The following is a 72089-nucleotide window of genomic DNA, read 5'->3' as shown; positions in this document are numbered from 1 at the left end:
ACTGCTCAGCAGATTGTGATTTCTGTTTTACGCCTTTTGGCAGCCTCATGCTTTTTACTTTCTCTTACATTACCAACATACATAAAACTCAAGCCCCTGGATTTCTGGCCTATTAGCTGTTTTTCACAGAGGAGTTAGCCCTACTTAAGTTGCTCAGGATGCGTTTACCTTCAGTACAGCATCACCTGTCTCTTGAGTAGACACGAGGGACTCGGTTGTGTGAACTATTGGTGGGGATTGTTCAATGTTATTATTGCAAATCACCCCGGGAGCCCACCCTCTGCTGTCCTGTGCCCTAAAGACCTTTGTCTCTCCCCATGCCTCTGCGTTTGAAGCACTAATGATGAGAGGACCTGGCCAGACTGGCTTACATCAAGAGTTCTCTGTAAATGTCATACTGTTTTTTGTCGTGCAGAGATAGATTCCTTGTCATAGAAGCTCTATTAACTCTGAAAAGTTTATTTTACAAAACAGATTTGAGCTGAAGAGGTTATTAAAGTTTATGGACTTAACATGATAAAATGTTGTTTCAAAATCTATTTTGATGGTGGTTTTGCCTTCTTAACTTTATAAGTTTCTGATCAACACTTAGGCTTTCTTTCTATCTACTCTTTGTGTTTTCATTCATCTTCCCCTAGATTTCCATTTATCTGCTTTCCCTCAGTAGAATCTTGAAATCTGAAAGAAGAGTTTGATTGTGAACAGAGCTGTACAGCTAAAAAATCTTATTTTTCAGAGATACAGAATAAATCCAGTGTCTCTTTTCTACTAGCCCATTTGCACTTCCAATGAGAAATAGTGAGAAAATCAGATGAGAACAGGACAGAGTTGGCAGACCCACTGCCAATCTTTCTACCCTCATTGTCCAGCATGCTGACCTTGTAGTGGCATCAGCAGTGCCAGAGCACAGTGGTATTTGGGCTACATGTGAATCTGTGCTTGTTTCTTAAGTTGTTCAGGTTGGTCATTAGGAAAAATTTTTTCAAAAGAGCAGTGATGCACTGGCACAGGCTGCCCAGGGAGGTGGTGGAGTCACCGTCCCTGGAGGTGTTCAGAAACCACGAAGATGTGGTTCTGAGGGACGTGGTTTAGTGGGCATGGTGGGGATGGATTGACAGTTGAACTGGATGATCTTAGAGGTCTTTTCTAACCTTAATGATTCTATGATTCTATGTTTTTGGCATCTGCTGGACAAATGGACATAGACATAAAGCTTCTGATTAAAGAAGTGTCATGCAATATACATTGCATTATGCACACCTTAAGATATCACCTTTCACAGTATGGGACTGCAACAGAATCATAGAATCATAGTAGAATCATAGAATCACAGAATCACAAGGTTGGAAACGACCTATAAGATCATCCAGTCCAACCATCTCCTCATCACCATTGCCACCACAAGCACTAAACCATATCACGCAGCACGTCATCCGGACGCCTCTTGAACACTGCCAGGGATGGCGACTCCACCACCTCCCTGGGCAGCCATTCCAGTGCCTGACCACTCACTGAGAGAAAAAGTTCTTCCTTATGTCCAACCTAAACCTCCTCTGATACAACTTGCGGCCATTGCCCCGTGTCCTGCTCGTTGCCTGGAAGAAGAGGCCAAATCCCTCTTCACCACAACCTCCCTTCAGGAAGTTGTAGAGTGCAATGAGGTCTCCCTGAGCCTCCTCTTTTCCAGACTGAACAATTCCAGCTCCCTCAGCCGCTCCTCATAAGACTTGTGCTCCAGACCCCTCACCAGTTTTGTTGCCCTTCTCTGGACACGTTCCAGGGCCTCAATGTCTTTCCTGTAGCAAGGGGCCCAAAACTGGACACAGTACTTGAGGTGCGGCCTCACCAGTGCTGAGTAGAGGGGGATGATCACCTCCCTGCTCCTGCTGGCCACACGATTTCTAATGCAGGCCAGGATGCCATTGGCCCTCTTGGCCACCTGGGCACACTGTTGGCTCATGTTCAGCCGAGCATCAACCAACACCCCCCGGTCCTTCTCCACACTCATCCAGCCACTCATCCCCAAGCTTATGGGGTTGCATGGGGTTGTTGTGGCCAAAGTGCAGAACCCAGCACTTGGCCTTGTTGAACCTCATCCCAACAGTTTTGCTTGTCATCATTTTATTTTTATAGCAGTATAAAACTGTTTATATTGCACTTCATATTTAAACATCTATTGTGCACTATCCTATTCTCATTCAGAGAAAAAAGGTGCGCTTAATTCCAAGCTTGATTACAAATTTTCCCAAATAATCAGTTGCCTTTTTTGACTTAACTCCAGTTTTGGTGCTAAGTGGAAAGAGAGTAGTAAGGCATTTGCAAACTGTTGTTTTTAATCCATTTCTCGTGTCTTTGCTCTTTTCCCTATAATACTCTATATTTGCATCAAGGAGTGAGAGTAGATCATCAGAATATTCTCCTTTTGTCCACAAATCATGAATCTATAGTTTTTGTGTTTCTTTTGCTTTGGTTTCTGCCATGTTTAATTAGTTTATATCAAAACAGTGTCGGGAAAGGACTCTTTCAAACAGTATTGAGCTGCTTCCCAAACTCCCACGTAAGAATTCAGTAAGAAGACTGTTGGTTAAACGAGCTACCAAATGAGCTAGCATTCCTTTCACAAAGGGATGGCACAGATGTAAGATACAAGCTACGTCCTATGCACAACATAATTGTATAGTAAGTATTAATACTCCCTTTTTTCACTGTACTGAAATACAAAAACTTAAAATCACGCATCAAACAATTAAAATTTTCTGATGAGAACAACATTTGTTGGAAAGCTTCGATCTTGAAGGATGTGTTAATAGACTGTGAGAAACTCTACGTTGCTGAACTTCACATCCTTGGGTAGCTCCTGGCAGCGTAATTGTCATCTAGCTGCTGTGGTTTCAGATGAGATGGCATTACCCCCTGCTTCCTATTTACTTGCATGCAGTTTCACTATGACCTGCATCTTATTGATACTTGGATATGATCTGGTACCGCGGGACATGTTTAAGAATGAGAAGCAATAAATGAACAGCATCTTGTACAGGCAGAGCTGTACAAGATGTGGTGTCAAGCCCTTATAATCCATGGCAGAAACTCTTTTGCTATAGGATTTCCTGCTTTGTAATTGAAATGTTTGCCTCCAACAAGGAATTTACTTCCACCAGGCACCAATCTATCCTTACATGCCAGACTGGCAGATTCCTTTGTTGTTTTGAAGAGGCTGGAAATTCTTTCAGGAATCCTTTCAGATCTGTGGGACTAAACCTAATATTTATTTACTTTCAGTTGTATCTTTGTGGGATACTGAAGTTTGAACAATGCCATTTCAAGAGCCCAATTCTTCTTCTTTTTTTCGTTATTTCTCACGTGCTGCCAAGTCCTAACTGCCGACCTCCTTGCAGAAGGTGTTCTGTAAACATTGACATAGTCCCTTTGCCAAAGAACTTGTAGTTTAGCACAGTCTCAGAGTCAAGGCAAGATTAAAGGAAAAAGTTCAGAAGCAAATTAATTGAATGGGGTTGATATACATCATGTCAGGGAGCACTGTTTGCTGGAGCGTTTTCAGGTTTTTTTCTGAATGCTTTCTGGACACCACATTAATGGTTACAATCACTGTCATTTCATGCATATTCAGGTTTTTTTCTTTTCTGCTTCCACACAAAATCCATCGACAGATGTCTGTAGATAGTCACTACGTTGAATATACTATGGACAAACCCCCCTGTAAAGAGGGTTTTGTCCGACATCTTGTCAGAGGTTCAGCCTGTCTCTTCAGCACGAATGATTTGGACATTCATGTTTGATTCCACTGAGATCAAGCCTCCAAACATTTCTTGGTGGTGTATGACAAAAGGTTTATTCTGTCCAAGTCCTGTGTTCTTCTTTGACATTTCCAGTGGAATATGGCATACTCCCAGCCAGCCAAGTAAGATACTTGACATGATGTAGAAGCAAGTCACAGAAATGATTTGTCAGCCTTTCTCAGAAGAATTGCTATGAGATGGTGGATGAAGAACAGTCAGAGATGGGTGGGCTATGGAGAAAGGAAGCTTTTAGAATCATGTCTACATGTATGTTCATATATGTTTATCCTGTAGCATGAGTACGTGATGAACATTCAGCCTAAAGTAAAAGTCATATCTTATTTTCATGTATGAGTTCATTTTGTTCCAGCTTTCCTCCTGTGTTTGAGCTCATATATGGCATATGAAGCTCATTCTTCCTCATGCTTGCTCACTGCTTACTCCTTTCCAGGCCCAAAGCCTGGCAGAAGAGATGGATAATTTCCTCCGTGGATAAATAGGAAGTACACTAAGCTACTAAGTTACAAAGCTACCAGCACGGTGGGATCTTTCTGAATGTCAGGGAAGCTTTCACCATGGTCTTACTTTGTGTCATCCAAAGCTGATCTCAAATATTACTATTGACAGTGCCTCACTGTGTAGATACTACAGTGTAGTCCACTGAGTGATTGGAATTTTGCAGAAACCAAAGACAATAAATAACATAAGAGAGGTTCTAATAAAAACATGGTTATTCTATTGAATAGAAGACAGAGCAAATAATCAAATAGGTAGGTCGCTCCAAAAGTAGTGCCTCCTATTTATTTCCATGGAAAATACAGTACATACAAAGACCACAATGACAGATGACATATGAGAGAGCAAATTCTCAGCTTCAGAACAGTGTTTTTCAGCACAGTCATCACCATTAGCCAGCAATGAACAAGAGTCTGCACTCTGCTCATAAAAACCTGCTGCTCCTTTGGTGGTGACCCACTGTCACTGTTGCCACTGCTGAAATGCACCACTCACCTCTCATGGAGCTCACAGCCACTACTTGGTCTCCAGAAATGCTCAGTAAGTGTTAATAAATGTCAATGGGTGCCATTTCATTCGCATGGGGGAATTCAGTGACACACTTTTGCCTCATTCACACTTCCATGGCAGATGCCATTTTATCAGACTGCCATTCTGCTGCCATCTCTCACACAGCAACAACATGCAATGGGCCATTGGTGGGAAGGTTCAACCTCTGCTGCCATACCACCAACATCTGCATCTGACTTCATGGGTGACATAGTAAAATAGGAGGCATTACTTTCAGAGCAACCCTTGTAGACAGATAATACTTCAAAAGTAACACACCAGTGCTCGTAAAAACGTAGGAATGAAAACCATTTTATAAGAGTGCTGCTAAAAACGCAGAGAAGTCTGCTTATTTTTTGACACCAAAAATGCAGAAAAGTCTGCTCACTTCTTGACTCCATACGTCTGTTTCTTGTATTAAAGAGATGGAAACAATGTTTATGGATATTGCATAACCATGAAAGCCAAAAATAATAATCCTATTAAATTTAGTCCAAATAGCATGTAATGAGATTCAAAATGATATGTTAAATACACATTCTAATAATGAAACTCAAATTGCTTTACAAATAGCATAGGGAGAACATTAGCCTATTTTGATTCTAATAATTACTTGCATCCTGTGTTCCAAATCTATTCAATATGCTTTTTGTAAGAACAAATATTTGTTCTACTAATTGTTCTGCAATTCTCTGGGTTATTTTTAAAAGGCTAAAGGACTATACAAGACCAGAAGTTGTCTGTTAGAATAAGATCTGGTTGTTTTTTTTACTTTAATCATCTTACAGTATTTGAAGAAATTAGGTTCTCTAATACCTCTGTCTTTTGTCCAGATTTGAGTTGTCTGTGTTTTGTATACTATCATTAAACCACTTTTCAAGTGAATCCTTGCCAGACTAAACATAATCTTTCCTTGTAGGACATTCCAACCAAACCTATGCAACCACTGTAGCCCTTTCTGGATTGTCCTGAGTTGTGGATTCCTGCTTTTCAGGCTAGGTACTATTCCTAGTTTAGATTTTAATTCTTATCCAGCTATTAAGATATTATCATCTTATCGTATTATCAACTAATAAGGGGCTATCGATATATTTTTGACTGCAGAAAAATGTAAACTCTCTGTAAAGAGACCATATGGTTTAAATGTTTTAAAGTGTTGTTCTTAAATAGAGACAGAAAGACTATGAATGGGAATGGAGCTCAGCTTTGGTTTACTTCTGGCTTCACACTGAAACAGCTGGGGTTCTCCGTGGGTATTAGAAATGGACCAGAATTGTATAAATGCTACTTTATCCACCCCTTGAAATATTTATTCAGGTTTCTTTCCTTAAGTTTTCTACAGATGTGAAGTCGATTAGTCTTCAGTCTTACTGCCACAATCTCAAAGACCCAGTGTGTGGCCCCCAGCACATGGAAAGATGACCACTGTGTGAGATACACAGGGGACTTTTCAGATCCGAAGCCAACAGTCTGAAAAATAAAGTACCTGGGGGAAGCATGTCTTCTTTCTATTGACAGTGAGATCAGGTTCAAGGAGAAGTTAAGCATGTGAACTAGATAAAAGAACAAAAGTCAGGCAGACTAAGTCTCATTATCTTCATTTTCTGCCATGCTGCATTTATATTTTTGATTCTTTAAGGATATGTATATATTCATTTTGTACCATGCAAAATGAGGGTTTCTGAAGACTGCTCAAAAACTGTGACTTTTTGATAACATCAACTCTTTCTAATTTTCCACTTAAAACAAAGAAGGGGAGAAACTGTTAGGGAGCAAAAATGTCTGTAACAATATCCTGGCCTTAAAAATATTCTCTGTTTGAGTGGTGATTCCTCCTTTTTCCTTAGCAGAATTGCATGTAATTCTTTTCACATATATGGAATAGTCCTGGGTATCGAGTACAGCTGGGATTTCTGAATACAAATACAATCTGACTGCATACCATTGAAACAAAACTCAGTTGCTTGGAGAGTCTATTGGTGAATTCCTTAAGTCTCATTAATCACGTATGTGGTGACACTGGAGGGGGCTCTTTACTTTTTTATTTCTCATTTGTCTCTGATATTCCCCGTTTATTACAAAATCCCTTCCTTTGCTGGAATTATAAGTGGCTGTTTTCCAATACAGTTGTAGCCTTTCACTCCCAGGTGGAGCCACCCGTGTGCGAGAGCTGCAGGTTTTGATGAATATCCTCATTGGTCACAGAGCAAAGAGACCATGACAGACCTAGGAGATACTTGATGGTGTGGCCCACCAGGGAGATGACAATTACAGATGGAGTGTGCTTATGCTGCTCACACAATCTGATTCAGTTCCCCTCTGGCAGAACAAAGTCTGTCCCTCCACTCTGAGAAGTCTGGGGCTTCTCATCAGAAATAGTACATGTTTAATTAGGGAATTTATGAATTAACTTGCCCTCTTTGGAGCACAGATTCTCTCCTCCTATGTTGATGCCTAGATCAAAATGTATGAAGACAGTTACATCCTTTGCTGTGTTTGAGCACTGTCACACGATGTGTTGTTTAGCACAGGCACTGGCACGCACTGTTTCTGTCTGCACTAAATGTGCATGGATTGCAGACTGCTCTTACTTTTCATACCCTGCCTTCAGGAAATTTTGCTCCCTTATATCGAGTGGCTGCACTGACATCTTGGCAGTCAGTGTGTGATAATGAATTGATCATCAGTGATTAAATTAATAACTTCAAATCATTTAGACTCTGGACTGATAAGAAAATGATCTGCCCAGCTCCGGGCAGAACTTAGTATGATCTTACTGCTTCTACATCTTCTTTCTTAATTCAAATTTGCTCACACCTGCTGTTGCACAAAGAGGCTGTTGGTGATAACAGAAGGTGAAAGTTTTGTTCTTACAAGGCAACAGGCTCTTTTGCCTCTGTGCAGCGGTGCCTCATGGCCAAATACTTTGAGGTGTGGTCATTCCAGGCAGCTTTTTACTCAGAGGTGAGATGTGAGGTACACGGGGTGGATCTGCAGACAGCTTTCACCTTGTATTTACACTGCAATAGCAAGCACTGCTGGAGTGGTCTGCAGAAGACACATACCGACACTGCACAGATGGCACACTGACACTCGTTCTATTTGATGAGCATAGGACAAATCTTGAAGAGCAAGTGAAAAACATCTTGTTCCCTTTTTCTGATGTGTGGTCTCTGTATTTCATTTATCTGGAGAGGTGACAGTAGAACTTGATAGCATCCTGGCTAGGAAACACTTGAGGTCCTTCTGCTAAGATCATAGCAAATAGTCTTGGTTTCGGAAAACAAAAAAAAAAGCAATCTTTGAGAAGATAAACTGTGTGAGAGTGTAGGTATCGATTCAAGGTTACAGATGTGCAAAAATGTAGCCCATCTTGGAGAAACAAAGGACTTCAGAATTTTCAGCTTGAAAGCTACACCGACATATATAAGTATATAACAAATGTAATGACTAAGTATTATTCACAGAAAATCAAAATCACAAAAATTTACTGCAGACTTCGTGAGGTCTGGCATTTTTTCTTCATTCCTAAGTGATGCTTGGGGTGGTGTTTCTTTCCTTTATTTGATATAGCTAATTCCCTTTCTGTTTTCTTGGTAGGAATTTGGCGTAAAAGAGAACACCACTGCTGTGATTCATGCTAATTGTCATGTTAAGTAACCTGATGCTAAGAGCTACCATAGGTGTTAACAAAAATTGCTTCCAGAGCATAAATGTGTGTTGCCAGCAGAATTTAACCTCAGGCTGTAATGGTAACACTGAGACACGATGAGGCTGGAATGGATTTCTGCCAGACTTCCCCAGGCAGATTCTGCAGGTGTTTCCCTGAACATGAAGAGTTGCTAATAGATACGATGGCAAATTCTTTGTTCCAAAAGATAGTGTGGACAAGCAGACTTTTGGATATGTTTTGACCAGGAAATAGCTTGTGATCTCCCTGATGTTACTTAAATACATTTTTGTAAAAAGCATAAGGAAATTAAAGTTAAAATCCATCACGTCTCAAAATCCCTGTAGTTGATGTATGAAAAATGTTGGTGGCGATTCCCAGAACGCTTTTTGAGTTAGAAACATGGGGAGAAATCAAGAAATTGGAAAGGACTAATGCTTCAGAAAGAGAACATGAAATACAGAAGGTCTTTCCCTGTCTCTGTCTCTCTCTTTTGTTTCCCCAGTCTGCTATCCTTGGCAATCTCGAGAAGATTTTGCCAAACTAACACAGTGGCTTTCTGGCCTAGGAGGGTTTATGCCTTTCTTTTGACTAAGGTCCCCCAGAACAGTCTGAACAGCTAAAGGCAAGTCCCACTGTGCCCTTAGTTACAGCAGCTTCCATAGCCACCAGTAATCTGTATCCTCTAGGGCAGCTTCTCCTCTCATTTGCAATACAAGAAAACAAAAAAGGACTTATTAATATGAAATGGGAATAAATGAGAGAAAGAAGTCTTTTGTCCTTAAAAGCTGCTCAGCTAAGGCTGAGTCCACTGCTATTAATGGTTTCACACTGCTGGAAGTGCTCAGTGGATCAGAAAGCTGCTCAGCTCTATTTCATCTGCAGTGGCTGCCAGCGCATGCCAGATGTGGTCTGGACTGTGATGCTGTATAGAGATACAGATTTACCTCCATGGGAATGTGTCTCTCGAGTGCCTGGCTGAGCTGTTTAGCTCTGGATTGGCTCCAACTCCAAGGGAATGTAGAAGCATCTGCTGTGATAGTCATTACCCTTTCCTCTCTTTTGCCAACGAAGAGTTTTGATTGACTTGAACATTTCAGAGGTGTCCAGAAATACACAGGAAGAAGCATAGTTGGGTAAACTACTGATTTTAGGTCAAGAAATGATTTTAAACATTGAGAGGTGTGGACAGTGCTGTTCAGGCATAAATCCCAAGACGGTGGGGATATACATACATGTGTTTGGGTTACAATTGGGCTTGCCACTCCAGAAAGACATGCTGGAGCAAAGCCAATCTGCACAGACTCCCCCTCAAACCCACCCCAAAATTATAACCAGCACCAGGGCTGTTTTTTCTCACCTCACAAGTATTGTCCAACTTCTGAACCTGCCGCATTCCCTCTCCCACCCTTGTCCTTTCCTCGACCCTGCGTGCCTGCCACTCTCCTCTCTGCCTGTTAGCACAGCTGAAATCGAGACCAGACTCCTCTTACATCTCACCAAATGGGGGGTGAGTAAGTAGCTGGCTTGGAAGAAGAGAGAGATTTCTTCGATTTACGTGATTTTTTAATTTCTTCCTTCTTTTCTTTTCATGTAATGAAATCACTTGTATCTCAACCAACCAACCAAAAAAAAAAAAAAAAAAAAAAAAAAAAAAAAAAAAAAGTGATGTATTGAATTTAACCCAACGTTTAAGTCCCGTGAACAAGTCACAAATCAAGTTGGATTCTTTTTTTTTTTTTTCTTTTCTTTCATTCCCTCTCTTTTTTTTCTCTTTTCACTTTAATGGTGAGTCCAAGCAGGGGAGTATTGCCAATGTGCTTATGAAAAAATGACAGACAATCCATCTGCGGAGAAAACAAACAAACCAATAACTAAGCCTACAATCCAGGAGAAGTACATCAGCTTTCACCTGGCATCAAAATGGCTTAGTTTAATCAGATTGAAAAGTAAGAGAGTCTTGCTGGCTGAAAACAAACAGGGAAAAATTCAGAAGAGGTCAAATATGAGATGTACGATATATGTTGGTTCCTGGGACCTGGAAAAGAGGGAATGCATTCCTGGCTCTATCGTTGACCTGCTCTGTAGGTGAGGTTAGCACATCTCTGTCGTTCTGTTTCTTCTACAAAACTCTGTGATACTCAAACTGCTCTGAAATTTGAACTCTACAACCGAGGCATTCTGCAGCAGGGTAATTGTAGCAGGGTTTATAGAGGTAGCATGCATTTTTTTAATCCAAGAGTTATAATTGAAAATAACACCGAGCTTCTGAGATTTCCAAACTATACTCCTCCTATATAGTATACTTAGTATTAGTATTCAGTATACTAATATAACTAACTTTAGTATACTCCTATTTAGTATACTCTCCTATACTAAACATCCTATACTTCATTATTCATTGTCATTTAAAATAGTACACTTGAACCCATTAAGTCTGCACACGTTCTTAGTAGTTTATTTGATTAAAGCTTATCTGCATGCTCTCAAAGGAGCAAAGAAGCGACTGTGGGAGGTAAGCCTGAACAACACCTTGCTCCAATGTCTATCAGCCCATCCTAGGAGTCAAAAGCCCATTGAAGGTCTATCTCTAGAAGCCAGAAGTCCAGAGGCACATAGGCAGTTGGGAACCCAAATGAAGGGCTAAACAGAAGGAATATAATAACTAGGCTCTCCCAGGAGACTCTCAGCTTCAGTGTGCAAGTGTGGAACCTATCACAACAAGCCAGCATTGAGGGCAGCTTTTCTACTTGGGTGTAGACTATAGGGGTGTGGGATGTCTGAAACAGGGAAAGAGCCTTTGGTGATTGTGCCAGACTTATTAAGTAATATTTAGAGGAGAAACAAAAAGATGACAAAGGGATTTAGGAGATTTGAGGAAGAATGATTATGGGGGGGAAAAAAAAAAAGGTTAAAAGAGCTGGCTACCTGTAGATTATTTACTGATGGGTATCCCAGTCTGGCCCTACCTGGCTCCTCATCAGCTCAGTGTGTCCTGTCTTCTCATTAAGTTCCATTTCCAAATTTTTTACTGGGTGAGGGATTCCATTAGTTGCATTTGTGCATGCAGGGGGGTCATGCCAGCATTTGGAATCTGACTCTTGGTCAGAGGGCTGCCCAGAGTCTTGCCCAGAGAGGCTGTGGATACCCCATCCCTGAGGATGGTCAAGACCTTGTTGTATGGGGCACTGGCAGACTGGTCTAGTACCAGATCTGGAGGTTGGTGGTCCCACCTGTGGCAGGGGGAATGGAACTTGATGATCTTTGGGGTCCCTTCTAACCCAAGCCATTCTATGATTCTATGAAAGTCCACGGCCAGTGAAAGTGTGTGTTAATGCTGGCAGCTTGGTGACCCATGTGAGGGAGGATGTTGTCCTGATTGAACCTAAACTTCACCTCATGTCCATTCACCCATAACTGTGAGCAGCAACTGCAGGTAGAAAAGGCACCTGAGTCCACTCTAGTAGAGTTAATTTTAATGGAAAAAAAACAGGATGTGGGTCAAACCCCACTGCAACCAGCCAGGAGGCTCCCATATATTTGCGTGATATAAGATTATGAACAGGCAAATGATCTGCTTTGGGAAATGGGGTTGTGAAAGTATGAAAGTATCCTGGAGTGAACCAGCTTGGAAAAAACAGCCTCACAGCAGTGAAGATTGAGTGGGATCTTCCTCTGCATATCCCCAGCTATTTCTAACCCCCCCCCCCACACACACACACACATTTATGTACTGCAAAAGACAATTGGGATCAGTGTTGAAAGCTGAGAAATATTGTGAGAAACATTATTCTTGGAACAGCACATGTATGTGTTGAGGGATGAGAGGGGACGTGTGCCAGCATGGGGTGGTTAAGGGGGCTTCAACCACATTTAGATTAAGGCCAGATTTAGGCTCAGCCCAGGAACTTGGATGGGTGTTTCCTTCCTATTTTCCAAAGCTAAAGCTAAACAGGACAACTGCTGGAAAAGAGGGAAAGGAGGAGGTTTACAATGTTTATCTGTGTTGGGTATGAATGAAGCAGGTTAAAAATGGTGGGGATTTATTAGGAAAAATAAATAATTTTCAGTATTTCCTGTAAATGCCATGACAGTTTACCAGCAGTTTGAGGGATTCTGTTCTGTGAGATATGCAGAGCAAAGGCAGGTCTGGAGCTTTCATCTGCTACTGGGCTTCATCATCTGCAGCTGGGTGGTGAACACTGATCTGCAGCAAAGACAAAGTATAACCTATGCTGATGCTGCACTGTAGCCTTCCCATGTCTTCTGGCATCTGCCTAGCTCATTGGAGAACTGCTTTAGGAATATAAGATATAACTTATAAAACTGTCACATCTCTCCTCTGTATAGACTCTGAGCCTGGTCTAGTTGTTGGCGACCCTGCACATAGCAGGGGGGTTGAAACTAGATGATCACCATGGTCCTTTTAAACCCAGGCCATTCTATGATTCCATGAATAGGAGTAGCCTAAAGGTATTATTATTTTTCATTGTTAAAAAAATCTTTTGGCTTTTTATTTTTAAGATAGTCAGTTTGCTTTTTTAAAAAGAAAACATTTACAAATATTATAATCAAAACTTTTTCTATGATTTCTATTTCTTCAATGTCATTTTAAAATGGAAAATGCTTTCCATGCAAAAAATGCCACAGGAGATGATGAAGCAGTGGTTGATACTCCAGGCTGCTCCTGGGTCTGCCGTATGTGGCACAGGAAAGCAGACTGCTTCAATTCAGCTGATATTGCAGAACGATTCCTGTGTCTAATCCCCAAACGCTTTAGAAAAGGAGAGCTTTGTTAATGTTAAGAGACATTTAGATTGAGTTCCATCAAGCTAGGTAACTTCAGGAATTAAAAAATAAATCTCTTGGCATCTGTTGAAGCCTTTTTTTTCCCCCTCCATTTTTCTCCACAAAAGAAGGGACAAAATAGTGTAGAGAGGAGACTTTTAGACATGCATACGTTCAGTGAAAAGATACTTTTTAGCTATAAGAACCAGCTTGTTGTCAATTTCCGTCAAAATAATACCCCAGGTTAAATCCTGGCCCTATTGAAGTCATTGTCCAAATGCCCATTGGCTGCGAGGGGAGATCAGGATTTGTCCTGCTCAATTCATTAGTGATGGTATGAACCCCAAGTAGTATTACGCTTCCTTTAAAGAAAGAGAAGCTCCTACTTACTGTTTATATACCAATGCTATTTCTCACACGTTTATTGTGTTACTCTCCTTAATTTGGTGCCACGCTGGGTCCCTGTGGGATGCCACTCAAACATTATGTCAATGATCTCAAAATTGAACTCCAGCGCTTTATTTTACAAATGGCTTCTAGCAGATGTGTGGCACACTTTATTAACTTAAGTACCCATTAGTTGAAAATTTCATTAGTTTGGGGGAAAGGGATCAGTTTCGTCAATAGATCTGGTATGGGTGGACTCTTTGTGTCAACCTGACCCATATCAAAATGGATTATTGTTGTAAGTGAGACAAGCGACCTAATGTTCTGCCTATTATGCACACATGATCTATAACCTTTTAAAATACTAGTGTGGGAAAGGAGCACACTTCACTGCATCCCCGAACCATGGATTCTTAACAGGTGGCAGTCCCTCTCTTAGCAACCTTTGCTATGGGCTGCCTGTGAGGGTGGATGAGTTATCAGGGGGTACAGTTTCCAACCAGGTAACCAGGGGAAAGCTGGGATTGAGAATGAAACCAGAATAATGAACGGCCCAAGGGGCGTTTTAATGAGCACAGGACACAGCTGGTGGAGCTGGGTATGTAGTGCCATCATCTGACAGGCCGGCACAGTTTGGCCAAGGCATTTTGCAGGATTTTTGCATTTTGCAGCTACAAAACTGCTGAGGTAGAGCTGGACATGGTTACATCAACAACATATGGTACATTTTATTCCACAGTTTTAATGTTTTGGTGCTGTTTGCTCCCTGAATGAAGCAGTAGTTTCCAATATATTTTTTGACCTTGTTTTAGAAACCATTTTAGGGCCAACATGAAGGCCACATGCAAAAATATTTGGTGGGACCACCCACTAAAAGGTGCACCATGCAACCCCAGGCTGTTTTGTGCAGCAGCTCTTTCTCACACCTGCCCAGCACTACCTGACCTTTGGAGAGGGAGCGGTAAATTACGTTTCTCCTTATCTTGTATCCTACACTATTATACTGGAATATAAGCAATTGTATTACAGTCATGTGGCATCTTGTTTCTGAAGAGCAACTGATGGAAAATACAGGATCTTTGGGAAGGCACAGGCATGAAATGTCCCACAGCCCCCTACAGGGAGGGGCAGGACCACAGGCAAAAATCCTCTGTTCACTGCCTAGTAGATTAGAAGTGGAGATGATCAGAGATGATCACACCAAATAAATTTGATGGATAGTATGTGAATAGACTGGTATAATATGCTGCTGAAAGAGCACTCCTCCAGGCATTGCAAAAGTTCTTCCATAGAATCACAGAATCACAGAACTGCTCAGGTTGGAAAAGACCTCAAAGATCATTGAATCCAACCACAACCCAACCATACTACTCGAACTCTAACAACCTTCCACTAAATCACGTCCCTGAGCACCTCATCCAAATGGTTTTTAAACATATCCAGGGATGGTGACTCAACCACCTCCTTGGGAAGCCTCTTGCAGTGCTTAAAAGCCCTTTCTGTCAAGAAGTTTTTCTTGGTATCCAACCTAAACCTCCACTGGAGTGACTTGAGGCCATTTCCCCTCGTCCTGTCACCTGTCATCAGTGAGAAGATACTGGTGACAGTACCCATATTGTAGGGCTCTGCACCCAAATCTGGTGGTGGCACTGGCTCCTATGGAAGCAGTTAAACATCTCTTTGTCCCAGTAAATCTCAGAAAGCAGGATACTGTTGCAGGGAAGATATTACAACTTACCTCTCCTGAGCTCTGTGAGCTGTGGGATGGGAAGCAGAGAAAGCTTGTGAGGATGACTTTCCCTGCCGTATATTGGAGATCAGTGTTTGGTGGGGTTTTATCAGGTGTGATATAGCCTGGAGGACACCAGCAGTGAGAAATTGATACTGTCAGAGCCACTAATCTGATTCACAACCAATGGCTTGCTGCAGTGTCTGGGCAAGCAATAATGGAGTTATTCACACAGGACTGGCATAACCTGAGGTCTTATGTTGAACATCATAACAAGAACAATAATAATAATAATGATGCAAGAGAAAAGAAGAAGGGGAAAGGAGAGGAGTGGAGAAGAAAAAAAGGGAAGAGAAAAAAAAAAAGGCAAGGGACAGGGACAGGGACAGAGACAGGAATGGGATGGGGCAGGGCAGGGAGGGAAGGGAAGGGAAGGGAAGGGAAGGGTAGGAAAAGAGAAAGAGAGAAAAGGAAAAGAAAAAGAAAAAGGAAAGGAAAAGGAAAAGGAAAAGGAAAAGGAAAAGGAAAAGGAAAAGGAAAAGGAAAAGGAAAAGGAAAAGGAAAAGGAAAAGGAAAAGGAAAAGGAAAAGGAAAAGGAAAAGGAAAAGGAAAAGGAAAAGGAAAAGGAAAAGACCGCAATACTGAGAATGTTTCCTAAAAGGTGAAATTGACTTTTGTTTATTGGGAAGCCATTGGCAAGGCAGCACTCCTAAGACTTGTGGCTGTTCACAATATGGCAAGCCTGTGGGATTTTGGTACGTTTACTAATTGTGTGGTTTTCCTGGATATATCTATATGGTTATAATAAACAAAGCCAGACCAGAGATTCAGGCACTGTGATTCAAACTTTTGCAATATCACATTTTTAGAATATTCTCTGGTGTGTTTTTGGCCTAAACAACAACCACACTCCATGCAATTTCTGGGCACAGCACTAAAGATAATACAGCCCAAGGACTATTCCCAGTAAGCAACATGGGGTTGTGATTATCTTGTAGAGTCTGAGACAGTCTGATTTAACTCACATATACGATATTAGTGGCAGGTCATTCAACTCTGGCTGCACCAAATTCCCATGTTGAGGTACATCCACTCAGACAAGGCTTTTATGAGAGGTATTACAGAATCTAGTCTCTAAACTTCAGCAAAAATCTCAAGTAAATAAAAAATGCCCATGTTATTGTAGTATTGCTCAAATTTTCCATAGAGAAGAAAAACACTTGTAGCCATGTCACCATCCCTTCTCTACCCATATCCCTGATTTTAAATGGAATGATTGAGTATGGTAACTTCTCACAGAGTACTTCTGGTGTTCAGTAGGAATCCCCTGAGCTACAGTTTGTGCTCATTGCCTGGATTTCCCTGTTTTGTGAGGGATTGTCTTTCTCCCCCTGCCAGCTTTCATTTTTTTTTGTTAGAGATAAGTCGTTTGTCTAGAGTTTGTCTGGATTCCTTCAGGACAGTCATGTGCTTTTTTCTCTGACACAGATTGACTCAGAGAAGTGAAATCAGAAGGCTGTGGATTATGCCTTCATCCACACGCTCCCAGTTGTATTCTGGGGCTTCTAAGCAGCTATGGGACACTTTGTTCTCTTTCAGCTACTCATACTGGTTTCTTACCTCTAAGATTAAGGCTTGTCTCCTGCAGAAAGTGCTTGGAGGTGAAGAAAATATTATGTAAGATTGACGTATGCCCATTCTTATTGTACAGTGTTGTCATAAATCATGTTGTGAAGCAAAACCACATCGGTTTTATTATGCTTATTCTTCTGTCTAGCACTGAACAAAGAACTTATGGAGATTTAATTCTTGTCATTGCTCCTGCTGACAAGCTGAGGACCCCCCACTCTCAAGTCAGTAAGGAAACGTACAGTCTAGTTGCTTCTTCAGCTCAGGTTCATTGCAGTAATTTTAGTGCATTTTGTTGGAAAGTGCTTTCTCACAGCCCGGTCTCCCATGATACCAATACAGAGTGTACACGGTACTCCCTCCTGTTTCCTCTAGAGTCTAATAAATCCTTTACAGTACTTTCAGCTTGAAATGAAGTGTATGACCTAAAGTTTATAGAATAATATGAATCACTGGACAATAAGTTATAGGGTCATTTCATCATTACTAGTGACTATAACACAATTCTTTTTTATGGAATGTGTTTAGGAGAAAGGTTATTTCTCAATTTTTTATTGCTCATTCAAGCCAAACATGTTTGTATTTATTGATACCACAATAAAAATAGTTGTTAAATGCAAAGAAAGCTTTTGAAGCAAGTAGAATTGTTCTACTAAAATTTGCCTTTGCGGATGGTAAGGAGCAATCTATAGCTTGTGACTTTCCTATGAAACATGATTTTTTCATTTACAAAGAATCAAGATCTACTTAGGGATCCGTAATGAGAATTAATTAACTAGATGATAACAAAGCATGTTGAGCATTAATGTTCCAAAAAAAAGGACATTGCGTTTGGAAGGAAAGCAGGCTAAAGTAAAGAAGCCAACAACTTAAAGTGGGAAAGTAACATTTTGTGAATTCTCAGTTTCCACATTTTCTGCCCTTAAGTTATAAATCCCAGTGCTCTTCTACACAGAGAAGGTAGAAGTGGTGAGGAGTAGAACAGGTCAAAGCTGTGCTGTTTGGGGTAATAAATGTGAAAATCTTTGGGTAAAACACTTCTTCCATTTTATTTTGATTACCTACAAAAATCTGAACATGAGAGGATGAATTCCCTTTTCCTATGATCATACACAATTTTCAGGAACTTCAGGAACTCCCTTGAGTCTGGAAAAAGTCTAATCCTGATGGTATTTCCTACATGGTACTTCTGGAATTCAGGGGAGGAAGGAAGAATTTTGATAGCCACAACCTTTTCTGTGCTCGAGACCCTCAGTAACCTGCTGGGAGCAGAGAGGGTGTAAAGACTTGTTGCCTTCTTTATGGGCAACAACTGTAGTCACAGGAGGGACTGGCTATACAAACCTGTATACAAACCTGTGTGCCTTTCAAGAGGATGCTGATGTGCCTGAGCAGGACTGCGCACATGCAGCCTACTCTGGTGTACATTTTCAGAAGTTTCTAAGAATGACCTTACAGTAAGAGGGGCTTAAGGAAAGACATTGTGTTTCCAAGGTAGGTGTTGTATGAGAAGGGTATCTTTAAAATATACTTGTGCAACCAGAAAGAGAAATTTTACTGAATTTTACCAAGTTTTTATGAGTTAAAAGCACAAGATACTTCACATCAGATTAGTGACCTTAGGGAGCTGACAACAAGAGATAATCAAAGCATGCACAGCCAATATAGCTGTGGTGTGCTTCAGAAGCCCAGCTTGTTGCTCTTTTGGTACTCAGGATCCCTTAACACTGTCACACATTCCAGATGTGCATTCCAAACTGCTCCAGTTCTGAGAGTATGTTTGGCTTGACAAAACATGTGGGTTTTTGTATTCCAAGCTGAGATGTACTCGTTTGCAGTCATCAAAAATATATATTTCTGGAGGAAAGCTTGCGTGCAGCATGCCAGTACACTTATTATGAGTGTGTAAAGAAGTAATGTCAGGCTGCATATGTTTTAAATATCTAAATTCAGAGACCAAAATGCATAGGCAAATCAAATGGATTAGTGACACACTTGTAAAGCTATGACTACATGCATTCTAGTAAATTAAATGGTGTCAGGGCATGGGTACATATGCTGAACGTACTCATCTGCTCTATTCAATTGCTAGAACAGTCCTTGGCATTATTTTGACCCTGAGCCACTAACAATCTGCCAGACAATTTCTAGGTATGTTTTGTGAGTTAGTACAGGCCAGGGACCATTGCCAGTAGGCAACACAGGCAACACAGAGGTGGCTGTCCTTTTCTAGAGATTGAGAGTTTAATGTTATTGATGCAATCAGATTCTTTCAGATGGCTTGGTGGCCCTGACCCTGTTTAGTTTACTAACACAGATGTAAATTTTGGGTTTTTATACTCAGCCACTTGGACTCACATACACCAAACCAGCAGCTGTGGTGATTTAAGATGCTACTGCACCTGAGCTTTTTGTTATTGGCTCTTGCTGGAGGTTGCTGACCCCACTGTAGAGTTGCCAAAAGTGATGTGCTTCAAGTGTTTTAGACCAGTAAAGGTCAAGCCATGATATGAGGTCTGTGCATTTACTGAATATGGGAAACTGAGCAGTGTAAGAAAATTCTTGCTCCTCCCATTACATCCATACGTTTACAAGGCCTTAGCTAAGGTCACAGCTGTCACTGGAGCTGTTGCTGTTTCATTCTTTATCACAGAATGCTCTTAATTATGAGTCACCTTTTGGATAGCATCCCTCAAAGCTACTATTTGGTTTCCATGGACAATGCTGCTTTAACTTGCATCTGGTATTGCAAAACAGTTCTACACACTAAAAACTATATGGAAATGATATATGTATTTCTTCCCCAATTACAATCACACTTGCTTTTAGAGTCAAATGAGCTTTAAACAGTTTAGTGTATGCTCAGTTGTCCCATGCAGATTTGTTGTGAAAAGTCTTAAGGCTAAACACAGAACTGTTTCATGGCACATTTAGTTCTCTAGGTGCTTAAATACAAATCTTAAACATCACAGAGATTAAAAATGTAAAATAATAATAAAAAAACTCTTCTAAGCTGTTCTTTAGTGACAGAAGGCATGAAGTCCTAGCAATGTGACAGGCTGTAATGACAAACTCCCAACATGCCCAATATTAATATTTTAGAGGCATTACCAGTAGATCTTAGGTCACATAAGACTCTAAATTTATTAGCTTTCAATAGATTCCTAAGTCACTCCCTATTGATCCAATCATTTTAGCCAAACTGGATATTTATTTTGAAAAAATACATATTTTTAAAATCCTCATTTGTTGCCATGAGAGAAGAAAGCTCAAAATGTCACAAATGTAGCTTTTCTTCCCGCCCTCTAGTGTATTGTTAAGGACTCTCCTAGAAAGCCATACATGAATGCATGAATGCCTCTTTTGTGTGTTTTCTGTTTTGTTTTTCCTTTGAGGGCACATGCTTCACAGCCTGGTTTTGGAGAACAATCTCGGAGATAAAATTTACTGGACGTAGTCTGTTTGTCTTGCTCAATTTCCTTGCTTAGAGTGTCTGTTTTGTTGGAGAAACACAGAGCAGTAAGTGTAATTTAAAAGGCATCCTCAACATTTCTGACATCCTTAGCCTCATAGCACATGTCATTCTTGTCCTCCAAAGTATGTGGGGAAAGTGTGGTCATCTCACCCAGTGTATAAGGACAGCTGCTGTTTAGTGGTCCTGCTAATCACAAGTGTGTTCTCATAACAAATTCTACTACTTCTTATTTTAAGCCAAGTTCATGTGTTTATTTTAGGAACAAAGACTCAACTGCAAAAAGATTCGATGTTGCTCTAGCCAAAAAAAATTGTGGACATTTCACTCCTCCTTTCCCAAAAGAAAAAAGATGCCTTATCTGGTTGACTGAAAGAGCAACATTCTTAGATTAATCTCAAAAAGGCATCTAATGAGTAAGAGGAATGCAATATGTCAAAACAAAATATCACATTTATTGGCCTATCTTTTCCTGAAAACAGATTCTACGTGTGTTGAAAATAAACAACAGCAGCAAATGAGGGTGTTGATGAACATAAAATGTCATCTAGAGCTCTTTTCTGTGGTTTCCAATGTGAATGGGGAACATGTGAGGTTCCTTCACGTACACTGTATTAAATACATTAGAGAGCATAAAAAGTGCCAAAGTGAGGTTTAATACATATTTGTGTTCCATGGTTGACCAGGAGTTCCGCAGAAAGACTATCTTGTGGCTGGGGCAATCATAATTAAGCTTTACATTGGAGAATCTCTAGCATTAAACATGCATTAACTCAACAGCCGATTACTTCTTTGGGGTTCTTACAGTGTTCATGTCTTATCATGAAATTGATCAATTTGAGGACAAAGATACAGCACCCTACACAAAGAAGAGGCAACTTTATCGCTGAATTCAACCTTGAAGTCAGATGAAGCTGCTTTGAATTGTGTCCATTTCAGTTCTGAATATCTCCAAAGAAGGAGATTCCACAATCTCCTCTTGCAATGGGACCCCTGAACTGGAAATAGCAATCCAGATGTGGTCTCACAAATTCCAAACAGAGAACAATCTCTTCCCCTGACCCACTAACTACATCTGCCTGGTGTGCAGTTTTCCTTCTTGAACAAAAGACCATGTTATTGACTTGTATTTAACTTCTTGTCTATTGGCAGAATACAGACAGGTAGATATAATACATAAATATTACTAACTAGATACCCAGGGGGCAAAGAAGGCCAACAGTATCCTGGCCTGCATCAGAAATAGTGTGGCCAGCAGGACTAGAGGAGGGATTTTCCATTTGTAGATGTCATCGGTTAGACCATACCTTGAACACTGTGTTCAGTTTTGGGCCCTCACTACAAGGAATATGTTGAGTTGCTGAAGTGTGTGCAGAGAAGAGCAGTGAAGTTAGCGAAGGGACTAGAAAACAAGACACACAAGGAGGGACTGAAGTTGTTCAGTGTGGAGAAGAAGAGGCTGAGGGGAGGCCTCTTTGCTCTCCACAACTACTTGAAAAGAGACTGCAGCAAGGAGTGTGGTGTTCCCTTTTCTCAGTGAAAGTGATAGGGCACAAAGAAATGGCCTCAACCTGTGCTAGGGGATATTTAGACTGGACATTAGGGAGAATTTATTCGCAAATTTCATCAGAGTTCTCAGAACGGAACTAGTTCATAACTTGAAGATAACCTGATAAATCAAATGGTAGTCAAGCATCAGAACAGGCTGCATGGGGAGGTGGTGGATTCACCATCCATGGAAGTGTTGAAGAAATGAGTGGATGTGACATAGTTCTGTGGTGGGACAAGGTAGGTCAGGTTGATGGTTGGACTTGATCTTGAACATCTTTTCCAACCTCAATGATTCAATGACTCTAAATGTATATATTGCACATTATGTATTATATACAATCAAATCTTTACCCTACGCACTAAAAAAAATGTTTTTGAAAAAGTTCTCTTGCAACCTTATCCACAGAGAAACAAATGGGCTATGTGCTAACTAAATCAGTAATCTCTATGGGAGTACTTACTTCAAAAATGGAGACTGGCTGCAACCAGATACAGAGCAGAAGTGGAGATGGTGTGAAGCAGCAGCTGAGTTAGCATCAGACTTTCCAGTATGTGCTGACTTTTTGGTATCAATCTTTGCAGGCTATGCTTTTCTACTTTGAACAAATTTTTGTTGCAATTATTTGTGTGAGGTGTTTTTTTAGTGGAAAAAAAGTAATGTAATTTTATTAAATAAATCATCTTCTCCCTGTAATATCTACTAGTATGCATGCCTTGCTAAACATTAAACCAGATGAAATGAGGCTTGGTTACATACGGTTAAGTGGCATACTTTTTGTGAATGGTAAACGAGATAACTGTTTGTTATTTTAAAAAGAAATGTTCACCATAAAAAGAAACATCTCTATTAGGCAGAAAAGTGACTTCACAAAGGTGCATTATGTGGCAGCCAAAAACTGAAACGGGTGGCAGATTATTTCCAAAGTTAAAAGTTTATGTCAAAACCACGATATAAATTAACTGCTAACAGCCGTTGAGTCCGTTCCTTGGATCATTTATCTGTGTGAGAGTGTTATATGCTTGATGCCTGGTACGTATGATGATTTTGGGGTGGACTGGAGTGTTTCTGAGATATTTAGCAATGAAATCAACTCCAAGTTTCTAAAACAATAAACATTATGATGGAAGAGAAAAGTCAATACATGCATCTTGATTTATTATTGCCATTACAATGTTCCTATCTACTTTATGGAATTGTTAGACTTATTAAATTATCTGCAAGTCATGAAATAGTTCTGTTCTGAGAACTCTGCTGAAAAACAGAGAGGTATAATTCCCATTTTACTACAGGGAAATTAACATATAAGAAAAGAAGGTGACCAAATCCCACAGTGAATCCAGAATTGGCCTAAGAACTGAACTCCAATCCAGAACATGACCTATTAAGACTTGATTCTGACTTTATAATGGGTAAAATGTTGTAAGGGTAATCAATCATGGAATATTCATTAAGATTTACAAAAAGCAGAAAGTTAGGGACAGTCAATAAAAAAGCTTAAGAGGGAGGACATAAAGATCAAAATGACATACACATGTCTATGGCCAAAGAGAAGTCACCAGCTGCTGAGATCATCTCCCACTGGTAAATATTGATACTAAATTTTGTTTCTAAAAAGATTTGAATAATTCATTTTGAATGTTTTGGGGAGGAACTGTGAAAGGTTGAATAAGATCAACTGTATCATTTAACAAAACTTTTCATTAGGGTGTTTAAGCTAAAAGGAGAGAAATAATTGAGTCAAAATAACTCACTGAAACATTTTACAAACTTAGTTGTCTGATCCTTTGTTTTGTTTAAGCAAAAATTGAAGCTTTAGATGACAAACAGTGGAACATCATTGATGAAGCTGCTGAATTAATGGGAGCTGAGTGGGAAGGGTTACCTCAGCTAGCTGCTGACAGTCATCTTGGGAAGACTTGGCTGGCTCAATGTGTTGAAATGAAGGGGATGACCTAAGGATTAAGGATTAACTTCAGGCAGTTAACTTGACAGTAATGCACATTGTACGTGTGTGCATGTTTGTACGGTTGTATGTGCCTATAGACAGATGTGTCTGAGAGAGAGACAAGGTGGTGTTTGTACTGCCACAATGCACTTGACTTCATAGCTTTGCATGGATGGGCTATGTGTGAGGGATGAGTGTTCCTTAGAGTTTGGCTGGTTTTCTGTTCTGCAACTTTTAAATTAAACGCTGCTGCGTAACTTTCTGTATTGTTTGTAAGTAGTCCTAAGCAAGTCATTACCATGGACAAAAACAAAGGCTTATTGAAGAAACAAATATAATAAGGACCAAGAACATTATGGCGAGACAAATAGCCTGTTAATGTGAAATGTCTGCTTGTAGTGTCGGGAAAGATAAACGTGGTAGGTGCTTGGTGAGATTTTTTTTTATTGATGACTCTGGGAATATTTAAAGATAGTGATTCTGAAATAATTTAAATTAGGAGCAGAAACACAGTTAACACCTATGGAGAAAGTCAAAGTCTGTCATTCCAATTCTCCATTTTTCTTTCTTTATAACAGTGTGATGAAGGTACAGTGGGAATGGGAGGTGTGTACACACAGAAAATGGGGATTTTCTGGCTAAATACCGAAGTCTGATTCAGTTGCCTTAGCGTAGAAGTCTGAAAGCTGTTTTCAACTGGCTTTGGATCTTAACTGCCTTCCAGTCTGAAAATTTTAAGAATATTAAAAGCTTTAGAAGACAAAAAAGGAAAAAAGAAAAACAAAAAAAGAAAAAAGAAAAAAGAAAAAAGAAAAAAGAAAAAGAAAAAAGAAAAAAAAAAAGAAAAAGGCATATCAGGTTCATTGTTATGTGCCAGGGTTCACTGTTTGTGACATTGCTGACAAAATAGCATTTTAACAGAGTGATTTCTGGGATTCCAGCATATAAAGCTTCTATACAATAAACCTATCAAAAGAATTATAATTGCCAGCACTTCCAGAACAATGGTAGCTGGATAGAAGGGCATCCATATATCACTTTTGAACAAAGTGATTCTGAATAAAAACAAAATCAAGCCTTACGGAAGTAATGACGAAGTGAGGAAAAGTATTTGGGTCACTCCAAAAGTAATGTCTTTTATTTATTTCCACTGAAACTACAGCAGACAGAAAGAACACAATATCATTATTTGATAGAGCAAATTATCAATTATAGAACACTGTTCTTCAGTATAATCACCAACATTAACTGTGCATTTTCACCATGGATGAACAGAAGCCTGCATGCTGCACTTATAAAAACTTGCACCAGCGGAGGTGAGTCACTATTGTCACTGCTGAAATGTGCCACTCACTGCCTCACTGTGCTCACAGCCACTGTTTGGTCTCCAAGAATGTTCATCAAGTGTTGATGAACATCAATGGGTGCCATGGAGGAATTCACACCTTTGCTTTATCTGCACTTCCATGTCAGACACCATTCTGTCAGACTGCCCCTCTGCTGCCATCTGTCACATAGCAACACAACATATAACTGGATGTTGATGGGAAGGTTCAATCTCTGCTGCCATACCAGCATCATGTGCCTCTGACAGCGTGAGCTGACCTAACAAAACAGGAGGCGTTACTTTCAGAGCCTTCATATGTTCTGAAGACTAAGTACTTGTTTTCCATCCTTAACCAAGTCTGTGCACAAAAGAACAGTCTCTGTATATCACAGAGCAGAATATAACCTCTGTTTATAGCAAACATCTGACAAATTCTTCACAACACAAGTTAGGCCTAAGTGTCTTTTTTATCATTTGTTATGTCTTTAATTTGCTGGTGGAACTGCTTTTCTGTGTTTAATACAATGCCAGTTGTGTTTAGGCCAATGTCCAGGCTGGCAGATGAGCCATCTCCAGCAATTCTGAGAAGAATTAACAGTGTTTTTTCCAAACAGATACCAAAATCACAATCAAAGTGTAGATGGATACAAATCATAGTGTAATTTTTGGTCGGTTTCTGCATGCTGGGGAAGCCTTTGGTCAGGCAGCTGTGCTTCTATCTAAAATGTCATGAAGAGGAACAATGAAGAAATGACTGGGCAAATTTAAACTGACAGAAGGCATCAGGGGGATTCAAGATGCTCTTATAGTGAATACAGGACTGATAAAGATTATGGGATGCAGCTGTGAGGATGGCATTAGCCATGAAAAAATTGTCGTACTATGTTACCTGTACTATCCATTTGATTTTGCAAACTTGTTCTTATGTAGGTATATTCCTAGTATTATAGGAATGACTGACTGGTTATGGACACATGTATCCAAACTCATGGCAAGCTTAAAGTGAATGCTTAAAGGAGGATAGTGCATGCTTTTTCCCATCCACACTGCAGAGTGATTCACATCAGTAAGAGAAACAGCAAGGCCTTGTTCTTGTGGAAGAGCAGGTTAAAGAAAAGGTCTCCAACATTGTGGGTGAAAATGGGTTTGAAATCCTCTGGCTCACAAATTCTGCTGGGCCTGGAACCCAGAAATATAGAAGAGAAATTGAAAAAGACTTCTCCAGTAGGTGGTCCAGGTTGATAGAAGTCAGTTTCACAGGCACTGAACTGAAGGTTGAAAGAAATGATGGATTATCAAAGAATAATATGTCAGATATTTGGCAGGTAATACCTTGGGAACTGTGTAGATTCCTAGGGCATGTGTTATGTGCAGTTCAGGACAAAGTTATTTTCTGGAGAGAAAACAATTTGAAGAGAAAGACGGTTGAAGAGCTGTTATGACATCCTACTATTAATCTAAAGATAGAAGTTCCAAACCTCTTATCAAGTTTGCTCTGATACCTTTTTCCCCTTAATATAGCCGTGATAGTGTATCAGGTTGCTCAAACTAGAGATAGTGGATGGACAGACAAGAACCTGCTCACCTTGACTTTGCTAATTAAATTCCTCTTATTGAAATATGCCTTAATCATACCAGTTAACAGCATTCAAATCTTCCGGTACTCCAACAGAGTCATGGAGTGATAAGACATAAAAGTTTTATCAGAAATATGCTGTTATCCATAATTATGTTGATAGATGCTGGTCCAACAGTAGTAGACTAGTGATAGAAAGTACTGAGCTTGGTGGTTGCACCTCAGTTTAGTATCAGAGCCTGTGAAATCAGAATGGCAATGCTTTATGGCACAACTTCTATATTTCTGTATAATGATGCCTTAGAATTATGACAAAGTCTATTTCTTATATATTACTTAACACAGGGTAAGTATGTTGTTAAGTTCAGTAACAAAGTCTATTTCTTATATATTACTTAACAAAGGGTAAGTATGTTGTTAAGTTCAGTAACATGAAGCCATGCCACTTTAGTCACAAAAAATGAATGATGAAATAACTCAGGCTAGAAGGCCCATTGCAGTATCTGTAATGCACCTTACCACTCCAAGCAGGGACAACCTTGAACACATGCTGGGTTGCTCAGGGCTTTGCCTGGTCAGGCCTTGTAACCTTCCAACATCTGCTTTTGTTCTGTAAGGCCTCAGTTTTCCTCAGTGCCTTGGATGGATAATGAAAAGAGGGAGTGGGTGATGCAAACAAGGATATTTCCATGTTTAAGGCACGAGACCAGAACCCAGGATTCTTGGCCATGGCAGACTTTCTCTGTGATATTAGGTAAAACTGGATAACAGTACATACAGAAAGAGACTCTGGTTAACATTGTGCAGGCAGTCTGTCTTGAATTTGTTAGTACTTTATTTTCCTGACTGCATGCTTTTTCAGATATATTTGGTGTAGATTTTTATAGGGAATAATATAACTTTTTGTCCTGCATGATCCCAAAGTACGTCTCAAGTTATACTCATAACTATAGCCTACTCCTGCTGAGGCCAATAGACATTTTGCCATTGATCTGGGCCAGGATTTGGCCGTTCTGAAACAGAATGCAAGCAATTCTGTATGTCTGTATGGTCTTTAATAAATTCTGTTTTCCCACCTGAGCAATAAATCTGCCAGCAGAAGATGACTACAAAATTTGGTGTCACTGAGCAACTAAATATTTCAATTTAATTTTTTTTTTAAGGTATTGATAGGCCATAATGACAGTTGCTCTGCAAATATCTCAATCTAATATCATAGAATAAAGCTGGAGCTGGATAATGCATAGTACGATAAGCACGGATGTGGAATGCGTGTAGAATCTATGTATACATAGCAAATACATACATGTATTTTTAAATCATTTAATAAAAGACCAACTCCAATGAGTTGCATAATCTAAAATTCTGGAACATTTTTGCTGTCCTACATCTGCAAAAGTTTTTCATTTAGGAACACACACGTTTCTTGTCAATGCAATTTCTACAATCACTTAGTTAGAGCAGGGCATATTGTTCTCTGAATTTCTTGTTAAAATGTTTCACTTAATTAAACTTTTACAACCAGTTCTGCTCTATGTCTGATACTTGCTGTAAATTATAAAGAAAAGCCCCTCTGGCATTTATGAGAATTCAGACGATGAAGACTATAGGAAAAAAAGAAACAATGTCAGTGAGCCCCAGATAGTTGTTCGTTCCCCGTTATCTCCCACACAATTCAATTTAATGAAATATATTATTTCTTATTATATAAACTAGGCTGAAAAAGAGGCCAAAATGGAACTAAAAACATTTCAAATTATTGTATCACAGAATTTTTGTAAGTGGAGTCAATTGTACTACAATTTGAACACTTGTGGTTTTGTCTATGTTTCTGTAATACTTTATGTGGAAAAAAAAAGGCTGAAATCTGCTAGAACCTGAAAGAAAAAAAAAAAAAAAAAGGAAGAAAACCAAGCAGGAAAAGAAATTAAAGTTACATGTGGTTGTACATGCTTGTGGGTCATACCTGCGTACACGTGCAAACGCACTCCTTTCTGTGTTAAAACATGTTAAGAGTTTTGAAGAGGTGCTTAAGGTACCATCTGTGGTATGCGGATACAAATTTGTACTACAGCTAACTTCCACCAAGATCTGACTTTTGAGATTGATGTTCTGCTTCCAGGCCCTCCCCAAAACAACTGTGGAATGACTGGAAGATGACTGTCAGATTGATGACAGGATGAAGAGTTCTAATCCAATTGGCGGCAGCACGCTTTGAGACTTGGAAATCTCTTCTAACCTCTAACCACAGTTCAGTGTGCAAACTATTGTGTTTGCTCTTGGGAAGCTTCGCTCTTGCCAAAGAGAACCAGTATTTATGCTATTTGGAATATTTATTATTCAGTTAACCCATTCTTTGTAAGTAAATCCTTCTTCAGAATTTATAACCCTCTCAAGAACTATGGATGATGAACAGAAGTAAATAGCCATGAAGACAAATCTTTAAATCTTTCCTCTCCCATAGCTTTTACAATTCTTTCTACTGTCCTTTGTTTCACAGTGCTATTTGTCATGATGGAGGGAAATGAGAATCAGGCAATGTTTGAGAAATGTGGTTGTGCTTAAACATTTGTGAAATTCAGGGAAATGAGTTGTGTAATTTGACATCAGGCTTCAGTTTCCTTGTGAATGAAGGTGAAAAGGCTCTGCAGCCGGTGTCTTTATTTAGTATGAGACTTCATAGAACACACAACAGAGTTTTATATCTCTGGTTCTTCTGGGAAGAGTGACATACACAGATTGTAACTCTTCAGGGTGAAAACAGGGTAAACTGGTGCTCCATTTCTTCCTGTATGTAACCTGCCATGCCATGTGTGGAAACCAGACTCCAAAAGGTCATGGCTGCAAACAAATGGATAAGACAATCTCTGGTTTCTCATTAATGAAACTGCAAAAATCATATTACAGAGTAGACTGATGGTATCAAACAAACATGCATACAAAATTTCTAGTCTTGTTTGTTAAAGAGTTTATTCTCAAAAAGACAATATTTTTTCAGCCTAAGCAATCCTTTTTCGAGCACTATATATAATATTCCAACAGATGAAAACAAACCAAAACAGGTCCCATTTTCCACTCAAAAGCAGTCCCATATTGTGAATGAATTCTTCAATATTATTTAAATGAGGTCAGCCTAGAGGATGGAGAGGAAAACATTTTGACTCTCATTCTATTCAGTGATATCAGTGAAACATTGACAGTCAAACTCATGAAAAGTAGAAGTTAGACAATGTGATGTCAAGCAAGAGATATCATGGGGAAACAGGTAAGAAAAACAAGTATTTCTGAATCATAAATTAGCCACTGAGAAAAAAAAAAAATTCTTGGCCTATTTTTATGAAAACTGATACATGCATAGATTTATTTTTTCTTAATAAAACATTTCCTTTTTTTTTTTTTTTTTTTTGTATGTGCTTCTCTTCTTCTCCCAAACTTATCTACGACGGTATTTCTGCGCTGGGAAATAGATGTACTTCCAAGTTATTTTTTGTCTGTCTTACGAATGTGACCTTTATTTTAAAATCCACTTTTTCTATGTATTTCATAGTTTTTGTGAATATTTACAATATGTATTGCACATTATTTGCTTGATCCAACATACACAGAAAACAATGCAAAGACTTCCATTGACCTTGACAATTGTTGGATTCAGCCCTATGGCCCAAGTAAAACTAGCTTCAATGAACGACACAAAAATGTAATAAAGAACTCATTTATTGGGTTACTAAACTTATTAAAATAACCTACTGTAGATTATTTAGTTTTCAGTTACAAATTCAGATTCAAACAGTATCTACCTGAAGTTCCAGTATGTTAATTGCTGTTACTTTTAAATACATTGTGGTACAAACGTATTATTTCTCCTCTTCTGCGTGTTCATTCAGGTCTTAATGCGCTTCTGTATATTTTCCACAATCTGCTGAAGGCTCAGCTGCTCAGTGGCAAGTTGTTCATCAATGAATGTTTGCATTTCTTCCCATTTCCTGGTGCCTTGCTCAACACCTTGCTGAATTAACGCACGTGTTAGTTCCACTTTATTTCTGAGTGCCTCTCTGCTTTTCTGGGGCATTTGGTTAATGTACTCCCAATCAAATGGCACATCTATTCTAAGCTCTCCTTCACGAATGGCTATGTACGGTTTTATGCTGTTAGCTGTTGCTTGCTCAAACCAACGAAGAAGCTCAAAGATGTACTTCATGAATGTAGAGTACTTTTCTACAGTTAGATCAATTAACATTTTGGCCACATTGATTAGCTTTTCTTGAGAATCACTAAGCTGCCCATTGATCTCCTGGAGTTTTGCTTTAACTTGCCTGTTAAGCTCATTGATTTTCCTTTTAGCGACTGCAGACCAATATCGGACTTTTTCTTGAGCAGCGGATGAGAGCTCCATAACCTTCTGTCTCCCTTTTCCTTCAACATCAGTTATAAGGTCATAATATTCCTGGCTGTAGTTTTCCACCAGTTCTCTTACTTGGTCTGCGAGGCGTGTAACCAAGTCAGAAAGATCTCTAACGTATTCATTGTACCAAACGACTACTGTATCTATTAGATTCTTTAGCAATCCTAGTACCTTGTCTTCTACTTCATAGTATTTCACTGACCATCCAAGTGTAGTAGGATCAAAGTATTCCTCCCGCAATGCCTTTATATAGAGGAGCAGCTGGTGCAGTTTTTCTGAAAGCTTCTGTAATGTCTTCTGGCTAAAATTTTTCATCTGAGAAATGTACTTTTGAACATTTTCTGCCAAGGATCTAAGTTTCTCTACGTAGTCTGAAGCCATTGCATCTTTGTACAGCTGTTGCATTTGGTCTTTGATGTCCTCAAAATTTTTGGACTGCAAGCTTCTAACCATATTTCCTGCCTTCTGAAAAGCTTTTTGCACCACTTGCTTCAGTTGGTTAAGCTTTCCTGCAAAGTCAGCTTCTTGGAGAGTAACAAAGGTCTGCCTGATTTTCTCCTGCAAATGTTTCAGCATTTCTTTAATTTGATCAAGTACATTACGACCTCTGAGGATGGTTTCAGAAGCAGGAACTCTGACTTCCAATTCATTGATAGCTGCAATCAAGGCATCAAAGTACTCCTGAAGTTTTGAAAGGCATATATCTGCAGTTTTTGCAGCCTTCTCTGTAGTCATAAGGTATAATTCTTCACCCGTATATTTTTCAGACAGTCCAGGAACCTGGAATTTTGTGGTCTTCAGGAATTCAATGACTGAGTCAATTAGGTGTTTTATTTTCTTGTGATATTCTTCCATTAGGTCAACTGTAGCATCCAAAAGCTTTGCTTTTATTCTTTCGTAGTCAATCTTTTGAGCTTGATCTGCTGCTCTTTTATATAGCTGTCTAGCTTTCACCTTAATCTCCTGATATTTGTCAGAAGCTTCATTGGCAGCTGTGCGAAGCTGAACATCCAGTTCATCTATTTGTCTGACAGCAAACATGTAAGCTTTGTCAGCATTATTCTGCATCATATTCTTCATTATGACAGTGGCATCACTTATATCCAGTCCCATATGCTCCTTATAGTACCGATTAACACACTTATAGACTGCACTCGTCATTTTAGGTACTTTTTCTTTCAAACCCAACAGCAAGTCTTTGGCAGCATCCTCTTTCCAGTTGAATTTCATTTGAATCATGTCAGAATTCCTGAAGGATATTTCACTTTTGAATATATCAACGTCCTTCTGAGGAGCAGACTGAAAGCATAAAACAAGATAAGGTGTAAGGGATTTTGTAAGCAAAATGAATCCAATGCTATTTATAATGAATGTATTTCAATATTCTTATTCTGCATCCTTTCAACTTTATTATATATTAGGACACAAACACTACATATTTTTATCTACTGTATGCTTGCTGTCATCTTGAGAGGTTATTTTGGAACAATTTATTGTACTAGACTACTCTGTGCTTCTTTATACAGGAGTATTATGGCATAATTTAATCTGTTTTTTGTTTGTTTGCTTAAATCGGACTCCAAGTAAGATTTTTCCTTCCTTTCTACTAAATGCCCACAATTTCTTAGAAAGCATGTGAATTATTTAAGAAAATGAGCCTTCCAGTAGTTCTTGAAATTATTTAAAGTTAATTCAAATTGCCTTTCATTATTATGAATACATAAGAGAACTTAATTTTGCAATCATTTAGATCTATGGTCCAATTTAGAATGAAAGCTACTCAGAGAAATTGAGGATCCTCATAAAATAATCTATTTACATTTAAAAAAAATCCAGTTTTCAATAGTAAGTAGTGAACTATGTGTTAATTATGATTCTTTATATAGTGTATCATCTTGGAATGTATAGTTTTAATATTGCAGTATGTCAATCGCAGTAGCACATTTTGTTAGCAAAAATCCATATTAATGGATTCAAAAAGAAGATACTCTATGGATGACCTGATGTCTTTCAATGTAATGATCACAATAGAGACCACTTCTGAGGTACGTGTAAATAGCCTAATGTGTACATGCCAAACCCAATCAGTGGCTTATAAAAAAAAAAACTAGTTCTTTAATTTCATCATTTTCAGCAGGTATATTTTCTTGATCGTAGGACAGGGCAACATTAATTGTGCGAAGCTGAAATGATCTCATCTCATAGATGCCACGTTTAGAATTCGCAAGACTAGTATAGGCAAAAAAAATTTTTAATTAGTCATAATACACTTTTTGTTTTGACAAAGAGTGGTTAATTTATGTCTTAGCATCAACACATACAAACTTAAAAAGAGGTTTTTTATCTGACAATACTCGGGGTTTTTTTCTTTTTTTTTGTCATATTAAGCTTACCAGAGTTCTGTAGTAAAATTTCTCCTTGAGGGTGTCAGTTTCTATTTGAACAACAAAGCCCAAGATCCCAGCAGAAGGAGAGGATACTGAGGAGGATATCATGCTGTCAGTCATTTGATAACGCACGTGAACATCAGCAAATGTTGGGCTGATGATGTCTAGTGATGCAGTGTTCTCCACAGTTCTGCAACAACAATGAATATATAGGTATGAAGGAATACACTAAGATAGCACAGGCCCTGAGGAAGTACACAATGCAATATGCATAAATATAATACCACTATTGTATTATGTGTATCTACATAAATAATAAATTTGTAACAAAAGGAGGGCTTTGTTATCCATATTTCTTAGGATTTAGTCTAACACATTCAAAAGTTCATGCTATTTCAGTTTTTCCTTTTTTTTGTTAGATAATATTTTGAGCTGCATTAAGAATTGTCATTAAATCATGTGAGCAAATCAAAATGTGCAGCTACATCATTATAAGCTTTATGAGTGGTCAGGCACTGGAATGGGCTGCCCAGGGAGGTGGTGCAGTCACCGACCCTGGAGGTGTTCAAGGAATTTTTGGATTTTCTGTTGAGGAGCATGGTTTAATGAGTGTTATTGGTGATAGGTGGATGGTTGGACTGGATGATCTTGTAGGTCTTTTCCAATCTTGGTGTTCCTGTGATTCTGTGAAACACAACACTTGCAGACAAAAAAAGGCAGTTAGAAGGTCAGCTCTGTAATCTGCAGTACTGGTACTTGTGAATAAAAATTACTCTTTAATGGTCCGTGTTTACAGAGGCCTTCAGTGAAAAAATGTGCTGTTGGCCAGATCTAGAACTACTCTGATTATAAAATGCTGTGTTTATAGTTCAGCAATGATATGAAATAGGACTGCTCAGAAAAAGTGTGATGGATATGCCCAGGGAGAATAGCATTCCAGCTATCTCAAGATTGAAAGTGTTACCACCAATAATGACAGAATAGTTACATAGATTCTACTAATTATAGCAAAGCCCTCTTGGGCATTGGTTTTCAAAGCAACATGCACATAATTGGCACTTTCGTCTATTATAAATTATATTATCAGAATAAATCTTTACCTAAATCCCTGAACAGCAAGATCTTCCACATAGTTTGCACTCAAGTCACGATGAGCAAAGCTGCCTGTGGTCTTCATTACAAACTTGTCTTCTTCATATTTGTAGTTTGAAACAACTGTGAAACAGATTTCAGATGTGTGCATTAGCAGAATTTACCAGCAAACAACACAAAATATATGTCAAGCTATCCACTAGAAGGCCAATTGTAGAGTGTTTTCATAGTATTAAAATTATGCTCCATAAAAAAACCCAAAAACCCTGAACTTCAATAATGCCTCAAATAAAAATACATAAAAAAGCTTGTTCAATCATAGTATTTAAAAATTCCACTTTACCCTATGCTTACAATGACAGAGGTATAACATTTTGCATTTATGCAGGCCATAAATAGGGATTCTAATTTCTTGAGAGTTTATAGTTTTATTCTGATGTATTTATTATTATTATTCTCGAATCCAGAACTAAAAGCAATAAGGGACATCTGAGCTTTCTGAATTGGAGTAATTTTCAAAATCAAATATAATCAGTTCATAAGGAACGGGGTAAATATTTCCTTATTTGAACTGAATAACATAAAAAGTCAGCCTACTTTCTCTCCTTTACATGTATTATTATAAGTAATGGAGGAATGTCATGATGTCTGCATTTTAAAGTAAGAAGCAGCTATATAATAAAGATATATTTTCCATTTTCTTTTTTTAGCAGAGCATGCTATTAGTTATCCACACATTTTGTCATCAGTCTTCAGGATCTCTGACTAATCTGATAGAGATGAAAAGAGATCTGTTTAACAGATAGCAACCAATTCATAAGCAACGTCATAGAAAATAAATGTGAAAAACATTATGTACAATTTCTCCCAGAATTGAGCTTACTGAATTTTAATGTCTTACCATTCAAGTCATATTCCAGGAATTGTAATGTTGAGCTGCAGGTCGAGTCTATGGACACTTCAAAGGATTCCTTTTTATTTGTTAAATCTGTTCTCCAGGTAACATTATACAGAGGTGAGGCAACTTTCAAAGATCCAGTCAAGGCACCAAATGATGGAATGTAAATTCCAGCAGGCAATGACACCTTGAGAGGGGGGATCTCAATTTTCTGTTCAGGAATCGTAATGGTAGGCAGATCAAAATCTGCAATCTTATTAGCTACTTCATCCAGATCCACATGGAAACTGCCTAGAGAAATACTCTTTGGAAGAGTGAATTGAGACACAGTTATCTGGTATTCTGGTACTGTCACCTCAAAATATGGAATTTTGTATTCTTCTAATGTAATATAATTGGCTCCTACATCCACTCTGGGGAATCTTAGTTTTGGCAGTGTAGGTAAATTTACATCAAATGGCATTATGTTTAGTGTCTGTGGAATTTTTATGTTACGCAAGTCAATGGTGTACGCTGGGACCTGGAGAGTAGAGAATGGAACTCTGAACTCTGGAGTGCTGAGAACAGGACTTGGAGCCTTTAGGTGTAACTCTGGAATGCTGAATGTGAAGCCATCACTCAACCTAATCACAGGCATAGGGAAAAAGTAACCATCATCACTCTTTTTGTATATGAAGGATGCTGAAGCATTTAAGTACTGCTTTCTGTCAGCAACAGTAGTGACATCCAACTTCAAGATATCCCAGAAGCTCTTCTTAGAAATGGGACAATTAATTCTTTTCAGGAAGTCCATGTATCCTTCCAAAGATCCTGAAATATCAAACTTTGCATTTGACTTTTCATTTGATAATTGCATATCATGTCTCAGAGATAATGACTGAATTTGGCCTTCACCCTTCCAGCCAACTTTCTGGTCTGTAGGACTGATTTTCATTAAGACAACCTGATTAACTGAAGCGGTGTCCAGGAAGGAATTTGGCTGAGTGGCTTGAATCTGAAGATCTGCTGACACTGTCCAAGAAGCCAGCTCCAGGGTTGCTTTGCATTTCTGAGATCCTGTCGTTGTGAAGAGAGGTGTGTATCGTGCATAGTTTTTCCCATTGTGCTCCCAGACTGCATAAACACGACTGGTAGATGCTTCAACTGCAAGTATTTCTTTCATTTCACTGTTCCAGAGTCCATCTACTTTGGAGTTGGCCTCAAGCTTGACAGATGATCGAACTCCATTAGCATGCAGATAGGTGTTTGCTTCATGGTCTAGAGCTCCTGAAAATGAATACCCAGTGTAAATTGCTCCATCGATATTCCCTTTTGTTGATGTTTCTACTGACAGGTAAGACGTGAGAGTCTCTAAAGCAAGTTTATGAGCAACTCCTCCCTTAGAACTGATGCCATTCTTAGGAGTAGTAAAGTCATAAGTTACTTTTAGCCCTGAAGAAATAGTGGGTTTAGATTTAGTATTTCCAGAAAGCTCTTGGCTGAAATTCATTTTAAAAACTGGTGTGTTTATTTTTGCATTCGTGATCATTGAAGCTTCCAGGTTCCTCTTTGTGAGACTAACACTGTGGTCATGACTTCCTCCTAGAAATTTGTTATTATTCAGGGACAGTGCTGTGGCCAGCTTCAATCCTCTTTTTCTTGTCAAACTGGTTGAGCCATCCAGCTTAAATTGTAGTGCATCAATGACAGATGAAGATGAGACACTAAGGTGCCCAGCAATATCTGACTGATTAAACAGCCCAGCATTTGCAGTCAAAGTGATCACACTGGATTTAAATGAGAAGTCATAAGTAATGTTTCCCATGGCAGGAATTAAGATCTGGTTTGATGGGCTGTTAATTCTGAATCTAGGAAGCTTTAGAGTGCGTAGGTCCTGTGGAACATGAAGAACTGGAAGTTCCAGAGAAGGTAATACCAGTGTGTAAGATGGTACTGAAAAGCCAATAAATGGAACTGTGAATCCTGTTGTGCTTATTTCTTTTGGGAGTATGTAACCAAAGGCTGGCATCTCAGCAGTAAAAGGAGAAACTTCTATATTCACAATTGGAATAGTGTATCCTGGAATCCTGAAGGTCCGTGGCAGTTTGTTCAGTGATGTCTGTATTTTGTATTTGTCAAATTTTGTTTTGGCTTCATTATATGACTTTGTGAGAAAATCTAAAGCTGTGTTTCTTCCTCTCTCAAAATATTTGTTGAAGAAAATTATGTATTTGTTAAGTGCTTCATGCACTGTGGCTAAAGGAAGTGGGATTACATGCATATCTTTGTTTTTCTCATACTGAGCATTCAAATTTAAATCGAAAGATTGTCTTGTAGTTTTCAATAAATCCCTCAGGCCTGCCTGTTCCCACAGTGAATAATCTTTTAGCTGAGGTGTCTGAATTCCAGTATAGGGAATGTGAAGCTGAGGAATTGTTAGAGGAATATTTAGGAAGTCTAAATTAGCATCTCCACTCATTTCGACATGAGCTTCAATTCTGTCATCATTATTGCCAGCAGACATGTTATGGGAATACCTGTACTGATTGAACCTGCCAGTAGCTTGCCAGTTGACCTGCTGAACAGAAGAACTGAGTGAAAGACCATAATTATTCAGGAAGTCAATCTTGCCAGTCAGTTTCATCGGGAAGCTGATTTTCACATTTCCATCATTGTTGGTTAACAGGCGAATTTCAAAAGGCTGTGCCAAGAAGACAAACTCATTATTTACAGTTCCAGTAATCCGTCCATTGAGACGAGCATTGTGAGAGCCCGTTAATTCTACTTTCATTCCTCCAAGCTGTCCTGTGCCTTTTACATTGAGAATGCTACGTCCCACACGCTGTGACTCAATTTCAGACTGAACCTGAAGCGTTGCGTAATTTAGGAAACCACATTCATATCTCATAGATTGGCTGACTTTCAGGTACCTGTCATTTATTCTGTAATCAGCAAAAAATATAAGAATAGGGCCGTCAATCCTGAAGGTGGCATGTGAATTGTGAGTGCCTTCATCAGAGAAGTTAGGAGAAGTCCACTTCCAGTTTCCTTTGCCATTGGAGGTAAATGAGATGCGTCCTGCCTCTACCTCTGTTGTCATGTTATTGACCAGATCAGCCTGGCTGGAAAAGTCAGCTTGTGGAATATTCAGTCTGTGAGAATATGCTGTTCCACTCTGCATCTGAATTTTTCTTTGCAGGTTGACCATTAAATTATTCTGAAGTTCTACTGTATTTTTTGTTGCAGAGAATTTTGCCCTAGTTTCAGCTTCACCTGACACAGAAGTCCCTAAAAATACTACTTCATTGGTATGGTCCACTTTAAGGAACTTGTGGCTGACCTTCATGGAGTTTTTAAGCTTCAGCTGTTTCATTTCAGGAGCCAAGATATGTGAATCTGCAATAACACTGAAAACTAAGAAATCTAATTTGGATGTTGCTTGAGCTGAAAGAGAGGTCACAAATTCTGGACTGTTTGCAGATGTTGTAGTATTATGAACTTCAGCTTGAGTAGACAGTGTAAAGAATGGAGAGGCAACTCTAAAAGCACCAGACAATTTGCCAAATGTAGGAGCAGTCACTGTATGTGGGATACGTGGAAGCTGGAACTCTGGTATCTTCAAGTCAGGAATCTGGAACTCATTTAGATTTAGTTTTGGAATCAATAATTCTGGGATTTCCAACTGAGACATTTGTAATTCTGGAAAAGAAATCTCAGAAAAAGGCATATCTCTCATCTTCAGATCTTTAAAATATAAATCAATTGCTGGCAGCTGAAATTCACCAGACATGAGTTTGTCTATCATTCTCACAATCTGAAATTTAATCTCATTTAGGTCAACTGTATAAGAAGGAACTTTAAAGGTATTCAGAATGGTAAATTCTGGAGTTGTAAATTTTGCTGGGATTTTAATGTCCTTTAGTCTCTTAATATTTATCTCATAGGAGGGGATTTTCAGATCAGTCAGTGGAACAATGAAGTCCGGTGTTCGGAAAGTTGCTTCCCGAAGACTTCGAAGACTGAATTCAAAGGCAGGTATAGTGACTACAAATGTTCTTATTTCAGGGACTTTAAATCCTGTTTCAATAAACTGGTTTAAATTTTCAGCCCAATTTTTTAGATCATACTTTTCAGCCAAAGTAACAATTTTTTTAAAAGCTGTGTTCCATTGTTCAGAAATGTACATGACAACTGAATTGTAGAACTGGCTTATCTTTTGAAGATACCATTCGAATTCCTTGGAGATATCCACGTCAGAAATCCTCTCTCGCAGATCTTCCAAATGCTCATTTACTTTGGCTTTCAGATTCATAAATGCTGTTGAGTCGATGAGCTCCTTGAGCCAGTTAATTATAGCAACAAGCTTGGTGTCCCTTAGTTGTTCTATGTATTTTGAAACTACAGTACTAAAATCTCTTATATACTGTTTCAATGCTTCTGCTTTCTGTGGAAGTTCTAGGTTTCTGAGTTCCTCATTTATTTTCTGTGTCATTTCTTGGATTTTGTGATTTGTGTCATCAACAAACTGGTTATAGTCAAAAGATTTGAGTTTTTTTATAATCATGTCAAGGAATTTGTTGAGTTTCTTTATCATCATTTCATAATCAAAGGTTTGCACTTTCTTGACAGCATCATCAATAAGAGCCACCATTTTATCAAAGTATGTCTTCACATCAATTTTTCTTAGGTAGGTCATCATTTTCCGGACAGTTTCTTTTATTCTGTATTGGTTAAGCAGTTCTATCATTCTGTCCAGTAAAAAATACACGTGCTTATCAATTTCATATTTTACAATCAGTTTATGTATATGACCTCGGAAAGCACTGATCTTCTCAGACACTTCGTACTCCTCCATCCAGTTCAGAATAAAGTCTTTGATTTGTTCAAGAACTTCTTTCATTTTTTTAATTGGTAATGAACGCTTCAATTTTTCTAATACCTGTTTAACATCAATCATTTTAATCTTCCGTTTCAAATTTTCTGCAAAGCTTCTGATATCAATGTTCTGAATTTGAATCTTGAGCTGTTCTAGGTTCTCCTGTATCCTACTTGTGATCCTGTACTCATCATCTACATTTTTAATCCAAGCCATAGTGCTGCTTCTAATGTTGCTGGGGTAATATTGATTAAAAAAAATTTGTAACTTCTGAATAGTGTCAACTACAGTCATTCTTATCTTATATTTTTCATCTATAGCTGTCATTTTTTCAACTATTTTGTCAAGAAGTTGCGCAATAAGTGCATTAATGTCAAACTGATCATAATTCTCTTTGATGTACTGCTCTATTTGTACCAGATAGACTTGAAACTGGAGCAGTATTTCTTGAAGATTATCCAAGGCTTTTTCCAGAACACTTTCGAGATCATCAGATGTTATTTTATAGTCCTTTGTGAAAGCAATCAAATTAGTTTTTATGGTGCTAACTCTGCCTTTCAGATCTAATTTGTCCATGTAATCATTAAGGTTCTGTGGTAATTCATCTAAAGTTGCCTTGTATTTTTTCATGTATTGATCTATGTCAATGTTTTTCAGGTAATTCTGTACAGCCTGCAGCGTGGATAGAATGGCACCTCTGATTTGTTCGAAGTAGACTGGCAAGTGTTCCAGGAATGGTAGGTTAATAACATGCATATCTTTATTTTTATCATACTTCACTGAGCCAGAGATGCTGAATTCTTGAGGCTCTGAAATGCTGTCTCTGAGGCCTAATACATCAATTACATTAATTTGTTCAGATGTGAATGGTAGTTGGATTGCTGTATCCATCACAGAGAGATCTGCTAAAGCTCTTCCACTAAGTTCCACACCAATCTTTTCTGCATCATTGTAAGCATTGATATCTTGTGAATATATGTTATTGTTTAGCTGACTTTTCAATTTCCAAGCACTCGACTGCTCCGATGGAGTAAAAAGAGTATGAAATTTGTTATCAAGCTGTGTAGTGTATCTTCTCATAGATTTGAAGCTATGACTGGTAGATCCTCTGTAATCATGGGAGAAGGTGAAAGCAAGAGGCTCTGCTTTGAATAGAATTTTGCTATAAAGGTCTCCTGTGTGTTCACCCAGAGCAATCAGCTTTCCATTACCGTTGGTGTGGACATCAGCAGTGATAGTGAATGGGGCCATAGTGGAACGCAGAGCATTGCTGAAACGGAGAGATTTGGAATCACAGTTTGTATTCATAGTAATGGAGGAAGCCAGTCCTGCCACATTCAGATTAACTCTGTGACTCACTGCTGCACCTTGGACATTTGCAACTGTGTCTGTTTTAAAGTTTGCAGTTAGATCAGCATATGTAATGGTGTAGGTATGCCTTACTTCATCTGTTCCATAGGCTGCTCTCATATTGCCACCCAAGTTCAGCTTCAGAAGCTCAAGGAGAAGTTCTGCTTTGTTGGAAACTTCAGTCTTGGTGTATTTAATATTGTTGTTCAGCTTAACTGTAAGTGATCTGGGCTGCAGCTGAAGGTCAAAAACATGCTTGTGGAACTTGTCAAAGCTGAAGCTGTTGTCTAACTTTGAAACAAATGTCAGGGATAAGCCAGGAATATTCAAGTCATTTGTGTACTCCAGCTTAATCTCTTTGAATGACCCTTGCAAATTATTTGAAAATTTGAGTCCTTCTCTATTAATTCTGAAGTTTAAGACATGTTTATTGTCCATACTCAGAACTGTACTCTGATATTCACTTCCCAGCGTTATTTCTGTTAAACTCACTCTTCCACCTAGATTGAATTTTGCATTGTTTTTTCCATAGCGCCCAGATGATGACAGTGACATAGAGCCTCCAGAAGTATCAAGTTTGGCATTCATTTCACTTTGCATTGTCAATGGACTAAACTGCACATTTGTAGTTGCACTGCTGGCTAAACCATACTGATTAATATTGAGTGATGACTTATGTGCAGCTCGATTCCTTTGATCAGTCAGAGAGAAATCAGTGTTGAAAACAAGATCCTGGGAATTGAGAGAACCTGCCAACAAGGCATAACATTGGATTTGCTTGTAAGTGGCTTGGTACTCAGAGCGAAGTGCTGCCATCTTCTTTGACAAAAGGAATTCGAGTTTATTGACAGCTGCAAGATGTAGATACCTTCCATTTGTTTCAGATGTTATTTTCAGCTGGCTATTTTCATACTTCAGTGAAGCTGTGTTCTTTAATAGTCCATTTTGTACATCAGAAGCTGAAGTAATGGAAAGTACACCATCAGTGTATCTACCAGATAGATGATTGGTAGCTTGAAGGTAAGAAGAATCCAACCTCAGATTTGACTTCCCTTCTAAAACTCGTCTCTTTTCATTGTATGAGCTTGTCATAGTGTAAATGCTTCTTGCAAACACAGAAGCCACTTCCAGTTGCCCTTCTATCTTGACATTATTAATATTCATGTTATTTGTCTTTTCAGAAACAATATCGCTGGAAAATGAAAGCTGAGGACCCAGAGCACTGGATGCCGTTAGAAATATGGTACAGTTTGAAACTGATGTAGGTTCATAACTCTTTGTCCTAGACATTTTAAAATCTGAAGTTAAGAGTCTGTGCTTCAGATGATTTTCATATGCACAAGTGAATCCATTTCTACTATAAGATGCTTCTCCAGAACCTGAAATAGGAAAAAGGAGACAAAAGATAACAATGTAATATATCCCTTTTTACTTTAAGATGCCATTTTCTCCAGTGCCATTAAGCTTTCATGTGGCTGCTTAAACTGTAGTTAATGTTATAATAATTCTCTTTAAAGGCAAAAATGTTGGTTCAAAATTTTTCTAAAAAAATTCTTTCTATTTTGGTATTCAGGGCTAAAAATCCAAACTATAAATAAATATCTACATTACTTTATTAAATATAATCACAAGATGATGCAAAGTTATGTTATTATTTAAAATTAACAAGAATAGCTGAAACTAGAGCATAGCTGACATTCCCTTTTATTTAATGTTGCCTTTATCATACTTCATATATGATGAAGAATTTAGAAGAAACTAAAGTTAGCCAGAACTTTTGCATTTTGAGAGCACAAATTGCAATTTGAGAAGAAATATCTTAAAAAAACCCTTATTTTAACTCTTGACTAGTCTGGATCTGGACTAACTCTATATGGTAATGTCAGTATGTGTACTTATACAAATGATAAAAAATATTTTATATACATATCTACACATAGAGAGAAGAAACTGGCAGCTACACACCTGCCTGATTTTGAAAACACTTAACTAGTCAAATATACAACTATTTATCTGATCAAGCCTTCAGTTGTGAAGAACTGTACTTCAATATGAAATATATTGGAAAATATACACCTTAAGATGGATTATTATAAATCCGTTATGAATGCATTATTTGACTTCACCTTTAGTTCCTAAATAACAAATTCACATAACATCTTTAAAAACAAAGAGATTACAGGATCTCTTTCTTTAAATAAGCAATGTGAAAATGAAGGTGTGATACAGGATACATTAAAAAAAAAAAAAAAAAAAGGGTACATATCATCAAAATAGTTTAGGCAGTATTATAGAATCAGAACATATTCTTACCTTTCATGTTATAGGATAGTAGCTCAAAAACGGAATCAGCATTCATACTGTAAGTAGTTCCTATTCTGGATGTTTTCTCCGTGCTGCTATTTGCCAAAGTGTACGCTGCTGTCCAGTTGTAATAGTTGCTGTGCACACTAGTGGAGACCTCTAAAGCACCAAATAAAGGCACAAGAAGAGGATAGGATTCTGGAACTGTAAATGTTGGCATTCTGTATTCCTGAGATGGTATGTTTATTCCCATAGACTCTATTACCAGACGAGGTGTTTTAACAGTCTGTGGCACTCTTATGTCATGGGATGATCTTCCACCAAATGGTAATGGAATATTAATTAGAAAACTGTTTTTATTGAAGCTGTATTTGATCCGGCCTTCACTAGAAAGTAAAAGTGATTCTGTTAAAAATTATGCAACTCCATGACATACACAGAAATGATTTCTACTAATCCCAGAATACTAGGCTTACTTAAATGGTTGTATCCTTACTTTAGATTTAGAGAGAAGTGTAATGACAATCTATCAATATTTTTACAGCACTTATCTTCAAAGCATTTTTGACAGTGGTGAATTCTGTCAATGTTTTCCCCTTTATTTTACCAGAGAGATAAAATAAAATTGAGAGATCGAGCAGTCCAGAATTACATTATTTCCATAGGACCTAGGATTAGAATTCAAGCATTCCTAGGTCTTGTTCAGAGATTAACTAACCTAAGCTCACAGATACAGAGTGCCATTCAAGCGGTCAAATATGAAATTGTTATCAATCTTGCATTTGATTTTCTACTCTAAGAATCCGAATCTAAATCTGCCTTATGCACATTCATGAAGAGATGCAGAAGCATGAAAAGGATCCTCAAAATGAAGGAATTTGAACAAAAATTGATGACATTCAGAAAATTTCTAATGTGCACTGCTGATGAGAATTTAGGAGAAAAAATATTTTCCTTCTTAATACTTCGCTTATGAACACAGTGAAACCAATAGAGATGTAACATTTCATATTACCACTGTAAAACTACATGGAAAAGCAGTACAAAGAGAGATAACAAGCAATGCTGCTCCTCATCTGTTTTTATAATGCAATCTTAAACTTTACATTTATTTTTTTCATCAGTGTTTTCCTGGTTCATAAGCAAGCTGTACAACTATGCTTCAGTTTATCTCAGCAGTAGTTGTGGGCATACCAATTCAGATATTTCCAAGCAAAACTGTTCCTTGAATCCTTATGCACAGGAAGTGAAGCAGTGTGATATGAACACTAATTGGCAAGAACAATATATTCTAGAAACTGCAATGAAATCAACTGTACATGAGCATTTTAATGTCTAGATCGTGTTGGCTGGTTTATGGTTTAATTTTGTAGTGGCAGAAGAAATATTCTATTTGTCTGCCTGTCAGTCTCTCTTTTTGTTGCTCATTGCTTATCACAATTTCTCTAGCTACCTTTTCAGGAAAAGTTCCTCAGGAATGGAGATAATAGGCAGTTTAATCTTCTGAATGTTCAGTTCCTGGAGTCCACTTAGTTTGGCTTGTAGAGTCTGGGCATAGGGGACATCTTTTGATGTCTTTTGCAGCCAGGTGTTGGTTGCCTGTTGGTACAAAGTAAATGACATGTTTTAGGATTTCCTAGCCTTTCACAAGTTATATAAATTATTTGAAATCCAGTGTAACTATTCATATAGCACTAGGCATTTGATAAATTGTTTGGGTTGACCAAAGTTGAAAAACTAAAACTTATTCAAATTGAATGCTTTTACAAAACTGTCCCAGTTTTGGTTTCCCTTGGGGACACAAAAATTAATGAGGACTACATGCTGATACTGTAATTGTAACTGTAGACTGAAACATACCACAACAAATTGCGATACAATATGTCGCATTGTCATATCTGTTAGAGCGACTTTCCGATCCAGCAGTTCGTTGGCATACTTCTCTAAAGTCTTTGAGTAGTCTGAAAAGTCAACTTGGAAGCTGGAAGACATTCTGCCCACAGCAGCAGTGGCACCTGAATTCCACTCTAGCTCAGCTTTTTCAGAATCTGAAAATAATGGATAAAAAAAAAAAAAAAAAAAAAAAAAAAAGGTTAAAATTGGTAATATTTATGTTCTATTTAGGGATATAATGTAAACAAAGGTAACAAGGTGTTTACATTTAAAGTCTGTACACATTAATTACGTTTTTGCCCATACCATATCTGAGAAGAACTCTTTTTGAAATTGTGTTCCCATGAGTTTCTACAGCTGAGCTCATCTGAAGGTATCCTTTGGTGGGTGAATAATTAACCAGTGCTTCAGTTCTAAGTTCAGTTTGCAGACGTGGAATAGAAACGGTGCCTCTTAGCATTGCTTCTTCCATTCCAGCATATCTGTGAAAGTGAAATGTAAGTGTGAATATACAACATTTCATTCTACTCTTTTACTTATGTTTCAGGAGCAGTTTCAGCATTTAAAAAGAGTGTAAAAAGCAGAATAGGTTTTATAGACACAGAACTAATCAAACTTGTGAAGTTCTTTCTGAGTCAGTGACTGTCTTCAGCTCCAATTGGTTACTTTGGGAATTTAAGGAAAATTATTAAAATATGACTGTGTGGATACACAAAATATTAATTCCTTAATATGCTCAGTATAGTTCCATAATAGTGAAACTGAAGGAAATATCTACCTGTCTGGTAATATTCTATCTGAACCAAATTCTGAACTCCTTACTCAAGCTGAATTCTCTGCTAAGGATACTGAGTGTGACCATGAATAAGATAAAAACAAAACAGTTGACAAGATATATTATGCCACTGGGCTTCATTTTCCTTTACCCACATTTATTTTATATCTTGTAACTTTGTTGACTTGAGCAAAATTCTAATATTATGTTAGTGCAAATGAAAGGGAATTGAGGTCCCTGACATCTGTCCAAAACTCCCACTGATATCAGAGGCAATTCTGCATGAACAGCAAAGACAAAGACTCCCTGGGGCACCATCAAGATCACAGAATTCCATGGAAGATTGAGGTTTATTAAAGAATGTGATCAGCTCATTTCACCATGGGCTTGTGAGGCAGACAATTTTAGAAACCCTGGCAGGCTGAACATTTTTGTTAGCTCCCCTGTAGATGTTCCCGGAAATATTCTCATCGTGAAGCGTGGGAATTTTTACAGGAAGCTCTCAGCTATTTTTGGTTTTGTTGCTTATTGAGTGCTGTTAGGACTCTTCATGGGGAGATGCAATAACTTTGTTAGAGCTGAATACACCTAGTAAACGCTAATACCTCTCTGTACAAACTTTGCCTTGCTTATATCCTTGGAACATCACACCTGCAACAACTCTAGCAAAATGTCATCCTTGTAGTTATGTTTGCAAACATGCAAGAACCACCTCTCAAAACTTGCAATACAAATTACACAAAAACATGTTGTAGAAAGGATCACTTGGTATATTAGGTGTATTTATGTATATGTGATAGATTACAAACAAAATATTTCAAGGATTTTCAAAGGGGAGTTGAACGACAATTTTATACGTCTATCTGTATATATATGAGCAATCTATCCAAATTGGGCTATTATTTTTCCAAAAATTTATACCTTCAATAAAAACTTCAGTTATTGTATCCAAAGATATCTGAAAAAGTCTGAAAAAGTGGTCTTCTGAGTTACCTTATTTGTCCACTAAGAGTAACTTCAGAAATCTTCTTGTTATTAAAGTCTATTACAAAGGTATATGCTTTCTTCCCAGAAACAGATTCATCAGTGATTCTGAATTTAGTACCAAAGTCAACATCAACATCTGGAATGGAGATGTCACTGGTCAGAATCTTCCTGTCTCTATTGTACTTAAAGGTCAGTGTGGCTTCATGCTGCTTTACACCTGGAAAATATAATATAGTCTTGTTATTCATGACCATGGAGCATTTTGGTTTTCTCTAAGAAGGAGAAAAAATAGAATCAGTTGGAAATTATACCATTCTGAAAATCTAAAGAAAGCCTGCATGGGTCTCTCATTAAAAAACAAAACAAAACAAAACACATCTTGTGTTTTATGCAGTTTTTCTCCATTTGTATACTTTCATATTTCATCAGAACTGTAATTTTCCTATTGTTTATGTAGAAATCATTAATTTCTCCTTTTCCATTCTTTCATTCATTGACATCCAAATTTAAATCTCATGAAGAAATTTTTAGAGATTCAAAATCATGAAGAATTTGTAATGCGGTTGCAAATACGAAACAAAATTAGAGTGATTAGGTGTCAAAAGAATGTATTATTTCATAAATAGCTCTACTGTGTATTATTCATAAAAATCTTTTTTTCAGTTCAGTGACATACAGACCAAAACAGAGGTAAACCATTTCTTTTTCAGACTCTTACCTTCTGCTTGTACTGCAAACTGTAATGTGTCTACCAGGTCATTTCCCTCTCTCTGCAGATCATAGTTTGCACTTGCAGAGTATTCTTTCACTTCCCCTGTGGACACTATTTCAACTTCAAATCTAAAGGAGGAATAAACAAACATCTTGTAAATAACTGATTTTGCTATGACCACAAACAGAAGGAACCAGACAATTCTTAATAGCTCTCCTTCTGAGCTGCTCAAGCTTGTCTGCATTTCAATATTTTTAAAGGTAAGCTTTAGGTAAAAGGGTAATGCAATAATAAGCCCTAAGAGGGAAGGTTACTTAACCCAAAATAGACAGTCAAAGCTTTCCTAACTTACCTGGTTTCTCCAGTCAAGGGATAATATGGAGCTGCCTCCATGGAACTGGCATTAGAGTACAATAATTTAGTGCAGAAATTTAGACCAGAAATGAAAGGCTTGCATGACGTTGAGAATTCTCGGTTCTCAATCAGAGGTGGAATCTCTTCAGTTTTGGCTGGAGACACCAAATGTAGTGTGTTGCTGGAAAAGAAAAACAACTCATTTTTTCCCAGAACAGGAGTTCAGATATTTGCATATAAGTTGCTCTATTAGTAACATTACACTCTAAATAAAAATAACTGAGGTAGGGGCTTAATGAAATGACATCTGGTGGTTAAATGATCAAGTAGTGTATTATTACTATTATTACAAGCATTATTAACGATAATTATAATTTCATGTGTTGAGCCACATATCCTCTCCAGTTAATGTAAGCCATTCATTTAAATTCCACTTAAAACCAGGCATTGCTAATACAATAAGTTCATGTGAGAGAAATCAAAGCAATGGTAAATCAAAGAAATGGTAAGTATCTTATTGGAAGTCACAGAAAATAGTGACAAATTAAAGAATCTGCAAGGCCTGGCTCCTAAAATATTTACTTATCTTACAAGAAAAGTAATTCCAGTTTTACTGTGCCTGGGATTTTTCTAAACTGAAAATTTCCCTGTGTCTGCCCTAATCTCTCAAATTCTATCACAGTGAAAAATCAAGAAAAGGGAAGAACACATCTCAAAAGTTCTCATTCACTTCCCATTACCTGATACTGAGGAGCTTTGTTGGTGTCTTTGGGGCAGGAATGCTGAATTTCAGCTGTCCAGCTTTCACGCTAACATGTGCTTCAATTCCAGACTCATGGAATATATTGGAATTCATTTCCACACCACTTCTAGCAAATTCAGGCATGTTTATTCCCAGATGTGTTACAAACTCAACTGCTACTGAAGGTTTAGCAATGAGTTCTGCTTGCATCTATTTAATAAAAGCAAAATAATGTATTTCATTTTCCCAAAATACTTTTTAGAACACAATGTCCTCAGTCTTGATAATCTAGAGGTAGATTTTGTATAATTTATTTTGCTATTCAAAAAGTGGATTCCCAAATCAAATCAGCTGAGGGAGCAAGTAAGTGACAGCTGTCATGCAGCAAATACAGCAAGATTATAGCATTGGGAAACCTTACACAGAAGTAGTCATTCTGCAGAAAGATATTGTACATGAAGTTACTTGTGCGTATCTTTAAATCTGAAAACAAGAACCAGTTTTCCACTGTAGAGAAAATATAGCAATTCTCCAAAACAATGAGTACAGTGTTTGAAAGATTTCAATTTCTCTAAGCAGAAAACAGCTTCTTTTCGAGCTTTTGGTTTCACCATTACAGCAAGAAGGGACAGGATGCAAAATTCTGGAAAAGATTCCACAAGTAATGTAATGGCAGCCAAGAACAACTTTAAAGGCCTTTAAAAAAATTTACTTAAATACTGCACACATTCTCAAATTAAAAGTTAAGTGAACTGAAACTACTGAAGACTTTATATAAAATATTGACTAAAATAGAACAAAATAATTACAAAAACTGAAAAAAAGATTCCAAATATTTCATTTAACATTTTAACTGGAGAATGGTATTTTGTGCCACATTCACTGTAATTTTTTAAATTTTTAAATTTTAAAATATTTCTTGTAGAAAAGTTTCACTTAGCTCATTTTCCAATATTTCTTTTAATTGGAAAGCAAAATTTTCACTTTAATTTAGTTACATCAAAATTTTTTATTAACTGTTTTGTTTGAACACCAAATTCACATGCTGCAGCTTTTTGCACTATTCTCATTTGAGATCATGGAGAGAGAAATACACAGACAGAAGAATTGACTGTAACGGATTATTAAAATGCATTTAATTCATAAATATCATTATATCACATACTTGACTTACTATATACATTACTTCTCATTTGATTGTAAACTTTATCCATGAATTAACTGAAGGCCTCTGATGAGTAAGTTTATTTCAGGAGTATTTTATAGTTTTAAAAATTCTTTCGGTGTAAACAGTTTAATCCCTAAATGAGGTTGCTGAGTATTAAGAGAAGACAAAATAAAGAGAGCTGTTGAGACTTACACTTTTTTGATGAAGTTTCACAGCTACTTTGGCCCCAGGCGTAACTATTCCAGACAAGGCAAACTTCAGTTGCAAACCTGCTCCAGTTGGGAGTTCAAACTCGTTGTCCATAAACATATAGTGGACAAATAAGTCCTTGTCAACACCTCTTGAGATGGCTTGTGCAATCTGTGAATCAAACAAGGAAACAAATATTAACTAATCAATGCTGGATACTAGATTTTATCACCTGCCTTGATATCCACAACTGAATGTGAATTGATTTAGATAATATGTAACATTCTGACTTCCCCAAAGTCAATAGCAAAATGTCTTTTTGACTTCATCAAAAGCAGTGTTTTACTACATATTTCTGAACTACATTTTATTTTCTTTTTAATATGATATAGTATCAATTAATATTGATATATATATATCTCACAATTAAAAAATCAGTAATATACCATACTGGCTAGCACTGAATTGTTCCACAATATATCACAATTCTGCAATAATATCTGAACCCTCCTTTTTTTCCTTTCCTTAACCCATCTACAAGAAGCACTCTACTTAGTTATTGATAGGTATTTATGGGTTCTTTAGAGTTCTTTAGACTAAATTTAGATATTTCATTTTAAGTATTTTTATTTTACATGACCAGAGTAGGCATCAAATGTGCATTCTTCATATAATATATCAATGAAATCAGAACTTTATAAACAACTGGTAAAAAAAGAAATAGTGGTGAATAATACATGTTGAAAAATTAGAAACATACCATTTCAGGAATTCTCTGAAGAGTTTTAAAGCACTCTAGAACCACGCTTCCCAGCAGTTTGAAATCATTGAGTTTCATGTACCCAAGCTCTTCTCCCAGAATTCGCAGAAATGCTCTTCCTTCAGGGGCTTCCTTCTTGCTCAATTCTTTTATCAGTTTTTCAAGGTTAAGAATTATTGCTTTAGTGATGTCCTGAAAATTCAGTCAGAAGGTAGTTAAACAGATTTAGAGAACTCCGTAAGGTCATGTATCTAGAATAATAACACACTGAGTATCAGTTAGCATTGCCATTTTTTCTTCCTCCAGACAAAGGCCCATCCCACAAGCCATGAAGAAAGAACACTGTTAAACATCATTAAGGACTTCCATTTTAGCATATTAGAAAAGGAGAAAGTTCATATACAATAAACATGTAAGTGCTGTAATTACTATGTAAATATAGGATTGCTGTGCTGAACAGAGAATGCTTTCAAACTATACCTGATCCTGCTTGCCATCGTGGGAGTAACCAAAGTAGTCAAAGAGAGCTTTGGAAACCTGCTCTGGCACTTTGCCATCAACCCAGTACAGGGCCTTGCTTGCTGTATCTGGGAAAAATCCCTTCTCTCCGAACAAAGCTTCCAGTGTTGGTTCAAATCCCTTTCCATCCAAGCCAAGCTGAAACGAACAGAACAATGCCATAACTAAGAGAGGTTCTCCACTTCTTTGTACCTTTACAACAAACAGACTTTCTGGGGAACAAAAAATGCATTTACAGTATATCCTACAAGTCTATGATTCTTAAGGGAAAATATGCAAGCTAAGAGAATACTAGATACTATGATTAATTTTCTCTCGTCGGCGACACATCCAACATAAAACCTACACATAGGCTGCATCTCACTTAGAATCTACTATGAGTACTTCAGTGTGCCAGTAATGACTCATTAGCGTGAAGTCCATTTGTTACAGATGGGTTCATTTTACCCTAGCTGTGGCCTTTAATAACTCCAACAGGGTCGTCCATCCAGGCAATGGCAAGTGACATCACATAACGGATGGCTTGCTCTAAAGCCCATTGAGATCAAATGAAAGTCTCCTTGTAAGCACAGTGATCTTTAGGTTTCTCTCAAAGCTTGTAAAAACAATACATTATTCATGGAAAGTTGTTATAAGCAAACAGAAGTGAGAAAGAAAACAGATGAATGCTAGCAAAGGCTTTTGATAATTGTACCTCAAAGATATCACTTGGGCCAAAACCGTACACATTCAGGGTGGTTTTCAGCATAGTTTCTTTAGGAACATATCTGTTTGGATCAAATATCACATTTCCTTCTACTTTGGCAGAGATGGGATCGAGGCCAGGTACAGAAACTCTTTTGGAAACTTGATAATTTTGTGAGAATTTTCTGAAATCTTTGGCTGTTGGAACCTCGTTTCCTTTCAGTGCTTCTTCAACGTGGCTTTTTAGACTAGGAAAAAGGACAGCAATGCAAATATGATCAGCATGAATTGCAAAAAATCTTTATCCCTAAGTGAGAGATATCTTGAGTCATTTGCAGACATTCATACAACTGAGGTGATTGTATAGATGGCTAGCTCTCTGCACACACTGACAGTAAGTCTAAGGGCAAGAGCAGCACTGCCCTAAAAAAGCTGCAGATCTACTCAGTTGATGTTGTTCAAACAAAGAGAACAAACCAGCAAACAAATAATCAATCATAAGAGAAAACCTGTACAAAACTCACACTACTAAACTAAATCAAACTAATTATTATGGAAGTTATGAAGTCGAAGTTATGGAAAAACTTCGTTCTTCTTAAGAGACCAGTATATAACAAAATTTTACTTACTCTTCAATGCCTACTTCGTCAGAGTCTAGGATGTTGGCAATGTGTGAAGCGACAAAGCTTTTCACTTGCTCGTTCCTTTCCCTTGTGAGGATTCTCATAATCTTTGTGAGATCACTTGGGGAAGGATTCTTCATCAGTAGCAGATAGGTTGCTAGACGTTTATCTGTAGGTGCATCTCCTTCCTGGAATTCTTTCATAAGTGCTGAACGATCCTACATAAACATAACAAGGTTGTCATACTCCTTTGGGAATAGACAGCATGAGATCATTTCAAGTACGTAATTTCTTCAAGACTGCATAATTACATAGTATCTTTTTTTTTCTAAAACTTGTCAAAGTCTTGTCATTGATAATATTCTGATACAGTTTCTTAGATCTTTTCACAGAAATTATGCTTTTATTAAAATAGATTTTCTTACTCTGTATCTGGCAGATTAATTTGTTTTTTCTAAAAATGATTTTCTTGCAGGGGAATCTGAAGTGTTCTGGTCTGCAGAAAACACTTAAAATTTTTGTCATTCAGTTTAGGAAAAGAAGGTGATCAAATGCCCCACTGTAGGAAAACTGAAAACATAGGTTGAAAATAAATAGTAACAATAATAAAAAATTGAATGCCTTAAATGGAAGTAAGTCTGAGGATGTGAGCTCCACACGATTTTGGGCTCCCAGGCTCCTTTAAGACTTGTCTTAACAAGATCTCACCTTTTAGGTGAGATGAACTTACTGATGTTGAAATTGTCATGCCATTGTAATGTAAACATAAATCTAAGCAACACTGTGAACAACAATGATAACAATGTGCCAGTATGAAATAGCAACCTGATTTTTCATAGTAAATTCATTTAGATTTGAATTAATTCCTTATTTAAATCCAGCTTCAAATAAGCAGAATTCCATTTAAATCACTTGCAGGAAATTTGCCATTTAAACTCAAAGTGTCCATGTAAAGCAGCTTCTCCTCAAAGAAGTAACATTCACTGAATCAGATAAATTTCTCAGACATCTGGATAAGAAGTAAACTAACTAAATAAGTTCTATTAGAGCAGGAAGCAGCTAAAAGGAAGGTAGCAAAATTGTGAATTGATAGGAGTGTCCTATTTTATTCAATTATTTCTGTGAACAGTGAAGGTGAACTGAACACATGTTATGGTAGTTCTTGTGCATTACCTCTTCTGTAATGGTCATCTTCCGGAATGCCTGTATGGCTGCTTTTTGAACCGAAAGTGATGCAGCTTGATTTCTGATACATGTTTTAAGAGAAGCCTTCAGGCTGGGTTTAGCTTTCTCCATTACTGCACCCATGTTTCCAATAGCCTGTCAGTGATGAAAACAAAGAAAGATGATTAATTTCTTTTCTCCACCAACAGAAGCAAGGTAATATATGTACTATGGTAAGGAAAGAAGCAAATAAAAATACCCGAAGTGTGAGATATGTGAGTTCAGCATCTCCAGAACACTCAGTGCCAAGCAGTGATACCATGAAGTCAGCAACATCTGTTATTTCCTCTGTCACAATCATCTTCTCATTATAAAACCTGAAGCAAAAAAATGCATTAGAAACAAATGGTTAAAATGGGAAATGTCTATTTATTCTCTTATTTCAGTAGAACAAATTCAAGAGAATAGCAAAAAAAAAAAAAGCCCTCCAGGAGGGCTGGTCTTATAGTTCACACATCTTAATGTTCTCTTGATGCTATTTTGTAAAATCACATGCTGCCATTACTTACTTGGTAACAGCATGACTCAAGCCATAAAAGGAAGCTCTACTTGGCTGATACTGGGCCATGTTAAGCATTTCCCGGATTCTCTTTGGAGTTGGAGAAGGCAAGAGTCCCAGGGTATACGTGACCAGGTCAACCACAAGTGGATTCACGTTCCCAGTTCTCAGTATCTGAAGGACTCCACTGTAACACTCCGGAGTCCCACACTGAATCAGGGCCTGAATTGTGATGGAACTGAAAGGAAAAGCAATGGCTTTAATTAATGGATTTTTTGTTTGCAGTTATTCCTGTATGCTTTATGTTTGAAAGAAACATTTGACATATTTGCTTAGGTCTGTTAATATAAATGTCTGGTAAATGTATGGCTAGAAGTAAAACACACAATTGCTAATCAGGAAGAAGATGCTTAATTTTGCAAATTATGATAATACATGACTAGATAAAAACAAGATGAAAAATATTAACAGTACTACAATTACACAGACATATCTATTTTTTTTTCATGACTTTGAGATTTTCCATACTTTCAGTATTATAATACATTGAATCAGACTGAGGCTCTCTCTCTCTGGAGACTGAGGACATAAAGTATGCATAAACTCCCTGAAATCCAGCCAAGACAGTAATAGTAGGATTTGGGAGTGGAGGTCAATGTCAAACCAAAGGTTTGTGCCCTTACATGGCTCTAAAAATCTCACTTTCAAAACTGTGTTCTTGGAATTTGGAATTACATTGTCCTTGAGCAAAACTAGATCAAAGATATTTGGCCATAATAACATGTTTACTGGATTGCATCAGGCATATACACTTGGCTTGGTGGTGGGGAGGAAAACCCTACACTGTTATATTCAACTCAATTTAATTTATAGTTCTGTTTCTTCATTAAAATGAGAAGATTTGATCAGGTAATGATCAAGCAATATTAGTACTTCATAGATGTCTGGAACTTTCAGATCTATTTAAATTCTTAAGCTGTTTTCATTTATTCAATATTCAAGTTATTACCATCCGAGCACTTCTGATGGAAAAATATTCATAGGTCTTACTCTCTTACTTCTCTCTCTAGATTATTAATATGAAACCTATCTTTCTGAGGGACAATCTTGATATCTATTTAAACTACATTTTGAGAGAATGTTCAGTGAATCATCAACCTTGGAATTATTTTGCTATGGCATCGACACACACTGGAACTGCTGCAACATACCTTGAAGTTTCCATCATCTTTGGTACAAGAGAGCCAAGAGTGCTGTTGTGTAAACTTCTGAGTCCAGAAACAAATCTGTAAAAGAGTTTTGCTCTCTGCTGGTTCTGCTGGGAGGCGGTGAGTTTCTGCAGTTCCTGAAGAATTTTCAAAACAGCATCACCCTGCCTGGAAAATTTAGCATCTGTGCTTTCCAGTGCAAGCCCTTTCTCTTCCAGTTCATCTAGGAATTAAAGCAATAACACTCTTCATTACTTGATCAAGGAGCTCTCTACACTGAATATAATTAATATCAACTGCTTAGATTGCCTTATACTGCAATTGTATAAGTTCAACAACTGAACATTTTGTAAAAATAAATGGAATTTAAATGCAATTCTCCCCAAAGTAGAATAATGATACTTATTTGCATAAAGTATCTGAAAATTTTATTAAGACATTTTCTTGGCACCTTGTATATTAGCAGAGTTCACCTTTCTAACTTTTAATGAGTGAGTATATCTTAGGAAAAAACATGCTCTGAAAATGCAATAACAATTGCATAGTAAAGAAGGGCATTTCAGAACCGAACATATATTAATTGATGCAACTGAAGCTTCAAAAGAAATAATGCTTAATTTAAAAAGTCTTGTTAAAGTCATGTTCAAAAAGATTAGAATTACTTTCCATTATTTAGATTATACAGATTGTTTTAATTATAAAGATTAATTTCAAAATTAAAAAGACAAAGATTGTGTAGAATTACAAGGTATTTTTAAACTTCTTTTTTTCACATTTCTCCCAAATCTTTTTTCTGTCTAAGTCAATGGACATTCATTCAAAATTATCATTTGTGTTCTCAAATACATTTTCAACAAATTTTCTGTTTGAAAAAAAAAAAAAAAATTAGTTCATCTACTTGACATCTATTTAGAATTGCAGCTGTACCTCCATCAAAATTTCTGTTACTCATCCTCTGATTATCTTCAAGCTTCAGTGTCTGGTTGACTTCTGTCATCATACCATACTGATTTCTAGCAAACAAACAAAAATTCAGTGCTTTAGTTGAGTCAAAATTCTTTGAGGGATCTTCCTACACTTCTTGCATCCTTGCAAACAAAGTGCAGATTTAGGGATAAAGTCAAGATAGAATTTGATACACTAGCATCTAAAATGAATATTTATTTTAAAATGGTAATTATAAATAGTGATCAACATACTTGTATGAGGAAGGCAGAAACAGGTGTTTTTCACTGCAGACAACATCTCTTATATGTTTTTTCTTTGCATCAATATTGTAGTGACAGGATTGAGTGCTACTAAGAAGGGTAGATAGTGGGATGTTCTGTAAAATGAAAAAAAATTGGCAGTTATTTTATTGAATAGTATAGGAAACAGTTTTAAAGTCTGCTAGTTTTCCTGAAACCTTAACTCTTATAGTCTATTGGATGGTGCATAACTTGTAATCATTCTGATGCAAAAAGGAAATTGTGCCACTAGCAAATGTAAGTCTCTCTACAATCAAAAATCCCACAGATATTTTTCCTCAGGCATCACTGTGCTGTTTGGCATAGTAGTTACTTCATTATATTCTTATATGTAATATATATATTATTATATAGAATATAGGACTAGTTCATATAAACTAGCTTGTAATTTTTAGAATAGTTCAGGACCCTCACCACAACTGAAGTTCTTTCTAATTTCACTCTTACACACATTTTGAAGTTTTCAGCTAGGTGTAGAAGTAGCAGAAGTTATAAAATGTGCTTTTCAGAATGATATGAATTCTTCTTTTTATTTTTTTTTCTTAGGAAAAACACTGAATAGCACAGATGCCACGGTATCAGGAAGAAATCTGCAAATATTCATGCAAGCAACTGCATCTGATTGTAGGGGATTTGTAAGAAGCCTAAACAGCATGTCAAAACATTTATTTCAGGAGATTTAGAGCCCTCTCCTGCATATCACAGACATATCTGAGTGTTGGAGGATTATATGGTTTACATGAAGTGGGAATGTTGAGAATATTGACCCACAAAATAAAAGTTTTGTATATAATCTGATAGATTATTGTGCAGTCAACAGTACCAACTCCAACTATTACAAGGTTTCCTCCAAGAATTCATGAGAGAAACATTAAAGGTAGTTACATTATTTTTCTCTGCATCTGTTCTTCATTACTAACTGCCAACAAACCCACAGGCTGCTCTTACATAGGGGCTCAGAAAACCTTTTATAAGGTCAATACAAAATTAGTAGTTGCTTATCTTTTTAAGTGATGTAGAAGAATGTTATATTACAGACTTTTTAGTGGTGTACTTACTAGTCCTTTAACAATGGCAACAGGGCTGACATAATCTCTGATTGGACTGAAGTTGTCACAGGCTTTTAGGTTCCTGTTAATTGAAATATCTTCTGCAACACTTCCTCTTCTGGATTTGAACTCAACCTCACTGTCACACTTTCCATAAACGGTATCCTAGAAGGAGGAAAGGAATCAGTGTCTTTAAGGATGTCATCAGACACTTTCTATTCTAGCAGAAATTCACACACTGTTATCTGAATTTCCAGGTCTTCCGAAAATTATATCAAGAATAACTCTACTAGGTGAGATTTATTCCACTTATTAAGAAAACAAAGTGAATGCTTTTCAAAACTCTTACCATGGAAATTGTTTTTATGTTTTCCTCTGTTTCCGTTGGTGCAAGGAGAGCTGAGATGATTCCTCTCTTGAGATTGAGGACATTCAGAGGTTCATCCTTCTCTGGATACAGTTTGACTTTTGTTCCATCCTGAGTGCTGAATTTTAGCTCATGTCTGCCAAAAAAATCCCCGACATTAGTATGAAATCATGTTAAAACCACCCAGGAAGGCGTGGTTTTTAACTAACAGGCTATACCTACAGCAGCATGTTTTCTCTTGGTCTATTGTTATTTAATATTTGTTATTACTACTATTAAAAAAAAATTATTATTAAAGTAGGTCCTTCCCAGCAAAATTCTAACCAAGGACATTCTGGTATCACCAGACTACGTCATGTAAGGACAAATAAATATCAGGAGCAATGGCTGGAAGTTGGAATTGCAACAATTCAGATAGTAGATGAGCAAATTTTTAGACTGAGCTAATTATTAACTACTGCAGTTATCTACAGAATGATGGGAAAGACTAAAAGCTACTACTTGTGCTTTTAAATAAAAACTCCACTGTGAAAAAAATATTTTAACACTCTCCCAAGTTTTTTAAGATCTATGGGTTGGGAGACAAGAGGGAGCATATTGTGAGACACTGCAATAAACAAAGAAGTACAAATAATGCATACATTACCAGGCACTGGGCACTAATTGGGTGGAGGGAGTAATAGTAAGCTTCAAAAGTAGATAAGCAAGGAAAAGATAAGTTGCACAGGTCAGTAAAGATCATGGTAGGAAATCCGGACTTCAGTCTCAAATGCCTTTCTATTGCACAGTCTTTGTACCGTATCAGCAATGGAAAATGGCTGCAGACAGTCATGTGAGAATTTGTGTACGAGAACAAATATTCCACTTACAACAATCTTTTAGGGAACTAACCAACAGTTTCATGATGTAAATGATATAAAAAATTACAAAGACATTCTAGGTGAAAATTCTGGTTAGAAAAAAAAACTTCCCTGGTAGAACTGCATTGGCCCCAAACATAATGGGGAGAGAATTGCTATGGAACCAGAATATAAACCTGCCATATTATCATCAGCATGTCCTAAACCTGGAAAAGTATAGTCTGGGCTGTTATGTTACCAGCCATTCAGTGCTAAAACTATAGGTATTGATGAATTAGTTACTGATAATTGATATTTCTTACTTGGACATGGCATTTGCAAAGTCTTCAGAGTTCTTTGACTTCTTCAGCATGGCTCTTCTCTCACTGTCAACACCGAATGTCTCCCTTAGGGAGCAATGCATTGTCCTCAGGATGAACTGGCACAACTGTGGTACCTCCAGCTCAACCTGAAAATACAAATTATGTGTTTAGCTGTTTTTTTTTTTTTCATTACAAGTTCCCCTATCATCTTGCTTCAGTCTTGAAAACACAGTGTTCCTTGCATTGGGTAAAATGTCAGAATCATGCTGACAGCTGCTCTCGTGAAAGATGCCAAAGTGCTCTCAACAGCTTAAGGTAGCTTGAGGAAGAAGACTTGAGAACAAGTATCTGTTTGACAAAGTATGTGTTGACAAAGTGTCCTACACGCATATTAAAAAAGCAACTTTAGGTGTTGAAAATTTACAGTACTAGAATAATTGTTTGAAAACTTGTGTCATCGTAATGATTACTGTTGCACGTCAGAATACTGTAAGCCAAAAATAAAAACCAATTATTTAATTGCAGGGAAAAAAACAACTAGTGAAAGGAATGTTTTGGAGAAGCTAGAAGGGGGTTTGGGACAGACATTAGTTTAATGCCCAGTGGGGCCTTTTATCCCTACAGTATGGATCCTGGCTTGATGGTTACCACCAATTGGTTATGATGGAATCAGTGAGTCGTTTTAGTTTGACTTGTAGAATTATTTGATGTACACTCAACCTGGTAGCCAAGGAAAGCTCAGTTACCAGGTCTTCATCCTCTCCTTTAAAAATGCAGGACAAAAAGCTCTGATACAGTGCTATAAAGGAATATTCTGCCTAGAATAGAGAGAGTTACTCTTCAGGACTCTCTGTGAGTGCCTTTCAAAATAATAATTTTACCCAGTTGTCAAGTATGTTAGTTGATACACAGTCCAGTGAGTTGTATTTACTCCTGTTTCCTTACTTTACAGGTGATCTTTGAACCACTTCGAGAATCTGTTGTTCCCATGATCCCACTTGATGTTTCCACTTCGTATAAGTAAACATATTTTCTAAGGCTTTTAAATCGGGCTGCATCTTCTGCAATTAGGAAAACAAAAGTGTTTTCATCACTTGATAGGATATACATATCTAGATCCATATCAATGTGTAACTAAAATGTATAGCACTCATGAAGGAAACGTGCAAACTGTCCCACTACTTTCTTGTACATTTGCTATAGAGGAGTTCATAGACAAAGAACAGCTTGATAAGTTCTAAAGAAACTATAGCTTAGACAAATTTTTTTAGTTGGAAATTTTAAGTTTTTGGTTCCACAGCTCTATATTATGAGTGCTGACAATATGACCCCATCTGGCCATGAGATCACATTCCATTAAAGATAATGACAGAACCACCAGAAAACTTAAGATGTAGAACTGTTTTAAAAATGACTCAATTTGTTCTATTTAAACTAATAAAATGGAAGTTTTAAAATTGCTGATAAAATGATTTATTTCACCTAAGATTTCCACATAATAGTTCAAAGAAGATGCAAGAAGCTCCATATAACATGAAAAGGACTGAAAGTAAATAAACATGGAAAAGAATAGGACACCAAATCTAGCATTCCTCATTACTATTTCATCTGAGTCTACAGAACATCTTCCTAAAACCACTGATCCACTGTAATCAAGTCACATATTAAGTCAAGGAATTTCCTTAGAGCAGACTATTTTTTCTTGTAATTAGATTTTAGCTATGTAAAGATCATTCAGTGCATGACAAAACCACCACTTTTTGAGTGAGGATGAGGCAGGAGGAAGGATTTATGAAGGTGTTTCTCTTAATACCAAAGGAAACCACAAAACATAATGTGCTTCCTCAAAGGAATGGATTTAACCAGCATTAAACATGTGCCTGTTGTTTTCAGAGGCAATTTGTCTATAATTTTGAATCCTACAGGCAGGAATGATTGGATGTTAGGGGATGCTTCCCTGAGAGAGTGGTCAGGCGCTGGAATGGGCTGCCCAGAGAGGTGGTGGAGGCACCAACATTCAGATGTTGTACAGAGGGACATGGTTTAGTGAGAAATATTGGTGATAGGTGGACGGTTGGACTGGATGACCTTAGAGGTTTTTTCCAACCTTGGTGATTTTATGATTCTATGAATATTGTAACAGACACTAAAAAAAAAAAAAAATTATTCACTCTCAAATGCAGGGATATAATCTGCTTTTGATGTTTGGAATGTGGAATGCAGGCCACATAATGTCCTCAGGTACAGTTAATCCCCACCATATTTGCAGCTATAATTTTAAACTAACCATATGATTGGGCATGTTAGGTGACAGCATCAAAGCAGTTTAGTTGTACTTGAAGCAAAACCTTATCATTCCCTCGGTTTGGACTGAGCATCTCACAGGGTTGTGATGTTACTGTGATGCTGAGTGAAAAGCAGTTTCCTAAATTGCTCCTATGTGGTCATTTGTGACTTTCAAAACGTATTTGATCTACTTTTACGGAAGCAAAAGGTAAAGTTATCTTGCTGTAAACCCACACACCCACCATCAAATCTCTACGGCTTTGCTTTCCAGCACCCACCATGAATGTAGCATAGTCCTCCTCTGTTATAAAATATTTATTATGTCACATGGCAATAGCAATGGGATCTTGCTATATATGTCACAGATTCGCATACTTAGAAAAATATATTTCTATGAAACTTTGTGTTTCCTCCTTGGGCTATCATTTTTATAAGCTTTACATACTTCAATAGTGTTTTAACTGAATTTAATGAAATTGCTACAAAGAAATAATGTAATTAAAAATAAGTATCATCTAGCACTCAGCATCTTGCAAACATTTGAAAAGTCAATTAAGTAATCTAATTAACCTTAAATTTACCACTATCCCTGTTACTTTCTGCTGTCCTGGACTTTACCACTGCTTAACTGTACATGCTCAGAAATTTTCGCAATGTCACTATGTACTACACTAAAGCCAAAAGGACAATTATTGATTCATTTCCTGTTTTAAACAGCAATAAATGGAAAAGGAATGTGGAAATGACAAGATTAGAAATGGAAACAACAAAGAATTTATTATATAAAAAATACACAAGAAATTGGCGATGAAGCCCAGAAAAGTCTTCGTTTGGGGCATCTGAAAAAAACTTCAGTTGCCTGGAGATGGTGCTGAAGTATCCAAGCAGAGAAAAAAAGCCTGAAGATTAAAAGGGACAACGAAGAAAACAACCCATTTGATACTTTGACCCTTCAGTGGAACATTACGTGTCTAACCAGGCAGTCAGGGCCAGGTTAGATAGGGCATAAAGTCAGCATTTCCTGAGTCTGGACTTGTTTTTAGGAATTGCTGTTCCTGCTGATAGAGCTGATGATTTATTCTACAGGTATTTAGTTAGATATCCAAGTGCAATTCTGTGGGCTAAGCAGACAATGTGATGGGAATGTAAGAAGTGAGATTCAGCCCTTGTAATTGTAACGTACACAACCTCATTAATAAAGCTTAAGATTTGATAAAAACAGATTTCCAGAGTAAGAAATTTGCATGTGACAATTAAGAAATCAACAAAACAATGAACAAAGTAAAGTTTCTTAAAAGGGGACTTTAAAAAGTTTAGAAACACCACCTCATCTTCTATGATCTTATGAAACTTCTGATAGTCTTAGGGCTAAGCTTTATGGATAATTAAATACCTAAAATAAATGACTATAAATACTTTGGAATATCATCAGTTTTGTTTTAGTTATTTCAGAGGAAGAAATTTACAGAATAGGAAAAACTCTGAAGATTGTATTCAGCTAATACAGAAATGTAAGACAGCAAAAGCAGATGCAAGAAATCATTTACTTGAACATCCTGGGTTTCCGTTTTCAGGTGTTTCTTCCTCTGTAAATAGTAAAAAACAAGAATTAAAAGTGCACAAGCAGTTTTGTAGCCTTGGAGCAAGGCTTATGCAAACAAAAATGGAAATAGTTTTCATTGCAAGATCTTTCTAATGAATATCAAAATTGCTATAGTTTTGCACTGACATAAATAACAAATATGCTTAACATTGATGACACAGAGTCAAGTTTAAAGAGTATTACATGAATTGTCTGACATTGTGAACAATGAGCTGAAAGTAGGATCTTCAGTTCACTACATTAAATTGCTTTGATTTAAACCTCAGGATCATCTTCTAGGTTGACCAGTATTTTTAAAGGCTCTGTGTTATTTGAAATTTTTTAAAAGTGGGCACAAAATTTATAGGCAGACAGATAAAATGCAACACATGTAATGCAGTTTGCTTACTGTAAAATTTTAGTCTATTTGGAGTACAGATGAACTGCAGAATGGATGAATGCTGTAATTTGCACTTTGTACACTCAAAAAATGGCGACTTTGATAGTAACACTGTAATTTTCTATAACCAAAACTTTTCCAACAATTTGTGTGTGTGTGTGTGTGTGTGTAGAAAATATAGGTGAATATTCAGAGTTCATAATTTGGAGGAAAAGAACACTTACTGGAAGTCCATTCAATTTAAGAAGGATTATTTTCTCCAATATATCTTAGATACATCCCATATTACTCTATTTTAAATAGAATAAAGTGTACTGTAGTTAAGTTTGCTGCACTCCTGTGTTGATATATCATTCTTTGGACTTTCACATATGAATGCCAGAACTTTTCAGAATAGTCCCTGTGGACTTTCCAAGCTTCCATAATGGAAGGTTGATTGCTGTACAGTAGTACAGCAGTTATAGTAATTACATTAATAATAAGCATCCTTCAAAACTCCAGTCAGCATCAGAATATGATGCTGAATTGTATTTGCATATAAACCCTGAATCTGCATATAAACTCTGGTGCCAGATTCACCCTCTTCCCTAAGATTCCTGAAATCTTAACACTACATAGTCATATTCTAAAAAGCCATTTCATGGGAAGCAAAGAGGTTGCTCACAATATGCAGCATCGTATTGACCCAAGCTGTCTTTTCTGATTTAGAAAGAAAACTTCACTAGCCTAGTTCTCTTATTACTACTACTGATGGCTGCCTTCCTTCAATAGAAAACTGTATTTCAAATGTAAGTGCTACCTGCCAAATACATTTTACTTTATCACTTCCAGTTTTTTCACACACACACACAAAAAGGGCTAGCAACAGCTGGAGTAAGTCTATATTGTAAGTATTGTAAGTGACAGCACTTCCATGGAGGTGAGTACAGAACAACACTACAGAAAGACAATCAGGACAAAGTAAACTGTATCAATTTCTCATAAATTGCAAAAAAAAAAAAAAAAAAAAAAAAAAAAAAACAACAACAAAAAAAAACCAAAAAACCATTGAATTTGATCAAAAAACAGTCAAAAGACAACATTTGCGACTTTTCCTGCATTGGGATCCTCTTGCTGCCCAGCCCAAGAAGGGGAAGAGATGATCTCTTTATCATTCTTTCCATCTCTAATTCTATAAGCCACAGTCCTGCTGATTTTCACTTTCTTCTTATTTTAACAAGTTCACAAATAAAGCAGCAAAAAATGCTGACATAAAAGATGGTACTTACGTGTGAAAACACCACTGCTGAGCAGCAGCAAGAGCAGCAAGAGCTGCACAGGGCCCATGGCGAGCCCTGGATGCTCTTGGTCCTCTTTTCCTTCCCTCCCTCTTCACCTCTTCACCACTACCTCAGAGGGAGAATGAGCCTTCTGACTTGGACCTTCATTTATATAATCTGTAGCAAGCAGCTGAGGCAAACGGTTTAGAAAGCTCAGAGCAAATTGCCAAAGGTCCAAAGGTGAGAGATCTAGATCCTCACTGTGTTCCAAACACTGCTCTGCATTGGTTGCTGGGAGTCCCTGAAGGCAGAAGACCGAGCATATACTAGAAATAAGTTACTATCCCAGTTGTTGGGTTAGTTTTTTTTTCACAGAGTTTTGAAAACAACATCACAAGCTGCAGCATTTCGAAGCATTTTCAAAGACATTTCCAGTGTTTACACGGGAAGGCTTAAAATGCATAAATCAGAGCTGGAAGAAATGAGGATCCCTGCAGCATGTTTTCGGCACAGATGTTGAGAGTACTTCAGAACATCAGAGATGACTGTATGATTTAGGCATCTTCCCTTTACAGGCAGAAGACTGAAAAGCTTCTTCTTTTTTCTACAATTTTTTTTCTTTTTTCTACATAATTTTTAACACGCTTTTCTAAAAACAAAGTTGAATTTCCTTGCAGTATTCTGGCAATCAGAATGTGTTCCTGTTGAAAGTGAGCTCTGCATAATTCTCTTCTTTTCTTGTTTTTAGATTCCATTTCTTTCATTCGTTAATGTAGCGAAGATATGAGAATGAGTTGATAACATTCATTTGAATGAAGAAGATAAAACTCTGAAGAAAAACTAAATTCAGAGAAATGAAAAGATTGTTTATGAATATGCACATTGGTAAAAAGTTTGGTTTTCTGTCATGAGAAATCCCACTCATTTGAATTCTCACTCAATTCATATCTATTGAAGCTAACTGCAATAGTACAAACACTATGGAAATAGTTGAGGCCATTTTGTTCAATAAATCTAATTTTCAGATATCTTATGAAAATGAAATGTTTTGACATTCCCAAATCAAAATACTTCCTCTTAGCTTACTGAATCAACAATTAAAGTTTAGTAATTTCTTTTACCTTGAAATGTTACCAACACAGCAGTTATCTTCAAAGCCTCTTATTTCCTCATACCCTTTCTCTCTTGGCCTTCATGGTTAAGTTACCTTTCCCAGGATGCACTATGAGCACATAGGTCCTAGCATCAGTTCAACCAAATGGTAAGCATGAGGCATCCTATTCAATAAAGGACACATAGTTAAAATTTTGTCTGTGAACACTAGCAACAGAGGCTTTTTGTTCACTTTAATGTCCACAGATGTCTCTGTATGTGTTCTGATACACGACAGTGATTTTACTTTGTAACATGATTTTATCATTTGATCCCTTTTCTCCATCCAAATGTTAAGAGATCTTCACTATCATTTCAAATCTGTTTATTTATTCACTTCAGCACTGCAAACTGATAGAGCTCTGGAGTGCCTGGTGTTCAGGTTTGTTAGCTGTATCTGTGTTTTCCTGTGCCTCCTCACTGCCTTCAAGCATTTCTTTGGGCTCAAACTGAGGCTGACTGATTGAATTAGCAAGACACTGGATGGACATAAATAGATTACAGAAGTCATGACTCATCTCATAGCATGATAAATGTGTAGGTAACCCCATTCTACCGTGACAGGTTTATATTGCTGTATTACCTAGGCAAGGAGCAGTGGTTTTTTTCAGTTGATAGCACAAAATGTCACACAATGCTTCTAGTCACCAAGGAATCATCATTGGAAGAAATCGGCATTCAAATGGAAGTAAACACAAAGCCACTTCTGTGAAATTATTTATTCCCAACTGTTACAGACTGGGAGTAGCTCCAATCTTCGGTATATGTTGTACACCTCCAATCTAAAAGACAGTTACCTCAATGGTCTTTCTCCAGCTGTCCTTGGATCAAGCTGTCTGTGGTGAATGCTGTGTTCACTGGTTGTTTTCCCCTAAGAGTTGTTATTTTTATGTTATTTTATGTTACTTAGAAAGAAGCAGTTTTGGTGTTGGAGGTCACCATGGTGAGGCTGTGTTGCTGAAGTGCAAGGTAACGCCAGAGACCAGCAAGTTTGTTTAGCATTCCCTTCAAAAAAAATTAATACTAAAATTAAAAATGATTAAAAATGGATAAAATTATATTTAGAAAGAAACAAATTCTTTATTTTTCATTTCATTTTTCCTAAGAGACCCTAGCAAAAGGACAGGTGCAGAAACGAGGTTAAAAAAAATATCAGTGTCTGCTAATTAATGATCAATTGAAATTTTGAAATAGATGAAATTTTATAGTTAATTTAAGAAAATGTAGGGCATTTATTAATGCTGATGGAATAACAAAAAAAGTTTGTGAATGTAAAGAACATGTGACAAACTGAACAAATCACATGGACATGGATGAATCAGGTCATACACTCATACATTCATCAGCCTCACTGTGTATATAGCTGATGATCTTATGAATTGTAGAAGAATGACAGTGCTTTTAATATACTGATAATGAACAGGCAGATAATGACCACAGCCTTTTATTCTGCTTGATGATACTGACATTTCCTTTTTCTGTCACAGATTGATCAAATGCTCTGACAGAGAGGGATGTGGTAATACACCGACTGGATACATCCGCTATCAATTTCATCTTGTGTTTATCACTGCACTGCTGTAAGACAGGGGCCACTTTAGTCAACTCACGTAGATTCTTTATGAAGTTTTAAATCTTATTTTCACTCAGTGATTCTTCCAAGGCAGAAATGCAGACAGCTGATAGAAGCAATTGCACCAAGGTACTAAGTTTCTTAGTTCCAAAGAATTCTTGTGAACCTTCCTTTTCCTCCCCCTCTCCCTTCTCTTCTCTTTTTTGCATCCTTTCTCCATTTTTTCTTCCTTTTTTCCTTCTTTTTCTTTTTCTCTTTTCTAACAAATATACCCACTAGATGGTGTGCACATTTCTTTATTGTTATTCATTCAGGTCAAGGCCAGCACTTCAGGTTCTTTGGGAGCTCTTTGGAAACATTGGTCTTAGTCTTCTACTGTGTTTCCCAGATCAGTGTCATCTGTTTGGGTCTTAGCATGTCCTTCATCAGAGAAAAATGGTTGTATTTTCTGGCGAAACACCTATGGTGCTAACTATAACCCAATGGCACTAGGAGGAAACCGTGTCTCCCAAAGGAGGTGTTGGAGGTGCATAAACATACACTCTGTTTGTCTAAGAACAGATGCCAGAAGCCTGCTGAGGCATCAAGAGTAGAAAAATATTTGGCATAAGTCATCTGCTCCAGAATTTCTCTCCTTGTAGGTAGTGGAAAATGTTTCCTTTTTACATATTTATTTAGTTATTTTGAGTATATTCCTGGGCAAAGGGTCTGCCTTTTTTTCTGCACTAACAAGAAAATGTACCAATTCTGTTGAAGCTTTTCTTCACACTTTCCTTTCAAAGTATTAAACCTCCTTCGTTACTTCATTTTGTGTGGTACCAAGGTAAAGAAATGTATTTTTGAACTGTGGTAAGTTGGGCTCTCCAAGTTCAGCTTTGATTCTGCCAAAAGAGTCCTGCAAACCTTGACTTTATTCTCTCTCACCAGCAAAGGGACATGGTGAAGTGCTGAATGTATTTCTAAAATAGCACTTTTGCCACTTCTTTCCTTCATTTTTTTCCCCAATTTCCACTATCTACACTCTCCATTCAGATGTTCCCTTCTAAGCTCACCACCGCATGCTTGATCACCTACCGTCTCTCTTAGCAGCAATAAAAGTGTTACTGGTACAACTTGTTCAGTGCATCTGCAAAAAAGTTAAGACACATTTACTTTCATAATGATAATCCAGGGATTTCCTGTAGCAAAATTACATACTGCTGTTCCAGTAACTGCTCATGAACGAGTGGCAGGTTTTTTCATCCTTTTGTCCAGGTTCCAGTGTTGCCAGTCCCACCAAAAGATTATATTCCACCAGAGCAGCATGACATGAGTGGTTCAGTGAACCGTGGTTTTCTGAGAACTGCAGAAAGTTCAAAGTTCTCTGCAATTTCTTCCTTTCGCTCTCTCACCACTTCAACCTTCCCTTGTGTCCATCAGACCTCACGCTGTCTCCATAGACATTCCCATACATACGATGCCACCTCTGCTTACAAAATTCCACTCTTCCAAAATTAATTCACACTATCTCTGTGATTTCAATGAAACTGTTCCTCACCTCTGTAGTTGGGCACCTCTCAGAGAGTCTATTTGTTTTCCAGACATACAAGCTGAGTTCATTAACTCAGAAACATCTTTTCTCCTTTTTTTATTCTTTCTTTTCAAATATTTAGCCAATATGTGTGCTAATTTTCTAGAGAATACCATGTTCCTTAAACATACACACTATGGTTCAACACTTAGTCTTCTGCACTTCAGTTAAATGAAGGCTTTGAATGTAAGAATTATCAGCTACAGAACTACTGTTTTTCCCACTGTTTTTCTTTCTTTCTGGCTTCTGCTGCTCACAAAATACACCAAGGAGTAATGTTTAAATCTTTTCCAGTTGTTTTGAGAGTTCATTTTTCCACCACTCTGAGCAGTTCATTTTTCTTTTTGCTGTTCAATAATAACTCAAAGTCAAAGAGTCTGACAGATTGGCTTCTCTCAGTGTCAGAACTGATCCATCAATTCAGTGATTTTAACTGAGTGGTACTGTACAGCATGAATTGCTACAGAACATCTCATTTCAATCATCAGTGATTTCACTGGATCATTTCAGAGCATTTTCAAGGCACAGTTCTCCTCAGGTAGGGAAAAAATCTGTCTTCACATTATCTATAGAATCATAGAATCACAGAATGGCCTGGGTTGAAAAGGACCATAATGATCAACCCCCTCTGCTATGTGCAGGGTCACCAACCACCAGACCAGGCTGCCCAGAGCCACATCCAGCCTGGCCTTGAATGCCTCCAGGGATTGAAAATGGGAGATCAGCACTCCCTACTTAGTGTAGGAAGCCCTCACATCTAACCTTCCTCCCAAGGTTAGATAAGCTAATACTGCAGAATATGCATCCTTTGATGCTCTGTGGACTAAGCTTGCATGTGATAGCAAAGGGAACATTCAGGTTTGCCTAATACCTCATCTGAGAAGGAGAAAGAACATCTTTTTCTGTTTTTCCTTTTTACTAAAGTGCTGATGCCATACAAGGAAGAAAAAAAAATTAGTCAGTACCATTTGCATGACATTGCCAAAAATGATAGCAAAATATATGAGGCCACAAGAGTGATAGAAGATATGGCTGTCAGGTGGGGACTGAACTTTAATCCATATACGGACTGAGTTATAAATTTCATTACTGAATGATGAACTACACCTGTTAGTCTTGAGGCTCTGAAAAGTTAGAAAGGAAGGAGACATGTCACTCAGGTTATTGGGACTGACATCAAAGGCTTTTCACTTTCTGATCACCTTCATAAATACAGTCTTAATGAGAAGTAGGTTCCATTTCTTTCATAGGGTAAAAATGTTTTAAAAATTAGAAACATTATTGTAGTGATTGTGATTTTAAATTCTAAGACAGATCAAGGGATTTCAGAAGGGGCTTTGCATGTGTGGTGTATCACTGCAATGGTTTAAGATTAACCATACACCTGATATTTTGCTGCTTAACAGCACAGTTCTATTGGTGATAAACAAAATTCTTGGTGAAAATCTATTTTGTACCTTTTCTTTAGTAAAATCTTGCCTTTTTCATTAGCTCCACCATACAGCTAGAAAGAATGACAATGGAAATCAGCATGTTATTCCTTACTGGCTCTGCCTACACAGAGGATGTCCCAGGGTCTACAGTGACATCATATCGTAATTCCAATGTTAAGCATCAAAGGATGTGGTCAGATTCCCTCATTGGGAATAAAGTACTTTCCTTATCCAGCATCTGTATTGAGGTTTCATGGCCTGAAAATCAGTCCATGACATCTTTGACAAACTTGTCTCTTTCTGGATAATGATTGGTTATAATTGGTTGCTGTTTTACACAGCAACCTCCTGTATAAAACTCCTTCATGTTAGGGATTGGGTGAAGATGCAGTTCTTTATGTGCATGACCAGTTCTCTCTTCCGTCAACAATGTTGTGATTCTTACAC

General features: G+C 37.5%; 1 protein-coding gene across 1 annotated transcript; it reads right to left on the bottom strand.

Moving 5' to 3' along the window:
• Nucleotides 1-30318: 30318 nt before the first annotated feature.
• Nucleotides 30319-66059, bottom strand: APOB (apolipoprotein B). The gene is made up of 29 exons (XM_052687783.1): nucleotides 65924-66059; nucleotides 64221-64259; nucleotides 61333-61448; nucleotides 60388-60533; nucleotides 59208-59361; nucleotides 58868-59023; nucleotides 57762-57886; nucleotides 57490-57575; nucleotides 56566-56785; nucleotides 55365-55592; nucleotides 55055-55172; nucleotides 54805-54951; nucleotides 53638-53849; nucleotides 53019-53256; nucleotides 52286-52462; nucleotides 51806-51997; nucleotides 51049-51216; nucleotides 49687-49898; nucleotides 48945-49127; nucleotides 48599-48720; nucleotides 47887-48097; nucleotides 46425-46600; nucleotides 46086-46273; nucleotides 45679-45824; nucleotides 44235-44611; nucleotides 35720-43300; nucleotides 34827-34941; nucleotides 33733-33916; nucleotides 30319-32638 (listed from the first exon to the last, which is right to left on the bottom strand). Exons 1-29 carry the CDS (start codon nucleotides 65979-65981, stop codon nucleotides 30818-30820), a joined length of 13896 nt encoding a protein of 4631 aa, XP_052543743.1. The 5' UTR covers nucleotides 65982-66059; the 3' UTR covers nucleotides 30319-30817.
• Between the last annotated feature and the right edge of the window lie 6030 nt (nucleotides 66060-72089).

The sequence above is a fragment of the Tympanuchus pallidicinctus genome, unplaced genomic scaffold (assembly GCF_026119805.1).
Source record: "Tympanuchus pallidicinctus isolate F22 unplaced genomic scaffold, pur_lepc_1.0 scaffold1, whole genome shotgun sequence".
NCBI lineage: Eukaryota > Metazoa > Chordata > Aves > Galliformes > Phasianidae > Tympanuchus > Tympanuchus pallidicinctus.
The sequence above is the reverse complement of the archived record's forward strand: the minus strand, read 5'-3'. Positions and strand labels throughout refer to the sequence as shown.

What these genes read in the sequence shown, in the direction of transcription:
- APOB (XM_052687783.1), bottom strand. Translation starts at nt 65,981, where the DNA reads ATGGGCCCTGTGCAGCTCTTGCTGCTCTTGCTGCTGCTCAGCAGTGGT. An exon ending in CCCTTGACTGGAGAAACCAG is followed by an intron (nt 48,721 to 48,944) that starts GTAAGTTAGGAA and finishes TTCCTCCTTTAG; the next exon opens with ATTTGAAGTTGAAATAGTGT. An exon ending in CTTGCTGTTCAGGGATTTAG is followed by an intron (nt 33,917 to 34,826) that starts GTAAAGATTTAT and finishes TTGTTGTTGCAG; the next exon opens with AACTGTGGAGAACACTGCAT.